This window comes from Salmo salar, chromosome ssa13, assembly GCF_905237065.1.
Source record: "Salmo salar chromosome ssa13, Ssal_v3.1, whole genome shotgun sequence".
Lineage (NCBI taxonomy): Eukaryota > Metazoa > Chordata > Actinopteri > Salmoniformes > Salmonidae > Salmo > Salmo salar.
The window spans coordinates 96094986-96165439 of NC_059454.1; the positions used below are offsets into that span (position 1 = coordinate 96094986).

The following is a 70454-nucleotide window of genomic DNA, read 5'->3' on the forward strand; positions in this document are numbered from 1 at the left end:
GATGTCCATCATCCATTTCGTATGATATGTTATGAATTACAATTCGTACCATATGTTACGAATTTACAAAACGTATGATACAATGTATGTTACAAATTCCAATTAGCTGTGGCTAACGTTAGCTAGTTGGCCAGCGGTAATGTTAGCTAGGTGTCTAACGTTAGCTAGTCTAGGGGTTAAGGTTAAAGGGTTAAGGTTAGGGGAAGGACTAGCTAACATGCTAAGTAGTTGCAAAATAGTTAAAAAGTAATAAGTAGTTGCAGTTCCTAATTAGTTAAAAGTTGTCCATGATGAGATTCAAACATGCAACCTTTGGTTTGCTTGACGTTCACGTAATACGCCCACGCATCCACCCAGACCAACAACCCTTTTTGCCTTAAGTATCCTGGTTATGTAACCATACGTAACATATCGTACTAATTTGAGGGTCCCGGATTTAAATTGACTATGTTACGTCTAATCTATGAGACCAGGCTGATTTTCCCTAACCCCCATCTGTAACCCTAACCCCTAAGCCTAAAATAGCCTTTTTCCCCTTGTGGGGACTGGCGAAATGTGTCCACTTTTTCCTTGTTTTACTATCCTTGTAAAGACTTCTGGTCCCCACAAAGGATAGTAAAACCAAACACACACACACACACACACCTGGCTCTGGGCACGCCACAAGATCAATGATTGCGCAACACTGCTGGCAGGTTTTCACAGCTGAATGAATGTAAGCATTACTGTGCTGCATTTAGCCGCTCTGAGAAAATGATCAGTGGAAAGTGCTTTTTATCATTAAAGGCCAACATGTTTTAGCATCAAGGTGCTGTTTCTTTAATTAAAGCACTACCCTGCCAATCAGCAGGGGGCTTCATCAACTTGGCTGCATGATTCTGTAGAAACAAGCCCGACATCCTTGGAAATACAGAACTGAAGCTTGAGGGCTTTAACTCTTTGATCAGGTGACGTCATTCTATTCATTGGAGTGATCTGCCAATAACAACAGGAGGGTTTACTGAGGCATGAGCTTGCCGTTTATTATTGTTATCAAGAAGTTACCATGGTTACCTGCATTGAAATACAATACCATAAACCTCTTAAGCTTTGTGAGAAAGCTCCAACTCCATGACACGGGGTAGAGAGCTACTGGATTATTACACAGACAGGAAATCTTATTGGCAATTAGATATGTTTAGTAAGTACATTCTCCTCTACAAGATATTCATGTACAATATACAAGTTAAAAAATATAATTTGTTTTGTTTGTTTGCATTGAGTTCCAAAAAATGTGTTTTTTATGCTTTCGGGTTGACAAAGTGTTTTCAGGTATGGAGGCGAGACTGAAGAGCACTGGTTTGTCAAACAGAGTATAACCAACACATACGGTATAATGCATATGCATAGGGAGGCAGATCTATGCATGTAGATGCTTTACGTGACAGAAAATGACAGGAAACAAGAGATGAAGCCGTTTCATCATGATCAGAGGAAAACAGAATTCAGAAGAGAAGACCAGGCATTGAGGAGCAGGCAGCTGAAACAGCAGTATTCTCTGGACACACTCGCACATCCTTTCACACACACAAATCCTAACACACCACGAAACATTCAAACACCAGAAGCAGGCCACAGACTAGTGTTCCACAAACACACAACAATGAAAGGGCACACTACATACAGCGGATACTAAGGATCCCCTAACTCAGTCAGTAGAGGGTCTCCACCCAGCAGAGAAACAAACAAACCAACCATTCAGAAGAACAACTGCTCTGATACCCAAGAAAAGGATGAAGACACCGATCTGAAGTGTTTCCCAGCACAGCTGATCCTAGATCAGTGGTTATGGGTAACCTGGAGCCCCAGAGAGGCTGAGAAAAGGAATGTTCTAGTCCTCCCTCGTTGCTAAGGACGGCAAACTTACATCGACCAATCCAATTGTTTTTAAATCATGAGGGGGAGTGAACAAGTGCACACTTCTGAGAAAAAGTGGGGTAAATGAGAATGGAACTCTGTACATACTAAAGACCAAGACAACTTCCTCCTCAACCCTAACTGCATTACACAAAGGGCTGATCTGAAATGGCACCCTATTCCCTATATAGGTTAATACTTCTGTCCTCATAAGGCTCTGGACAAAAAGTGTGCATAGCATTACATTGGGAATAAGGTGCAATGCCAAACAAAGACAAAGGGCTTTAACCAGTAATCATGTGTAGAATGGAAGGAGTGTGTTGGCGAAAAAAGCTAACGTTATATGTTAGATTGTTACCATGATAAAGTACATACAAAACACATTATATATTAAATGATTGTATCAACCTGGAAACAACCCTTTCCAGAATACTGTAGTAGACAATAAGCACTTATTTCCATATGGACAACAGGCTGAGAAAGTAATGTGGTTAAGTGTGATGCACCTAGCAAAATAATAAACGGAGAGACTGAAAACTGCACATTCAACTACGTAACACCAATGTAGAAGAAAGGAATTTGCATCTGACCAAATTCAGCCAACCAACAGTGGGCCTGTAGTTTCCATGACAACCATAACAATGAATACTAAAATTGCCAGAGATAACAAATGTGCGGTAGCTTCTCAAAACAGAGAAAATTAAGTTCATGTGGTGCTTCAAAAGTACACAACAGGCATTCATCTTTAAAAAGAACAGAAGAAGCACAAAATGTAATAGTATCATTATGATGTTTGTTTAGAAAATTAAAAAAAATGTTAAAACTTTTTTTTCTTTTTCGGGCAGCCACGTTTCAGTGGCGATGCCTGCTGCGGACTGGCATAAAGAACAAGTTACCCCAGAAACTCTGAAACAGTTTCCATAGTAACTTTGACACAGAAGAGCCTGGGAGGAAGCACCCAACCTATTGCCTCGTCCCCTACTGTCTGTGCTGTAGACAACTCTTCTAACGTTTGTTGTCAAAACAGGACTTCCATACAGTATGGGGCAAGGCTACCCCACCTCACCTCCAGAAGCTACCAACTACCCTCAGACCCCACATTAGTGCTTAGTGGGACCACAAGGCACCCAGGGAAACAGAGTTCTAGCCAACATCTCCACCCAGGGTACAAGGCTTGGGCTGTAGCCATTACTTTGCTATGGGAATGCTGCGTTAAGGACATCGGTGTGAGGAATGGTAATTAAGGGAGACAGTATTACATAGTGTGGCAACAACAAAAAACATGTCAACAAAAACATGAAATAAAAAATAAAAAAAAATTATAAAATGTCTTTAAAAAGGCAAAACCAATATCCTCCCCAACATACTGAATAGTAATCCACTGGGAAGTTGAGACTACAATACCCAGAATTCTTCCTTCAGTAACAGAAAACATGACACTTAATATTATCACTGAAAATATCCCTTTTTTCTCAGAAAATGGTTTAGCCGGGCAGAGGGAAACCACTGATTGGCTGAGACGTTGGATGAAACCATTTTTGGTTTTTGGCACAGGCCTTTTTTCTCAACTCTGAGAAGGGCTCACTCGTCTCACTAGCTCCCAAAACAAACTAGCTACGCGTTTCTTTCCTTTGGTTAATAAGAAAAAAGACAATAATTCATGGCAAAAAAGGGAGAGAGAGTGGAACAAAGACAAACAGAACAGGTTAGCTAGGTTGTTCTCCCTCTGGTGAGCAGAATGCTGCTAGTCTCAGCCTGGGTCTGGTCTGAGACAGGTCTAAACTCAGGCTGAGCTTTAGTTTAGGGGTTTAGGCTTGTTATTAAGTTAGGTCATTAAGCTCGTTAGGGCTCTCCAGATATTCACAGTGGTTTATAAGGGGACGAGACGGCTACTGTTCCTAGAGAGGGGGGGGGGGGTGAAAAGGAGAGAGGGAACAAAATCCTCTCCGTTAATCTCAGTTCTCTCGTAGACCTCTCTCAGATTTTAGTTTTTCGTAATTTTACATTTTCTTCTTTTCGTTGTAGTAATTGTGATCACGTTTCAGGCGTTCAGGTGCAGCTGGCAAAAAAATGTAATTCCTGAGAGAGGCAAAGGGAGAGAGATGTCAGGTCATTTACAAATAACAAAAAAAACATTACAAAAATAAAAAATAACATTTAGTCCCAAAAGATCCAACCACAACATGAACTCAAGACATAGTTCCTGTAGTTACCTGGGACAGCGTTGGGGTCAAAGGGCAATCTCATCTGTAGCTCTTCTGCTGCTGCATCAGACCGACGTTCTCATACACTCTGGAGCAGTCCTCCCTCATTCTACACACACACACACACACACACACACCCACACCCCGAGAGAAACACATCAGCCAAGGTATTTCTCAACTGAAACTGACTAGCTGAGTAATAGTTTGATTATACACAGAGTATACCAAAACATTAGGAACACCTTCCTAATATTGAGTTGCACCCCCCTTTTGTCCTCAGAACAGTCTCAATTTGTCAGAGCATGGACTCTACAAGGTGTCGAAAGCGTCCCACAGGGATGCTGGCCCATGTTGACTACAATGCTTCCCACAGTTGTGTCAAATTGGCTGGATGTCCTTTGGCTGGTGGACCATTCTTGATACACACGGAAAACTGTTGAGCATGAAAAACCCAGCAGCGTTGCAGTTCTTGACACAAACTGGTGCACCTGACACCTACTGTCATACCCCGTTCAAAGCCACCTAAATATTTAACAAGTGACATCAATAAGGGATCATAGCTTTCAACTGGATTCATCTGGTCAGTGTATGTGATGGAAAGAGCAGGTGTTCTTGTTTTATACTCTGTGTAGTAGCTGCTAGGTACTCACTCTGCACAGGTGGGGCTGGGGGTGCAGGGAGGCAGAGGGCTCTGCAGCTGGTCTCCACCAGTCAGGTCAGACAGAGAATACTTAATGTTGGTGTACTCCCTCCCCTTTATCTTACTCTTCTGTTAGAGAGAGGAGGAAGGATGTTAGAGAAAGACTTTCACGGACACACACACACGGCACACACACACACACACACACACACACACACACACACACACACACACACACACACACACACACACACACACACACACACACACACACACACACACACACACACACACACACACACACACACACACACACACACACACACCTGTTCCTCCTCTATGCGTCTCTGCAGTGTCTCTATGTAGTGCTGGACTGCCATGTAGATGAACCTGTACTGGGCCTCGGTCTGAACCATCCCAGACCGCTGGGAACGAACCATCTGGATGCTCTTCGGAACGTCTATGTCACAGTCCACTCCTACAGAGAGAAGAGGTTAGACTAGGAACGTCTATGTCACAGTCCACTCCTACAGAGAGAAGAGGTTAGACTAGGAACGTCTATGTCACAGTCCACTCCTACAGAGAGAAGAGGTGAGACTAGGAACGTCTATGTCACAGTCCACTCCTACAGAGAGAAGAGGTGAGACTAGGAACGTCTATGTCACAGTCCACTCCTACAGAGAGAAGAGGTGAGACTCGGAACGTCTATGTCACAGTCCACTCCTACAGAGAGAAGAGGTTAGACTAGGAACGTCTATGTCACAGTCCACTCCTACAGAGAGAAGAGGTGAGACTAGGAACGTCTATGTCACAGTCCACTCCTACAGAGAGAAGAGGTGAGACTAGGAACGTCTATGTCACAGTCCACTCCTACAGAGAGAAGAGGTGAGACTAGGAACGTCTATGTCACAGTCCACTCCTACAGAGAGAAGAGGTTAGACTAGGAACGTCTATGTCACAGTCCACTCCTACAGAGAGAAGAGGTTAGACTAGGAACGTCTATGTCACAGTCCACTCCTACAGAGAGAAGAGGTGAGACTAGGAACGTCTATGTCACAGTCCACTCCTACAGAGAGAAGAGGTGAGACTAGGAACGTCTATGTCACAGTCCACTCCTACAGAGAGAAGAGGTTAGACTAGGAACGTCTATGTCACAGTCCACTCCTACAGAGAGAAGAGGTGAGACTAGGAACGTCTATGTCACAGTCCACTCCTACAGAGAGAAGAGGTTAGACTAGGAACGTCTATGTCACAGTCCACTCCTACAGAGAGAAGAGGTTAGACTAGGAACGTCTATGTCACAGTCCACTCCTACAGAGAGAAGAGGTGAGACTAGGAACGTCTATGTCACAGTCCACTCCTACAGAGAGAAGAGGTGAGACTAGGAACGTCTATGTCACAGTCCACTCCTACAGAGAGAAGAGGTGAGACTAGGAACGTCTATGTCACAGTCCACTCCTACAGAGAGAAGAGGTGAGACTAGGAACGTCTATGTCACAGTCCACTCCTACAGAGAGAAGAGGTTAGACTAGGAACGTCTATGTCACAGTCCACTCCTACAGAGAGAAGAGGTGAGACTAGGAACGTCTATGTCACAGTCCACTCCTACAGAGAGAAGAGGTGAGACTAGGAACGTCTATGTCACAGTCCACTCCTACAGAGAGAAGAGGTTAGACTAGGAACGTCTATGTCACAGTCCACTCCTACAGAGAGAAGAGGTTAGACTAGGAACGTCTATGTCACAGTCCACTCCTACAGAGAGAAGAGGTTAGACTAGGAACGTCTATGTCACAGTCCACTCCTACAGAGAGAAGAGGTTAGACTAGGAACGTCTATGTCACAGTCCACTCCTACAGAGAGAAGAGGTGAGACTAGGAACGTCTATGTCACAGTCCACTCCTACAGAGAGAAGAGGTTAGACTAGGAACGTCTATGTCACAGTCCACTCCTACAGAGAGAAGAGGTGAGACTACGGGTCTGAACAAGGCAGAAGCTTTCTTTATGAAAACAATCTCATGTAGCATAAATAGATGAAGTATTTGCACTCACCTTTTTCCCTGATGACGTCAATGAGGATGTCAATCACTATGAAAGTTCCTGTCCGTCCAATACCAGCACTGGAGAGAGAGAGGGAATTAGAGAGCAACAGTACACCTGTCTGTCTGTCTGTCTGTCTGTCTGTCTGTCTGTCTGTCTGTCTGTCTGTCTGTCTGTCTGTCTGTCTGTCTGTCTGTCTGTCTGTGTACCTGCAGTGCACCACTATGGGCCCAGCCTCTAGAATGCTCTCCTGTTTGAGGTTGACCTCCTCTAGGAAGTCCAGAACACCACCGGGGTCTGTAGGGACACCATGGTCCGGCCACGCTCTGAAATGGTACTGCCACACTGTCCGCTCTGTGTTACCCTGAAACACACATTTTGAAGTAGCACACATGCTCACTCACACACAGCTAAGGATACACTAAAAAATAAAACACTTTTTTTTATTTTTTAAACAGTCCCTCCTCTTACCTGTCCAACCTTGGACAGTTTGAGTTCTCGTAGGATGTAGTCGTGAGCAGACGTCTCTTTGACGTTGCGGACACGCATAATTCCATACTCCTTCAGAGACGACATGTCTGGCCAGTACTTCACACACTTACTCTGTGGGGAGACAAAGTATCTCAATTGACGTGCATACTTCTGCCCCAAAGCCACAGCAGCAGTTCACACTGAAACCGATGAAGAAGCTCTCCTGGTTTTCAGAGATGCTTGAAATGAAGAGCCACAACAGCAGCCAGCTACCTTTCCCCTCTCCACCTCCTTGGTAGTCATGACGATGACCCGGGAGTTCTCCTGGAAGACCATCCTCCAGAAGTCACTGATGGTGTTCTGTAGACAGCCCTGCGTGGCGATGTACGACTTCTTCAGCTTGGTGCTGTTACACTTCCACTCCAACTCCGGCTAGGGAGAAAGAACACAGTTCCACAGACAGGCGCTGGATGTAGTAGTGTAGAGGAAAGCAGACTTAAGTGCAATGCAAACGAAGTAACATACAGCGATTGTCTTAGTAGTCCATGTCACACACTTAATGAATGAAAAGAAAAAGACAAGACAAGACATGGCACAAACAGTAAGCTTGCTATTCATTTGTATTTCGTAGAGCTGTCACATACAGGAAATTGCAGATTGTGCTTGAAATAGAGCTGAACGTAAGTGTGTGGAGTTTACCGTGAGGTCATTTCGATACCATAGTGTGTGTGTGTCTGACAGGTGTGCGTGTCCTGAGAATGAAGTGAGTTTACCATGATGTCAGTTACTACCATGATGAGATTGGCGTTAATATAGTCCGAGCCAGCCTCAGATCCATCCCCATCATTCAGCACCACACGAGTGTGATCAACTAGAGAGGGAAAGAGAGAACAGTCATGATTCAAATCAGACTAATATCCAGGCTCTGCATACTGCAACAACAGGGTGGTCAGTCAGTCCTGATATTTGATAGGGCAGGATGTGTGTGTTCTCTCACAGGGCAGGATGTTCTTGTATCGGTTCTTGTTCTTGTTTTCAGCTCTCTGCCCCTCCTTACGGCTGTAGAGAAGCTTACACTCCTGCTGCTGCAACGTCTGGGCGGGAAAAGGGATACTTGTTAAAAGTCTATGGGTATCTGCTAGCACCTCCAGTCATTACGCTAATGCTAGTTAGCAATTGCGCTAGGTAGCAACTTCCTTCAAGCTGCACACGGAGACATAAAAACTGTATCCATGAGTTCATCTGACTCTGAAAGTAGATAAAGGGCATCATTGCCAAAATACCAAAGTATCCCTTTAAAATGTATCCTCAACGTATTGCTTTAAATCAATTTCAATAATTCAGATGTGGAGCGTGGCTAGGTTATCGGGGGACAGACAGATGACATGTGAGAATGTAGCTTGAGGATGTACAACGGTATATAAAAAAATAAATAAAAACTTCCTGACATAAGAACAACACTACATTAAATACTTATTTTGAAACGCAATGGCGCGTCTCTTACCTCAAACTCTTCCCAGAAGCCCTGTTTGACCTTGTCCGTGGCCTCGGCCAGTTTACTGAGCTCTCTCACTCTGCTGTCTATCTCTGCTGCGTTGATACGCGTGGTGTTCAGGGGCTGGGGAAAGACGCATACAAGTTTAGAAACACAAGAAATCTATGGATTATTAAAGCTTCTGAAAGACAAAAAGGACATAAATGATCAAGATCAGGGGAATGATATGTAGCTTTCTGACGAGAGACAGGCTGAAGAGCGACCTGTTTGAGTTGCAGCACCGTGCCCAGTGTCTCCACCATGGGGTTCTTCTTATAGTGCTCCACCAGGTCTGTGAGAGAGTCAAACTTCTCTCCTCCACCCACATCATACTTTAGGTCATGCTGAGAAACACACAATGTGGACAGTCACTTCACCCACAGAGATACACGAGAGGCTCTTTGACAATTTTAAATATCATGTAGTGTATCTGTGGTCATAAGCCACATCTTTAGCTCGAGGGAGGGAGGGAGGCAGGGAACAAAAGGTAATAATCCTTTACCTGGCAGCGGATCATGACATGTGTCACCTTGGGCTTGTTGTCGCTGCTGTCTGTCTTGTCGTCGCCGGTGCGGACGGACAGAACGAAGTCTCCAGGGTGGCTCTGGCTCTCTCTGACCAGGAAACTACCGTTCTTTCCCTTCTCTGTCAGCAGCTTCTCAGCCTCCCGGCCTGACAGGTGGCCATGGAACCACCTGGGACACACACACACTTTATAGAACTCTACTGACATAGCCATCAAATGCTCTGGATTGGTGGCTAAAGCAGAGATGGACTGACACTCAGGCTAGAGGTACACACACAGACAAGCAGAGACAAACACCCGTGTTGTTTCAGCGTCAGAGCTCACCTCTCAGAGGTGGGGTCAGCACAGTTGAGGGGGTATTTGAGCTCGATGACGTCTCCGTTCTTCTCCTTGAGTTGGCCGTGGTGCTCCATGTAGTACTGAACCAGCTCAGCCAGGGTGGCAAACTTCTCCCCCCCGTACAGGTCATAGTAATCCCCTGTGTTCTGGATCTTAATGTGGGTAACCGCTCCGTTCCGCCTGCCCAGGGGAACACAGGGTTGAGAGAAAAAGGAAATATTACAACACACCCGTCATCTAAAGCTGAAACAGTCTGGTACCCAGGCCGTGGTGGACTATTCTCTTCAGTTGGCCTAATCAATTATAATAAAGGGAAATGGTAGAGTATAAATTGGGAAAGTGTTCTTGTATGCTGTCAGCCTGAGTAAACTAAATAGGCCCCATAGATATTTATTCCTAAAATGTCAACCCAGCCTACGGTAGCTCCTGTGTCTGGTGCTACAGTAACTCACCTGACAGAGAGGGTGAAGTCTCCAGGGTTGCTCTTGCTGGGTCGGGCCAGGAAGCTCCCATCCACCCCCCGGGTTAACAGCAGGTTCTCAGCCTCCACCCCTGTGATGTTGGGGTGGAACCACCTAAACACCACATCATCATCACAGGTCAACTAGCTAGCTAAGTGCATTTGGAGAAATAGGCTACACAGCTTAAAAACTAAATAAACATTTCCAGCCACGACAGATTCATGGACCACACCACACCCATTACCAGCTTTCACAACAAGGTAGCTGTCCTTGTCCTGTCTATAGTTTCATTTGAATTTCATCATAACTCTATTGTAAATGCCAGTGAGTCATCTTCCCAACTTGGTTCAAGGCCTCGACTTACCCTCTGGGAGATAACAAGCAGTCATAAATCCCAGAGATCACTGGCTGCCTAGAGAACATTTGTGGCCTGAATATAACGGTGTGCAGTTTCAACTTTTAATGTCACAAGCAAAAGTACAGTGAAATTCCTATCTTGTAACCTCCAACAATCAATAACAATGTAAAACTAAAAATAACAAGGTAGAACAAAAACACACCATTTTTTTGGTAATAATAAGAAGAACATGATAAAGTAAGCAAGCATAGAATACAGGGAAACTGGACGGTAAGGTAACTAGGCATCAGGATATATGATAAACACAGTAGCAGATGCATATTTGATGATTATATGTGAGTGTGTGTAGAGCCAGTATAAATGTATGTGCATATTATGTGTGTGTGAGAAAATGGAGTGTTTGTACAGTGCATTCAGAAAGTATTCAGACCCCTTCCCTTTCTCCACGTTGTTACGTTACAGCCTTATTCCAAAATGAATTTTAAAAATCCTCATCAATCTACACACAATACCCCATAATGACAAAGCGAAAACAGATTTTAGAACTGTTTGTAAATGTATAAAAAATAAATATTTACATAAGTACTCAGACGCTTTGTTATGAGACTTGAAATGTAGCTCAGGTGCATCCTGTTTCCATTGAGCATCCTTGAGATGTTTCTACAACTTGATTAGACTCCACCTGTGTTCAATTCAATTGATTGGACATGATTTGGAAAAGGGGCACACACACACACACACACACACACGTCTATATAAAGGTCCTACAGTTGACAGTGCATGTCAGAGCAAAATCCAAGTCATGGGGTTGAAGGAATTGTCAGTAGAGCTCCAAGATTGGATTGTGTCGAGGCACAGATCTGGGGAAGGGTAAAAACGTTCTGTAGCATTGAAGGTCCCCAAGAACACAGTGGCCTTCCATTTAAGAATGTTTGGAACCACCAACACTGCCTAGAGCCGGCCGCCCGGCCAAACTGAGCAATCGGGAGAGAAGGGGCTTGGTCAGGGAGGTGACCAAGAACCCGATGTTTACTCTGACAGAGTTCCTCTGCGGAGATGAGAGAACCTTCCAGAAGAACAACTCCACCAGTCAGGCCAGTACAGAGAGATCCCAGGTGAACACCTGGTCCAGAGCACTCAGGATCTCACTGGGGAGAAGGTTCACCTTCAAACAGGACAATGACCCTAAGCACACAGCCAAGACAACGCAGGAGTGGCTTCGGGACAATTCTTGAACATCTCTGGAGAGACCTGAAAATGGCTGTACAGCAACACTCCCCATCCAACCTGACAGAGCTTGAGAGGATCTGCAGAGAAGAATGGGAGAAACTCCCCAAATACAGGTGTGCCAAGCTTGTAGTGTCATACCCAAGAAGACTTTTGGCTGTAATCGCTGCCAAAGGTGTTTCAACAAAGTACTGAGTAAAATCTCTGAATACTTATGTAAATACTATATTTCAGTTTTTATTTGTATAAATTTGAAAAACTGTTTTTGCTTTGTCATTATGGGGTATTGTGTGATTGTTACATTACAACCTTATTTCTCATCAATGTGGAAAAAGTCAAGGGGTCTGAATACTTTCCGAATGCACTGTATGTGTGTTGGAGTATTGGTGTGTAGGGCCCTGTGAGTGTGCATAGAGACAATGCAACAACAACAAATTACTATAATAAAATGCAAAAGTTCATCCTGGATAGTCCATGTAGCAATTTTGTTAGCTATTTAGCAGTCTTATGACGTGGGGACAGACGCTGTTCAGGACCCTGCTGTGTCAGACTTGATGCGCCGGTACCGCGCGGAAGCAGAAAGAACAGTCTATGGCTTGGGTTGTTGGAGTCTAACAATTTTCCAGCCTTCCTTTCACACCGCCTGATATAGAGGTCCTGGATGGGAGGGAACTCAGCCACAAACCCATGGCAGGATTAGACAGATGGGTTACAGATCATATTTACTTGGGTCCCAGCCGATGTGGGGGTGGAGGGGAACGAGGCAGTTGATGTACTGGCTAACCAAGCACTTAGAATTGTTTATGTTATAGTTTCAATGAGCAAGGCAGAGGCAAAAAGCCTGATATGGACAATGATGGTGCAGTGATGGCAAGGAGCAGTGGAGTAGAGATACTTAGAGCAAGCATTTATTTCAAGTACAGAGGAAATTCGGGGAGGTCAGCAGGTAGTGACGAGAGGATGCTATTATTACAAGATTAAGGGTGGGATACAGCCAGGTGAATACGTCCTGAAATGTGATAGGAAAGCATCCAACAGAAAAGTGTGATTATTGCCAGGAAGACTGTGGAGCATGTACTGCTACAGTGTGGGCAGTATCCAAGGGAAAGAGAGTCAGATCTAGTATGAGGGAGAAGGGGATACAGGAAATTAGTTTAGAGTATATTGAATAGAACGTCATTAGATATAGTCTCAAATACTGTGTTCTTTTTTTTAAGAGCAACGGGGCTGGCAAGTAGGATGTAGTTATCCCTGTCTCTGGCCCACACTCCAGTACAGTAGGTGGCGGTAATGTACCATAACGTTGGATGCCATCCGCCGATAAACCCCACAGAAGAAGGGAGCTCAGCCCCAGTGAGGTTCCCTTGCTGTCCGCACCACCCTCTGTAGCGCCAAGCGATTGCGGGCGGGGCTATTGCCATACCAAGCAGAGATGCAGCCAGACAAGATGCTCTCAATAGTACCGCTGTATAACTTGTACTCAGATGTCATGGGCACAACAATGCAAATCAGGATAAAGAAGATATTGATGTGGGGGCGTGTCAAAATCAATTATGTACGACTAAAGGATGATGTGAGAATTATCAGGAAATCCTGATTTAATCAGGAAAAATCACGTGTACAATTATTGACATTGAACAATTGAAGTCTGTATCCATTTACTGAGTATATTGAGGTTGGTATCTTTCCAAAGAGCATACAAGCCTGTCGTCCAAACTGAACCAGATGCATTGAACCCCCTTGGCTTCTCAGCTGGAACTGACAGTTAGGTCCCCCAATGGTAGCTAGTTAGCTAGATTTTCTTGTTTGCAATTGTTAGCTAAGCATTCATATTTATAATTTATAACTAAACACGTCTCCAAAAATGTTATGGGCAGATAGCTTGTGAATAGCTCACACACAGAATTCAAAGGTAACTGCATTGTGGGCTTCAATTACACGGATGCCCATTGCCCAATAAAGAACCTAGTTAACTAACTAACGTTACCACATACTAGTTACCGTAATGTTGCTGGCTCCAAAACACCGACAAGGCACATCCTTGTCAAATACGACTTGTTTTAGGTCGTTAACTGACGATCACATACATTCATCATCATTGGGATTATCTTGAAAATGTAAACAGTTCTAGGCTAATGTTATCTGACAGGCTTGTTAGTTGGCTACCTAGTTTCCATCCGATTGCTTTCCATGATCAGTCCTTACCTCCGAGATGTCATTTTTTCAACCCTTGTTTCCTCGCGCTGGCTTTTCCAACTATTGTGCGTTTCTTCGGCAGTTTACTCCCAGCAAAAATGCCTCATAAGGTCCAGACTCCGCTCAAAACGGGAAAATGTTTCGATTGGAATTTTTTACAACAACAAAAAGTCCATAGGCCTCAGCCCGGAGACTTCAGAGAGCAAGTCGATTGTTGAAACGTCACCAGACATGCGACACTTTTATTTATTTTTTTAAATCGCATAGTGCTGACTAAGTTTGACCCTCGCTTTTTCCCGTTTAAATCCTTACGTGGCAATCTCGCCGAAGCTAGCTAAGAAGTTTACAAAATATCCTCAATCATTTGTGCTTGTTCTGAGCCTCCTGCTGCGATACATGTGCAGTTTTAGGGGATATTTGAAATCGCTGGTACACAGAGAATCTACAATTGTAACGTAACGCTAGCTGAAATCTAAGCATGTTCACTGCTTCAGAGATCGTTGTTCTTCTTGGTTTCATGTCTGCCACAGCGTCCGGCTACTTCGTTAGTATAGACGCTCATGCAGAAGAGTGCTTCCATGAGCGGGTTAACTCGGGAACCAAGATGGGCCTAATGTTTGAAGTTGCTGAAGGGGGCTTTTTGGACATTGACGTTGAGGTGAGATGGTATTTGTGCTTTTGTGATTGATTTGGTTTGACTTGCGCAAAGGTGGTGGGGAGTGGCTAGCGAGATGGCTATTGTAGCTAGCCAGTTAGCTTAATTGCTAGTCACAAGCCAACATGCATGCCATTTTGTATAGTTTAATTTATGTTCTTTGTAGTTTAAAGTTAACCCACTGCTGGTTATGATCAATTATATTAGCTTAGTTGGTAGCTAACTAACTAGCCAGTTCGCCTCTTGATTTTACTTATCTGTCCCGATTAGTGATACAGGAAGTTTTAAGTTAGCTAACTACTCGCTGCTATTCCTAACAGCTGTCAGTGTCACAACTTGAGAAACAGGTCATCCACATTTGTTTGACAGCTGACTATAGGTACTGCTCCACCACTTTATGTATTCACCACCATATAGTTGAGAATTGAAAATAAGATCCATATTTTTAAGGGATTTCACAAGTGTGGTGCGGACTGCCCCAATCCACCAACCACTGAATGAAATATGTTGCAACAACGGTCCAGACAATTTTTTTTGTCTAGCACACCACAACTGTGTTTCAACATGAGTTGGATAATATGTGTATGATATTGTCTGCTATGTAGATAACAGGACCTGATGGCAAGCAGATCTACAAAGGAGATCGAGAGTCCAGTGGAAAGTACTCCGTGGCAGCTCACATGGATGGGACCTACAAGTTCTGCTTCAGCAACAAGATGTCCACCATGACACCCAAGATCGTCATGTTCACCATCGACATCGGAGAGGCACCGAAGGGACAGGACATGGAGACGGAAGGTAGGCTTTAGTTGTGTGTGTGCGAATGTAAGGCAGACTCAGTGAAATGACGCTGCCATGAGCTGCACTGCAGATATTGAGATGAGCGAGATGTATGACTTTGTTTTCACATGGTCACACACAGTATCTGCGCATGTGCACAGGTTCGCTTCCTGCTGGTGACAGCGTGATAGCCAGGGCACCAAAACAGCAGAGAAGTTGAGCTTTGCGCTTCAATGCTCTTAGTTGTTGCGGAGATTTACCTACTATGCTGTTTACTTTTTCTGAATCTACATCATATCGCTAAATCTTACTTTTAAGCTCTATTCATATTTGCCAATTGCTATAACGGATGATCACATTTCTGTTTTCACATACTATTCCTCTTTTCTTTATGGTCCTATTGTCTCTTTCTCTTCATCCTTTTGACTGGGTTTGACTGGCTTTCGCTTCACCCAGGTGGAGAGAGTTGGGATGGTAGGGTTCTCGCCTCGCCTGGAACTGTTTGCCCAAATACATTCGGTTTCCTCTAACCTAAGTTGAATGAGTTTTCCAGTGCAATCTAATGTTCACAAATCACAACTTAGTTACATTAGTATATGTTGCCTGGAATCACCCCTCACAATTTATAGATGCAGGAATATGTTGTGTGCATGATTTGAGACATCTTAGACATAGAACTAGTAATGTTTTGTAGAGTGTTTTATATGACAAAGCACAACTTTGTTTTGAAGTTGTCTTTATTTTTTACTGTAATATGCATGTAATTTTCACTAGAATGTTGTGGATTCTACAATGATCCTAATTGATTGGTTGTGTGTTCTGTTCCAGCTCACCAGAACAAGCTGGAGGAGATGATCAACGAGCTGGCGGTTGCCATGACGGCCGTCAAGCATGAACAGGAGTACATGGAAGTCCGGGAAAGGATACACAGAGCCAGTGAGTTACACACACGCCGCACATTAAATAAAATGGTGTCAGAATAGACTGTAGTTAAGAACCTGTTAACTTAATTGTTGTGTGTACTGCAGTGTTTAGTGCTGACAGCCCGTCTTGAACTTATTAGTCATTGTTTTCTGTTTTCTTTCCATCCAGTCAATGACAACACGAACAGCAGGGTGGTTCTCTGGTCGTTCTTCGAAGCCCTGGTTTTGGTGGCCATGACTCTGGGACAGATCTACTACCTGAAGAGGTTTTTCGAAGTGCGCCGAGTTGTGTAACACCTCAAACCTTCCCCCTGTGACTTCCTGTTGCACTGTTATTTCAACACAGAGACAGCGAAACAGTCACTCCTTGGAAATGAGACTCTTGCCAGATTTCATTAAAAGTCTGAGTACAAATTGGATCCCTATTATTTAAAAAATAATAATAATAATGTTTTACCCTGTTACCCCTTTTGTTATTTCCATCTTCATGTGCTTGTTACTGTTGTATCTGTTTTGGACTCTAGACCTTTCAAAGATCATAGGGTTGATGATGTCAAGTTTGATTTATTTTCTCATCACTGCGGAAGCAAATTATTTTTTATGGATTACTCCACCCAGCTTGGTCAACAGCAAGCACTAGCCAGGGAGGTTGTCTGTCTGTCTCTAGTCAGTGGATGGGATGTATAAAGTAATAAAACCAGGACCGGCATTTGAGAGATGCACACTGATGTTTATACAGCAGTGTGTCCCTTATTTGACCCCTTTTTTGGACCCCTTTGTAATTGATATGACCAACTAGTTATATAAAGTATGCATCAGCTCAAGGTGAGACACTTGGGGCTTGTTCAGGAGAGTGAAATATCACAGAACGTTCATGTAGAAATGTATTGTGCAGAAGCGACATGCTTTTCTGTTATGTAGAATAAAGAATTGTGTTCACTCTATAGATCATATTTCTATCTGCAACTTTCTGAAAGTTGCATCCTGCTAAATATCCCTGAATATCTGAAGGAGTTGTATTGTCTGGGAAGCAGATGTTTTTGCTTTTGTTGCTTTTGAGTCATAGTTCCATGACAAAAAATCCTTCTGAATGTGTACATGGGCAGTGCAGGGAAAACCTGTATACTCCCATTTTACCACAGATGGGTTATAGTAGGTCAGCATTTACTCAAACCTGACCCTGGGGATCCACTGGGTGTGCAGGGTTTATTGTAGCCCATCACTCACACCTGTTGCAACTAATCAATTATTCATTTAACCCTGGATTAGATGATTCAGGTGTGTTAGAGCTGGGCTGGCACAAAGCCCCGGACCCCTGTATTTGCCTAGAATCAGGAATGAAGAACACTGTAATAGATTATATTGAATGTTGGCAGGGGGCTGAAACTATATTATGATTGTCGAGGTGAGGTAGTTGCTTCAACATTTTGTGGGGTCTGGTTGTAATTTGGGGTGGGGAAGGTTGGGGGCTATACTTTATGTGGCAGTAAGTTGTTTCTTTTTCTTCTGCAGCATATTCAGTGTGGTGCAACATTCAGAACATTGGTATGTTCGATGTATAAGAATGGACATGACTAGAGGATTAATTGTAGGCCCATCCTGTCTATAATCTATTTGAAACACCATAAATGTTGTGTCTTACTGAATATGCCTTAGTTTTGTACTTTACATGTTCTGATAAGCTCAGCTATAACTCTCACGTGAGACTGGAGTGACTACTGAGGAGAAATTAGGTCATGTCACTCCTGAACGTCATCAATGAAGTTCTGCAGCATGTAAAGAAATATGCTTGTCTGTGGATCCAGGTTTAATAAAACAAATACAATATTCTTTAAAAATGCTGTTTGGTTTCTTTTTGTTTGTCTTGACATGTATTATTTATTGGTAAAAAAGTATATATTTTACAAATATTGTGGTCTAAAGAGCACGGAAATTATTTAGAATAATGAACTGGCGCTGGCGGTACAATATGTACAGTGCTTCCGATTTCCAGGCGGACTGTAAACATCGATGTACAGGAAGTCGGTACAGCGTGGATTGTGGCTGCATTTCCAACATGGACAACACAACTGAAGGAAAATGGGATAGTTTACCCGTTAAACTTAACGACGGTATTACGCAAACTCTCAGTGAGCTTGGATTTACACATATGACACCAGTTCAGGTATTAACATTTCTTTAGTTTTCGTTTATTTCACTCACATGCCATAGCTAGCTATGCTAACAAGCTAGTTAACTAACGTTAGCTCCTCTAATTCAACCTCCACAATAATAATTTCAATATTTTTATATTCCAGTCTGCCTGTATTCCACTGTTTATGCGAAATAAAGATGTGGCTGCCGAGGCTGTAAGTATGACTTGACACACATTATTGTTTACCATATAACTCGGATGTTTTGGGTACTGCATTTCTCCAGAACCAGATTGCATAGGTAGCTTACAATTGGAGGGAGAAAGGTCTAAGCAACACATCTTCTCGTTGCTGTTGCAGGTGACTGGCAGTGGAAAGACACTGGCCTTCGTGATTCCCATCATAGAGATACTTATAAAGCGAGAGGACAAATTGAAGAAAATGCAGGTAAGGTTTGGGTTATTCAGTTTCTTAGACTTATTGCAATGGTTGCCGTTTGAGTATATGTGTATGGTTGTGACTCATTTTGACTTTTGATATACAGTATTAAACTGTGAGACGTTATGTTTCACAGGTTGGTGCTCTGATCGTCACGCCGACCAGAGAGCTGGCCCTGCAGATCAGTGAGGTGATGGGCCAGTTCCTCCAGAAGTTCCCTCAGTTCAGGTAGGGGGACAGCCAGCGGAGAGATAAAACCAGAGACACGAACACAGTTCAGCAAGCTCTGTTCCAGATCTAAAATGTTAATTGTTCCAAGACTCTTATTGTAATCCTGTTATGACCTGAACTCTTCCTCTTTCAGACAGATTCTGTTGATCGGAGGGAGCAACCCCATTGAGGATGTGGAGAAGTTTAAGGAACAGGGGTAAATATGCTCTTCCTCTGATCTCACACAAAGATGGGAGCTTTTTTGTGCCATGTGTTTTTATGTCCAGATCTGATGCCATACAGCAAGCCTGTAAAGGTACAAAAGGCTTTCCAGACCCACTTTAAATTAAGTACAACTTCAAGGCCTTACATAGCATACATAAATGCTTCATAAGCGCTATATAAACGCTTCACAATCTATAAGCTTATGTATAAACATTAAGCGTTATGTCACATTTGGTGGCAATTCACCCTACATTAGGAATGGTTATGTCACCCTTTATAGAGTGACACACACTTATAGGTGATTTGTGAAGCATTTATGTAGTGCTTATGAATCCTTTATGTATGCTATATAAAGCCTTTATACATTGTACTTGGTTTAAAGTGAGACTGGATTCCCTAACTGATAATTATTCTAATCAATGAGTTGTCTTTTCCAGGGCCAACATATTGATTGCCACCCCGGGGCGTCTGGAGGACATGTTCAGGAGGAAGGCAGACGGTCTGGACCTGGCCTTGTCAGTCAAGTTTCTGGAGGTCCTGGTCCTGGATGAGGCTGACCGCCTGCTGGATATGGGCTTTGAGGCCAGGTACTATAGTGCAATACAATAGACTACAACTATGCAATACAGTACACTATTGGATATTAAGGACATGTCCAATACTATATGATTCAGTACAGTACAATCACCAGGCTGTTGGACATTGGCTTTGATGTCAGGTACAACAGCACAGTACACTTTAAGTACCTGACTCCCTCCCTTTCTCTCTCTCCAGTCTGAATGTTATCCTGGGGTACCTCCCTAAGCAGCGTCGTACAGGTCTGTTTTCAGCCACTCAGACTCAGGAGCTGGAAAAGCTGGTGAGAGCTGGTCTCAGGAACCCTGTACGCATCACAGTGAAGGAGAAGGGCGTGGCCGCCAGCTGCACCCAGAAAACACCAGCCAGGCTCTGCAACTACTACACAGTGAGTAACACACTGTTGGGGATTTGGGTTGTTCAGGTTTGGAAATGCTGGATTCAAAGGAAAAAGTGGACCACGACTGTATTTTAATAAATGTAACTACATGTAAACCCCGAAAGTAATTATTTATCATGAGAGGACCATAAACAATAACTAGTAGTGCTGCATAGTCAAAGAAAGGTTCAAATCAAAATACAGTTTGTGCACAAAACGGGATGACCGGAACATTCTCTGTCTGAGACATTCTTCCAAGACACATTCTCATCTTTATCTGTTTTGCTGTCTGTGCCAGCCCGTGCCATAAAATTACTCAAGGACTATAAACCATCTGTAAGTGGAGACACAAACACGGGAAAAAAGACAAACCATGACTGATCACTTTTTGTTTTCTGTCATTTCTTGTTTGTCAGATCTGCAGAGCGGAGGACAAGTTTAACAGTCTGGTAGCGTTTCTTAGACAACACAAACATGAGAAACAGCTGGTGTTCTTCAGGTATGTATCCTGGCTACACAGCCCTCCATATTAGTGTCTCACCATGACTACAGCTACCTCTAGTATTCTACTTAATCGCTGACTATATTCATCAACACTGCAGACTTTGTTGTTTCTCTCCCTCAGTGCGTGTGACGACTACACTGTCAGAGCTGTGTGTGTTTCTCTCCCTCAGTGCGTGTGAGGACTACACTGTCAGAGCTGTGTGTTAATGTGTTGTTTCTCTCGCTCAGTACATGTGCGTGTGTAGAGTACTTTGGCCGAGCCTTGGAGGCCCTGATTAAGAGCGTCACCATCCACTGCATCCACGGCAAGATGACACACAAACGCAACAAGATCTTCTCAGAGTTTAGGAGCCTAAAGAGGTATTTTACCCCTTGTTGTTAGCTCAGCTGAGGAGAACATGGGTTTGATCTTTGCATTGAAATGTAACGTTGTGTTTCAGTGGTATCCTGGTGTGTACTGACGTCATGGCCAGAGGCATTGATATCCCAGAAGTCCACTGGGTATTGCAGTACGACCCCCCTAGTTGTGCCAGTGCCTTTGTGCACCGGTGTGGACGGACTGCGCGCATTGGTAACCAAGGCAACGCCATGGTCTTCCTGCTCCCCATGGAGGAATCTTACGTCACCTTCCTGTCCATCAACCAGAAGGTATGCCCTGTGTGTTTCCCTCTCCATCTTGCCTGCCTTCCATGCTCTCTGCATTTAAAACCAAGCTGCCCCTCCCTGTCTCCTGATAGTGTCCTCTGGAGCAGATGGCCCCAGTGAGTGACGTGGTGGATGTTCTGCCCAAGGTGAAGGCCCTGGCTCTGGCAGACCGAGCCATGTTCGACAGGGGCATGAGGGCATTCGTCTCCACCGTACAGGCCTACGCCAAACACGAGTGCAGCCTCATTTTCAGGGTCAAAGGTGAGAAGAAATTCCTTTTAACTTCCCTGTGTACAGACCCTCAAGTATGATGGTGTTGTTTGTTTATGCTATGGTCTGAGGAGAATTATGTTTGACGTCATCCTCCTCCTGTCATTGGTCAGATCTGGACTTTGTTGCGCTGGCCCGTGGCTTCGCCCTCCTCCGCATGCCCAGGATGCCCGAGCTGAAAGGGAAGAACTTCCCTGACTTCATAGAAACGACCATAGACACAGACAACATCCGCTACAAGGACAAGCAGCGGGAGAAGCTGAGGCAGAAGCTGCTGATTGAGCTGAAGGAGAAGAGGGAGGAAAGGGCTGCTGCCCCCAAGAGACACAATGATAAGAACAAAGCCTGGTCCAAACAGAAGAACAGGAAGGACCGCAGGAGGAAGACTGCTGCCAAGAGGAACCGGGATGAGGTATTTAGTCTTCTAGAGAATTAAGGGGAGGTTTTCCTGACCCAGATTAAGTATAGTCCTGATCTAAAATGCACCTTCAAATGGAGATTTCCCATTGACTTACATTTTTAGTCCAGGACTAGGTTTAATCTGGATCCAGGGAATGGGCCCTAAAATGCTTTCAGAACATCTTTAAACATGGGAGCGGGGCCCATATGCAGAAAAAAGTAGAACATCAGATGACTTAATTAACCCTTTGTTCTCTTCAGGGCTCGGAAATGGACGATGAGGACATGAAGGAGCTGTTGAAAGACACTCGTCTCCTGAAGAGATTGAAGAAGGGACAGATCAGCGAGGAGGACTTTGAGAAACAGGTGACAGCAGGACCGAAGAGCCAGAGGAAGACAGCAGCATGCCTCTCAGAGGATCCACCCAGCTCAGCTGGAGAGAAGGACGAATGAAACACACCTGTCAGTGTTTTCCCCCAATGTTCTAGCAGCAGGTCAGGCTGTCCCACCTAGCCCTGTTTACCATGAAAAAAACAGAACGTTATATTTTAGGGGGGCCTTTATGCCCCGCCTACAGAACAACCATAGGGGAAATACTGCCTGTTACACTAATGAGCAGGTCAGGACCACCCATTGAACTAACTGTTTTACATCCATTACTCTGTTATGAACCACAGAGATACATTGCCTTTCAGGAATGTTATGTATACAGTGTAAAGGTATGTGCATCGTCATATTTTGTAATTAACAATCTATAAAGATAAACTGATACCAGTCAGTGTCCCTTTTGAGTTTTTTTAATTGAGGCGTTTTGTTTTAAGGCACTGTTATAAATAAAGTTTGATAAGTTCATCGCTGACGGCAGAGGGGGTGAGGACCCCCAGGTCTGTGAAGAGGAGCGTGATGAGGGAGGGAGGGGTGTAGTCGATCATGGGGTGTTCCTCTGACAGGTCAGACACAGTCCTCAGGGTGTCAGCTTTGTACTGCACAGAGAGGAGGGAGATGGGTTAAACAGTACTGAAGAGGACTAGAGAGAAAATGGAAAGACAGTTCAAATAGAGACGCGCCATGAGATGGAGCCAAATCCAAATTGAGAAATTGGCATGATAATCATAAGTTACCCACGAATGTCAATGGGAGATGTGCACATCATTTTGAATTGCATGTGTGTATCTCCAGTCAGCCCATGGCACAACATACAGTGAGTGCCTTCAGAACGTATTCATTCCCCTTTACCTACTCCACATTTTGTTGTTAGCCTGAATTCAAAATGGATTAAATGAATAATAATCCCTCACCCATCTACACACAATACCCCATAATGACAAAGTAAAAACTAAATTAAATACATAAATATCGAATTTATAAGTATTCACTCCCCTGAGTCAATACTTTGTAGAAGCACCATTGGCAGCAATTACAGCTGTGAGTCTGGGTAATTCTAAGCATTCCACACCTGGATTGTGTACTCCATTCTTTTCTAAATTCTTCAAGCTCTCTGTCAAATTGGTTGTTGATCATTGCTAGACAACCATTTTCAGGTCTTGCCATAGATTCTCAAGTAGATTTAAGTCAAAACTAACTCAGCTACATTCATTGTCTTTTTGGTAAGCAACTCCAGTCTAGATTTAGCCTTGTTTTTTAGGTTATTGTCATGCTGAAAGGGGAATTCATCTCCCTGTATCTGGTGGAAAGCAGACAACCATGTTTTCCTCTAGGATTTTGCGTGTGCTTAGCTCCATTCCGTAAATGTTTTTGCCTGAACAACTCCCCAATCCTTAACGATTACAAGCATACCCAGAACATGATGCAACCACCACTATACTTAAAAATATAGAGAATGGTACTCAGTAATGTGTTGTATTGGATTTGGCCCAAACATAACACTTTGTATTCAGGACAAAAAGTGAATTGCTTTGCCACATGTGTTGCAGTATTACTTTAGTGCCTTGTTGCAAACAGGATGCATGTTTTGGAATTTATTCTGTTAAGGCTTCCTTCTTTTCACTCTGTCAATTAGGTTAGTATTGTGGAGTAAATACAATGTTGTTGCTCCATCCTCAGTTCTATCAAAGCCATTAAACTCTTAACTGTTTTAAAATCACCACTGGCCTCATGGTGAAATCCCTGAGCGGTTTCCTTCCTCTGGCAACTGACTTAAGGATGCCTGTATCTTTGTAGTGACTGGGTGTATTGATACACCATGCTCAAAGGGATATTCAATGTTTTTTTACACATATACAGTGGCAAGAAAAAGTATGTGAACCCTTTGGAATTACCTGGATTTCTGCATAAATTGGTCATCAAATTTGATCTGAATCTTCATCTATGTCACAACGATAGACAAAGTGTGCTTAAACTAATAACAAATTATTATATTTTTGTCTATATTGAATACATCATTTAAACATTCACAGTGTAGGTTGGAAAAAGTATGTCAAACCCTAGGCTAATAACTTCTCCAAAAGCTAATTGGAGTCAGGTGTCAGCTAACCTGGAGTCCAATCAATGAGACGAGATTGGAGATGTCAGTTAGAGCTGCCTTGCCCTATAAAAACACAAAAAAATGGAGTTTGCTGTTCCCAAGCATTGCCTGATGTGAACCATGTCTTGAACAAAAGAGATCTCAGAAGACCTAAGATTAAGAATTGTTGACTTGCATAAAGCTGGAAAGGGTTACAAAAGTATCTTTAAAAGCCTTGATGTTCATCAGTCCACGGTAAGACAAATTGTCTATAAATGGAGAAAGCACTGTTGTTACTCTCCCTAGGAGTGGCCGTCCTGCAAAGATGACTGCAAGAGCACAGCGCAGAATGCTCAATGAGGTTAAGAAGAATCCTAGAGTGTCAGCTAAAGACTTACAGAAATCTGTGGAACATGCTAACATCTCTTTTGATGAGTCTACGATATGTAAAACACTAAACAAGAATGGTGTTCATGGGAGGACACCACAGAAGAAGCCACTGCTGTCTAAAAAAAAAAAAACATTTCTGAAGTTTGCAAAAGAGCACCTGGATGTTCCACAGCACTACTGGCAAAATATTCTGTGGAGAGATGAAACTACAGTTGAGTAATTTTGAAGGAACACAAAACTATGCGTGGAGAAAAAAAAGGCACAGCACACCAACATCAAAACCTCATCCCAATTGTAAAGTATGTTGGAGGGAGCATCATGGCTGCCTCAGGGCCTGGACAGCTTGCTATCAGTCGGAAAAATGAATTCCCAAGTTTATCAAGACATTTTGCAGGAGAATGTTAGGCTATCTGTCTGCCAACTGATGCTCAACAGAAGTTGGGTGACGCAACAGGACAATGACCCAAAACACAGAAGTAAATCAACAACAGAATGGCTTCAACAGAACAAAATACGCCTTCTGGAGTGGCCCAGTCACAGTCCTGACCTCAACCCGATTGAGATGCTGTGGCATGACCTCAAGAGAGTTGTTCACACCAGACATCCCAAGAATATTGCTGAACTGAAACGGTTTTGTAAAGAGGAATGGTCCAAAATTACTCCTGACCATCGTGCAGGTCTGATCCGCAACTACCGAAAACATTTAGTTCATGTTATTGCTGCCAAAGGAGGGTCAACCAGTTATTAAATCCAAGGGTTCACATACTTTTCCCACCCTGCACTGTAAATGTTTACACAATGTGTTCAATAAAGACATGAAAACGTATCATTGTTTGTGTGTTATTAGTTTAAGCAGACTGTCTATTGTTGTGATCTAGATGAAGATCAGATCAAATTTTATGACCAATTTATGCACAAATCCAGGTATTTCTAAAAGGGTTCACATACTTTTTCCTTGCCACTGTACCAATAGGTACCCTTCTTCGCAAGGCATTGGAAAATCTGCCTGGTCTTTGTGGTTGAATCTGTCTGAAATTCACTGCTCGACCGAGGGACATTACAGATAATTTTATGTGTGAAGTACAGAGATGAGGTAGTCATTCAAAAATAATTGTATTATATTTCACACAGTGAGTCCCTGCAACTTACTATGCGACTTGTTAAGCACATTTTACTCCTGAACATATTTAGACTTGCCATAACAAAAGGGTTGAATACTTTGACTCAAGACATTTCAGCTTTTAATTTTGAATCAATTTGTAAAAAATGTGAAAACATAATTCAATTTTGACACTATGGGGTATTGTGTGGGCCAGTGACAAAACAAAACAATCAAATTCAAATTCAGGCTGTAACAACAAAATGTGGAAGAAGTCAAGGGGTGTGAATACTTTCTGAAGGCACTATATACATTGCTGGTAGGGTCTGAATGGTTAATTCTCACCTTAAATCTGTCTGGGACGTCCTGCTGGTTAAGAGGGTAGAGACGGACAAACTTGAAGCTCTCCGCTACCACGTAGAAGGGCTTGTTGTGGGCTTTGGAACACACTGCCATCTGATAGGTTCCAATCTGTACAGACATATCAACCAACACTGTCACACTGCTACATACTACAATACATGTTTGACTTTATTATTAGGAGTTCATTGTTCCCAGAACACACCTTGTTGATGATGCCTCCACTCTCAACGACTCCTTCTGCTCCTACAATAACCAGGTCCACCTTCTCCAGGACATAACTGTAGGTGGAAAGATATAGAAAGGAATATGTATCTTTAACCTTTATTAAGAAAGGTAAGCCATGGTAGTGTTTGGTACAGTCAGTATTTACCCCACAGCAGCATCCAGGACCACTGTCACAGGAACATTGAGTCTCCTCAGCGCATCAGCCATCTGTTTCCTGGAGAGGACAGACAACATGTCACACGAACTGTGTGTGTGTGTGTGTGTCTTACGTGTTCAGTTCCCCCATCAACTTGTTTGCTTTGGAAATGTGTGTGTTGTCTCACCCGGCTGTGTCTGGCTGGGACTCTGTGACGAAGACTGTGAAGCGTTTCTTCTCGGCTGCAGCTTTCTCCAGCACCCTCAATACTACTCTGGAGGAGGAATGGGTCAGGATTTTCTGAGGGAGAAAGAAAGAGATTTGTTCTTCAAAAATACATCTTTCTTATAACATTCTTGGAATTTTATATTTGGGGAATTTTTTGGTACCAACATGGCGTCTATCAAAATCAGATTTGCCAAACTTAATTTGTCCTAAAATGTCTGCCCCCATGACTCACTCACCGCCCCGTCTTTGATGAAGGTGTGGCAGAGTTTGGCCACCTTGGTTCTGGAGAGAGAGATCTTCTCCAGGAACAGTTCTCCTCTCTCCTCCATCACCTTCTTACAGCGCGACAGGTCCTGAGACAAACATGGAGGGGGAGGTGAGGCCTTCAGAAAACTCTGACCTCTTCTGAGGTGAGGTGTATAGGGGCATGCCTAGTCATTTTTTCTGTTCATAAAATAAACGAGTGCCAATGAGCTGAAGTCTATCTGTGGTGTATTTCTAATAGAATGACAACATTAGAAGGGATAGAATGGAGAGTATTTAAACTTCTTTTTTATTTCATGGCAAAAATACCTGAGTGTGTGTGTGTATGTGCAGTAGTCTATGGCTGTGTATGGCTGTAACCTGATGCTCCAGTGATGTGAGGCTGATGAAGCGAAGGAACAGCTCCCCTCCAGAGGACACGGCGACAGAGGAGTCCACCCCAGTCAGACAGTCTGTGGCCCACTTCAGGCTCTCCCTCAGACCCAGGATCGTCTCACCTGAGCAGGGGAGCAGGGAACACAGTAACATGGAGGGGCCGATTGTATCCAGAGATCGAATTACGGGGATCATGGGCGCTACCATAACAATTCAGGGAAACAGTCACAAAAGTATGAAATACCAAACTTGTATGACAAAAACACACTATTTTGCTTGGCATGATTTTGACATTAGTATGACTACTAGGCAGAAAGGAGAGTGGTCAGACCTTTGTCTCGTCTGAGGAACTCTAGCAGGGTGCGGATGGCTGCTACAGCAGAGGCCATGTCAGGGTCTGTCCTCATCTGGGTCCTGAAGTACTCCACCAACTCTGACAAGAGTGAGGGAGAGCAGTCCTGGGTCACACGAATGACTAGGCTGCTCAGTAGTACTCTACTAATGAAGACAACAGCCATGTTTGTCTGTTCATTTATCTCTCACACACACACACACACACACACACACACACACACACACACACACACACACACACACACACACACACACACACACACACACACACACACACACACACACACACACACACACACACACACACACACACACACACTACCTTCTTTGTTCATTTCGAGGACTGTTGCATCTGAATTCTAACTATCGGTAGCTAGCTAGCTATATTCTCGAAGTTTAGTCAAAGATTAGTCAGTGACAGCACTGGGCAGCAACTGGAACTAGCTACGAGGCCGAAAGTTGGTTTCTTATTTCTTCGCTGGATGGCAAAAGTGCAGTCAAACGTTAAAAACACATGTATCAGAAATAGAGGTCAGTTAAACCACAGAATAAACCCATGCGAAATTCTTTTTTCTAGACGTATTTCTGACAATTTCAGTCACCTGTCATCATGTCGCAATCTGATGACGTAAACTATTTGAAGGCTTCTTCTCCTTCTTCGATTACGTTTAACGGCAGTTGGCATCCAATACACGTTGCATTACCGGCACCTACTAGATTGGAGTATAACTCCCTTATAGGTTGCTTAAAATGTATATATAATAATAATAAATGATCAACAAATACCTTACAATCTAACCCTACACTCACTAAAAACCCACCACCCTACTATTTAAATATATTGAGTCCTACTTCAGGCCAACAGCCTGAAGGGATTGGACACCACCACTTAACACACCCTGTAACTCTTCTGATGTCAAGTCTCGCACACCCAAATACCTTTCTGCAGCTGCCACCACAACCTCAATTTTCTGTGACTTACGTTCCACCTCTGCAGTACAATTGATAACAATTGCTATAAATCCAATCTTGCTGAAACATTTATCACTTGTTGGTCTATCCCTCTGTACTGGTACAGTTCTACTACTCACACCACTCCCCCTTGACCCATCTTCCTCTACTTTCTTCCCTGACTCAGCATACAACAATTTCTGCACTACTCTAACCCTGGAAACCTCAACCTGCCTCTCTCGCACCTGACTTTTCTGATCCCCAGCCCCATGGTCATTTAAGAACAAACTCTTATTTACAATGAGGCCCTACCCCGGCCAAACCCTAACCAGGACGACGCTGGGCCAGTTGTGCGCCGCTCTACATGACTCCCAATCACAGCCGGTTGTGATACAGCCTGGAATCGAACCAGGGTCTGTAGTGACACCTTTAGCACTAAGATGCAGTGCCTTAGACCACTGCGCCACTCTGGAGAAAATATCCTGGCCCTAATGTAAAGAAAATATCTGGGAAAATCTGACAATAAAGAAATATCTGATCTAATCTAATTTAACCTTAACCATAACCTCAAGCATTACATAACACCCTAACCTTAACATTTAAAATGGTTAAGGTAAGGGTTAACTTCAATTGGGTATGTACGTCCCAAGGAACCCAGATAGCATAGAGCCCCAAGGTGGAGATGTCATAATACCAATAAAAACTAGGGGTCAAACAGGGAAATGGTTCCAATTGGTATTCCATCATTATTTTTTCCCATAGGTGATTTTTAGAATCACTTAAAATAAACGCAGTGTTTCATTTTGATAACCATGTAAATCTCTCTCGGACAAGGTGACTTTTATCACTGTATTCATCTCTATTTACTCTCAGATTGGAAAATGCTAATTAGCATCAATGTAGACATCATGCAAAATTACAAATCCCTGCAAACTCCTGCATGTAATTTCTAGCTGACACCTTTGCTAACAGGTATTGTGTCAATTTAAAACTTGCACAAAACAGTTCACAGAATTGTCAATTTTTCCAATTTATTCATTACTACATTTAACTAACATTAGATAGTTAAGAGACTCTTACCTTTGCCTCGATTCGGCAGTCTAGTCCAGATCATCTTGGCATTTGTAGCAGCTAATTAGCGTTTCATTTCTTTTTTGGGGGGGGGGGGGGGGTAAATGCAGTCAAATAAATAAATTAAATCAAGTCAAAATTGGATACAAAGTATGTGGACACCTGCTCGTTGAACATCTCCTTCCAAAATCATGGGCATTAATATGGAGTTGGTCCCCCCTTTGCTGCTACAACAGCCTCCACTCTTCTGTGAAGGCTCTCCACTAGATGTTGGAACATTGCTGCGGGGACTTGCTTCCATTCAGCCACAAGAGCATTAGTGAGGTCGGGGACTGATGTTGGCCGTTTACGCCTGGCTCGCAGTCGGTGTTCCAATTCACCCCAAAGGTGTTCGATGGGGTTGAGGTCAGGGCTCTGTTCAGGCCAGTCAAGTTCTTCCACACTGATCTCGACAAACCATTTCTGTATGGACTTCGCTTTGTGCACGGGGGCATTGTCATGCTGAAACAGGAAAGGGCCTTCCCCAAACTGTTGCCACAAAGTTGAAAGCACAGAATCGTCTAGAATGTCATTGTATGCTGTAGTGTTAAGAATTCCTTTCACTGGAACAAAAAAACTGCCCCAGACCATTATTCCTCCTCTCACCAAACTTTACAGTTGGCACTATGCATTGGGGCAGGTAGCGTTCTTTTGACATCCGCCAAACCAAGATTCGTCTGTCGGACTGCCAGATGATGAAGTGTGATTCATCACGCCAGAGAATCCGTTTTCACTGCTTCAGAGTCCAATGGCGGTGAACTTTACACCACTCCAGCCGACGCTTGACATTGCGCATGGTGATCTTAGGCTTGTGTGCGGCTGCTCGGCCATGGAAACCCATTTCATGAAGCTAGCAAACGGTTCTTGAGCTGACGTTGCTTCCAGAGGCAGTTTGGATTTCGGTAGTGAGTGTTGCAACCGAGGACAGACGATTTTTACACGTTACGCGCTTCAGCACAATAACAGTACTTACAGTTGACCGGGGCAGCTCTAGCAGGACAGAAATCTGACGAACTGACTTGTTGGAAAGGTGGTATCCTATGACGGTGTCATGTTGAAAGTCACTATGGAGATTGCATGGCTGTTTTATACACTTGTCAGCAACGGGTGTGGCTGAAAAAGCCAAATCCACTAATTTGAAAGGGTGTCCACATACTTTTGTACATGTAGTGTATCTTATTGGTCTTCATTTAAGGTTAGAGTTAGGCATAAGGTTAGCAGTGTGGTTAGAGTTAGGTTTAAAATCAGATTTTAAGAAGAGAAATTGCAGAAATGGGTGGGGTTTAGACATAATTATGACATAGGGCACGCTCCTCTGTCCAAGCGTTACTGATTCATGCCAGATCTTACAATGCCTGGATAGGTAATTTAGTATCAGCTAACCACATCATGGGTGCATTCCTCTACCCAGGCATTACTGACGCATGCCAGATCCTACATCTGGATAGGTATTGTAAGTATCAGTTAACCACATATTTTCTAGCAATCGGTCAGGCGATGACACAGTTGATGACATGGCGCGCAAACATTGGTTGATGCATGCAACATCTGAGCAGGGGAACACAACCTTTATTATGACTGCTGACAATCAGTTGGCCTGGGCAAGGTGCATAGACTCTGTAGATTTTCTCATAATGGTGCCTTCAAGACAACTGGTGCCACGTTCAAAACTGGGAACTGGGAATTGGAAACAAATACATCTCTGACTTCCAAGCGTTCAAGACAACTAAGAACTCTGGAAAGAAAAGCTCCCAGTTGTCTTGAACGCACTGAAGTCGGACATTACCGCGTTCCCGAGATCCCAGTTGTCTTGAACGCACTGAAGTCGGACATTACCGCGTTCCGAGATCCCAGTTGTCTTGAACGCACTGAAGTCGGACATTACCGCGTTCCGAGATCCCAGTTGTCTTGAACCACTGAAGTCGGACATTACCGCGTTCCGAGTTCCCAGTTGTTTGGAACAGGGCACAAGAACCAGAGGTAGACGCTGATTGCAGGTATGTACATTGTACACATATGTAATACACACGTATGAAAAAATATATAAAGACTGACAAAACAGTAATAGTTTTGAGCATTAGATTGTTCAGTCTGCCGAACAGTAATAGTCTGTCATTTTCATGCATCACTTCGTTTATTAGGTTATCGAAGGGGGACTTCAATCATTTTTGTCAACCATCACAAAACGTGTCAGGCCAAGTAATCAGTCATTGCTAATAGTCATGCAAATTAAATCAGTTTGTCAATAGTTTCAAATACAGAATGTTTTTGAGAATGCAAAAATGTGTTACAATTGTATTGAGTAAGTATAAAATCATCCATAATCTAATACTAAAGCAATCAAGAACAACAATCAAGAACATCAGCACATCAACACTGCCAATGAAACCATGATTTGATTGTGAAACCACTGATGAGAATAAAATGTTGACATGGTATCATTAGGCTACACTAAAATGGAAAGTAGGCTATATAATTCAATACTAAGACACTAAAAACATTAAATATTTTGACATGAGTAAATATGACATTGAGAAATGAAATTCTGTACTGAGTAGCCTATAGTAGGCTATACAGTACTGAATGAAATAAAATGAAGTCAATTACAGCCTACAGTAAAGAACCTACTTTTGCAAGCGTATATCTTATGCAATTTGCACATAAGTTACTGCATCTATTTTAAAAAGGCATACGCTACCATATGAAAGGTAGGTGTGAAGTCAATCAATTGCAAGCAAATACAGCCTACTAACAAAGTAAATGATTATGCAGCAGCAATAGAAATCTTGAATTATCACATACAGTTCAACAAGAAATGATCAAATTATGATCGTAATGCAGAGTAGCCCTTTAGCCAATATACTCCTGGACACAAATCAACATTAACCCAGGGTATTGGTTGCTATTTGATGGCTGTCGATGTACTCTGGGGTATTCTGGTCTAGGTACTTGTCATTGGCCACCCAGGACCTCAGCCTCTCCAGCTCATTCTGGTTGATTATCCCCTTTTCATTGTGATGATTCAAAATCTGATTGAAGCCAGCCTTTTAGTAGGACACTGTTCCTTCAGCAGACATGCCAATATATCCCTGCGTAAATGGATGTAAGGGGTGCGTACTGGCGGCAGGGAAGTCAGGCGCAGGAGAGCAAAAGCTGGGTTACAATGGAGCAGTTTAATACATAAAACCACTGGCAATCCAGAGCAAACAATCAATGGGTACAAAACCCGTCGCACACCAGATAAATGTGCACATGCACTTACAATAAACAATTCCGGAAAGGGACATGGGGGGAACAGAGGGTTAAATACACAACATGTAATGAGGGGATTGAAACCAGGTGTGGGAAGACAAGACAGAACAAATGGAAAATGAAAAGTGGATCGATGATGGCTAGAAGACCGGCGACGCCGACCGCCGAACGCCGCCCAAACAAGGAGAGGAACCGACTTCGGCGGAAGTCGTGACAATGGATTGGGCTTTTCTACAATAAGAACATACAGTACATCTTCAAATTAAGGGATTAAAACATTCTGTGAGAATGAGAACTGTAAAAAAAAATTAAGATAATATGAGCAAGCAAACTCAAATGACAAATTCTTGAAAAATGTTTGACTGATATATACATCACTAAAGGTATTTTCTACATAACAGACAGAACAATCAGCTGCGTCGTTTCAGAGCTGGTCAGAAGCCATAGGATGAGCCATGATGAAAGAAAACTTCAGAGATTTCTCCACATCCCTGCTTACAAGTGTATCCGCTAGCAGCTTGCTATGAGATGGAAGGAGAAGCACAGTGTTAGAGATTGAGAACATTCAGAGCAGGGAAGCAGCAGAGATAGTATTAAATGCCTAATACAGCACAAGAATGGAACCTTTCACATTGTAGAAAAATAAAAGGTCTTCTTTAAAAGTCAAAACTCTAAGAATAGGTCCAGGTAGGAACCCTGCTTGAATTAAATCAAAGTAGGTTTGTTTCTATGTGTATTTATTTCAGCTCGTACACATTGTGTATTACAGGGGAGGGGGAGCTATGGATTGCACCTATAATAGAGAATTCACCTGCAGTTTTCAGACTCCTTATTGGTCCCAGTGGTGGTCAGTGCAGCCCTGTGATGCTGCTTGAGAGCCCACATGGTGAGCAGGTTCTCTCCATTTAGGCCTGATCCAATGCTGTTTATCATTTCCTAAAACATTGATTCTTCTGTTGGAGAGTCATCTGAGGATGGTTTCTGACCAGCTGCAGTGAACCCTTTGGTGGGATATGGTCTGCCTCCACAAGGCCTTTGTTCTCCTTGTCATGGGGGAACAGTCTGGTGTTTTTGACTCTTGAGGGGATAGAAGAGGAAAGGTTAAGTATGGCAGTATAATTGAAGTATAAGCACATCTACACCATTGGTATGTCAATGCTTTATGCTTCAATATTTGTTTTAAAAAAAACGTATTAAAGTATAAAAAACCATGAATGCAGGGTGACTAATTACACTGGTAGATTAGAATTTTCATGAAAAAGACTACAAAATTACCTTTTGTAAGGACCAACTAATCCAAGGTGGTATGCATAGGCTATGTCATACACAGTTAGCCCTGAGGATGAGGAACCATAACGATTCTTCTTCATTGAGCTGATATCATCCTTATATTCCCCCTCATCACTCCTCTGTGCTGTCGGCCTGAACCCTCCAACTATAGCATATTTTCCATGATTTCTCTCAAATGCATCATAGGTCCTCTGGGTTTGAAGTATTTCACTATGAGCATGAAGGTTCTCTTCAATCTGTGGGAAGACATAACAGGTATCAATAACTCCAAAAGTGCAATCTGTCATCTTTCTTTAAATATTTTTTTTTTAGGGACAGTTAGTTCCTTCAATGGATTTGATTATAATTACATATTTAAGACTTGTAATTAAACTACAAGACATGTACAGTACCTGGTCTTTAACACGGTTTCATAGATTCACAGCTTCACGCTGTCCTGTTAGACGTTGTTGCCTGTGCCACAGCAGTGTAGAAGCAGTTCTGGTTCTCTGAGCGCACAAGGATTACTTTGCCATCTTGGATGATGTCAAAATGTCACGTTCGTTGTACGAAGGAGACCAAGGCGCAGCGTGTGTATCATTCCACATTTTATTTAACTGTGAAACTATGCAAGAAATACAAATAAACTACTAACCAAAACAACAAACCGTGACGAAGAGGTGCAACATACACTAACTCAAAATATAATCTCCCACAAACCCAGGTGGGAAAAACAACTACTTAAATATGATCCCCAATTAGAGACAACGATGACCAGCTGCCTCTAATTGGAGATCATCCCCCCAAAAAAACATAGAAAAACAGAAACTAGAACCACAACATAGAAAATTTAAACTAGACAAAACCCCATCACACCCTGACCTACTCTACCATAGAACATAAAAGCTTTCTATGGTCAGGACGTGACAGTAACCCCCCCCAAAGGTGCGGACTCCGAACGCAAAAACAGGGAGGGTTAGGGTGGGTGTCTAATATCGGTGGCGGCTCTGGTGCAGGACGAAGAACCTTCTCATCCCGCGGATCCTCCTGCATCGGAGGCGGTTCTGGTGCGGGACGAAGAACCCTCTCATCCTGCTTATCTGCCAGCATAGGAGGCGGCTCCGGTCCGGGGCGTAGCCCCCGCTCCGCCCACTGATCCCTCCGCTTTGGTGTCACCGGACCGTGGATCGTCGCCGAAGGACCTGGACCGTGGATTATCGCCGGAGGCTCCGAACTGAGAACCCCCGCTGGAGGTATCCGAACTAAGAACCCCCGCTGGAGGCTCTGGACTGAGAACCGTCAGTGGAGGCTCCGGGCCATGGATTGTCACTGGAGGCTCCGGGCCATGGATCGTCACTGGAGGCTCCGGGCCATGGATCGTCACTGGAGGCTTCGGACCATGGATCATCACTGGAGGCTTCTTACGTGGAGCCGGAACAGGTCTCACCAGACTGGGGAGACGCACTGGAGATCTGGTGCGGGGAGCTGCCACAACGCATCCTGGCTGGATACCCACTTTAGCTCGGTGAGTGTGGAGAGCTGGCACGGGACACACTGGGCTGTGAAGGCGCACTGGAGGCATAGTGCGTAGAGCCAGCGCAGGACACACTGAACCGTGGAGGCCTAGAGCACAGTGCTGGCACAACCCGTCCTGGCTGGATCCCCCCGTAGCCCGGCAAGTGCGGGGAGTTGGAACAGGCCGCACTGGGTTGTGCTGGCGAACTGGGGGTACCGTGCGTAGAGCTGGCGCAGGATTAGCTGGTCCGAAGAGACGCACCGGAGACCAGGAACACTGAGCTGGCACAATCCTTCCTGACTGAATGCCCACTCTAGCACGGCTACTGCGGGGAGCTTGCACTGAGCGCACCGGGCTGTGGCTGCGCACTGGAGACATCGTGCGCATCAACGCATAACACGGTGCCTGACCAGTCATATGCTCCCCACGGTAAGCACTGGGAGTTGGCTCAGGTCTGAACCCTGACTTAGCCAATCTTCCCGTGTGCCCCCCCCCAAAAAAAAAATTGGGGGCTGCCTCTCGTGCTTGCCTCGTGGTTGGTATAGTTCATCGTCGCCGTTCTGCTCTCGCTGCTTCCAACTCCTCCTTCGGACGACGATACTCCCCAGCCTGCCTCCAGGGTCCTTTAACATCCAGGATTTCCTCCCATGTCCAACTCGTCTTCCCCGTAAACGCACGCTGGTGGGAGATTCTGTCACGTTCGTTGTACGAAGGACGCCAAGGCGCAGCGTGTGTGAAACTGTGAAACTATGCAAGAAATACAAATAAACTACTACACAAACCAACAAACCGTGACGAAGAGGTGCAACATACACTTACTCAAAATATAATCTCCCACAAACCCAGGTCGGAAAAACAACTACTTAAATATGATCCCCAATTAGAGACAACAATCACCAGCTGCCTCTAATTGGAGATCATCCCAAAAAACACCAACATAGAAAAACAGAAACTAGAACCACACAACATAGAAAATTTAAACTAGACAAAACCCCCTGTCATGCCCTGACCTACTCTACCATAGAACATAAAAGCTTTCTATGGTCAGGACGTGACACAAAATGACCACTGTATTGACTTTGCAGTCCTTGGATTCTGTCTTTTACTTTAGAGACGATTCCCTTCTCACTGAAAGAGCAGAAATAAAGAACACCATTGGTTCTCATTAATGTAGTCACAATCGGAGAGATACGTATTTTGGGAAATTTGCATAAACACAGTTTATGACATATACCTGTCGCTTTTCTCAGGCTCTTTGGTCAGCCGTAGAGTGATTTGGCCAGCTGAGCTGTTAGTTTCTAGGTAGGACTCCACTGAGAGTGTTTTCCCATGTTGATCCACAACCGTGAACTGGATGCCTTGACCCTGGAGCAATTCACTGTTTGTGAGGACATAAATGTCCAGGGCCAAGGCTGGTCGATTCACATCACTAATATTCTCTGCATAGTCAAGGAGTTATTTTGTTTCAGTCTCTGACAGAGCTTTCCCAGTCTTCTGACTGGCTGAATTCATACTGTATTTATGCTGCCGGTCCTGGAAAAAGGCCTCCGTTTTGTGCCTGACAAGTATATTGCCGACAATTTTTCCAGTGATTCCATTGACCTTTTTCTTGAATGGTCCCTTCACAAAGGAGGACATATGACCAGCACACACATCTATGAATGCTTGGGAAACACTGTCCAAGATGGAGCTTAGGTACTCATCCTTTAGGCGAATCACGTCTGGTAAGTTATGTCTTCCATCTTGGTCGTACTTCCCCAGATCTTTTTGCTGCACTTTCATTTAATTTATCAATTCAAGGACAAATATGTCATTGATAACATGCTCTGTTGGAACGGACTGAACCAATTGGACAAAGTTTGCATTGTGTTCTGCTATTTTTAAGCTCATTTTGATTACCTTTGCAATTTCCTCTGTTCCACTTTTTGCCACAAGCTCTGTTGCTTTATTGGACACCTCAGATAGTCTGCCGATAAGATCACTGATTTGGGATGTGGTTGAATCGGTTATGAGGCCAGGAATTAGATATTTTGTCATATCCTGAACTAAATATTTCATTTGTTGTTCAAACTTTGAGTCAATCTTATAGTTGCTGCAGTTCTGCCAAGCTCTTTTTGGTACTGCAGAGCCAATGTACTCAGTTAGACTAAGACCTAGTTTGGCATTCTGTTTGACTGTTGAAGTGACTAAGTCCTTGAAAGCTTTTTCCAAAATCGCTTTGAGACAGCCTCAATTCCAGTATCAATGACATAGTTTTTTTGCTGCTTCAATGCCCTGCTTCCCTACCTCCTGAACTGCGTACTTGGTTGTGTGTTTTAGAGCCATTTTCATGTTTGTAGGCAAGGCCAGTTTCTTTGTTGCAGTCTTAATTGTTTCTTTGGAGAACGATTTTGCTGCTCCTTGATATCATTTGCAACAGACGAGAGATTCTTAGTACCATTGAGGAGACCTTTTGTGGCTTGATACACTTACTTGCCAACACTTTTAATGATGCTGAATCCTGCGGAGAGCAGAAACATTCCGATGCTGATGCTTTTGGAGGGGACACTCAATCGAATGTGCCTGTTATCATGCCTGTTATCCCTTCAATCAGGTCTGAGACACCTTCAGAGATGAGACTTAAGCCAATCTGGGTTGCAGAGCCAAACAACAGGGCACAAACCAGAACTCCAAGGATGACCTGACACATTCCGATGAAGAAACAGATCAGAGCGTCAAAGCTGAACTCTGGCTTCTTTTTCACCTCTAGCACAATGCTCAGGCCATTCTCATACAATGCTGTGATTTAATTTGCGGTGATGTAGTCATGATTTTCTGAGAGGATGTGCACTGAGGATTTCTCTGTTATGGCTATGCCTTTAGCCTCAAGCTCTCTTGCAACCGAAAGGTCAAATCTGTCGTTCTGCCCCTGAACAAGGAGGAGTAAGAATTTGTTCTTAACTGACTTGCCTAGTTAAATAAAGGAAGAAAAAAATGCTCATCCTGGAATCAATTTGCTTTAGAAAGTTCTGTTGCTCTTCATGATGTGGTTCAAGTTTCCTCTTATGGCAATCTGAAAAGAAACCATGGTGTTTGTTGTTTCTGACAAGTAAACACCCACAGTTGACTTTGCCCTCTCGAGTAAGCCACGTGCCTCTGTTTTGTCGCCATCTTTTGCCATGTTGATGGTGATGACGGCTTGGTTGTACAGTGCCACGGCACTGTAAAAAGGGTCACACACTTCAACATCTTTCCAGTAGGATTTTGCTCCATTATCACATTTGCTTTTGTTGCGGCAGTGCAAGTCAGTTCTGCCGATAGCCTGCTTGATGTGGTTATAGAAGTTGGGAGTTTTTCCATTCAACAGCATGTTGCCGCTATTTGTCATATGCTCAAGAAGGTCTGCTTTAAGAACACTGATATCATCTTGCCGACCGATGTGCTCCTCATGAAGGGTAAGCCATAATGCCCATGTTTCTTTCAAAGCGTTGAGTGCAGGCTGGTAATCAAACTTGGTGCCTCTATCTTTAAAACACTGAGGGACTTCATTCGGCGCCATTCTAGACAGGTCCTGTCTCTCCTGTTTTGTGAAGCTGCTGTCGAACTTGTCGAGAAATTCACAAAATGTTCCAAACAGGTACTCTTTTGTTTGGATTTTGAGAAGCTCATCTGTCTCCATGTCCATGTTGGACTTCATAATCCTCTCTGAGTTGTCTCATGACCTCCACAGGCTGGCCCTGGTATGTTGGGGCAAGGTTATCCCCACGGATGATCATCTGGAGCATGCTCAGGTTTCCAGTTCATCCGAACACCTGTTTCTCCACCCTGCGACTGCCAGGATAATGTGTTAGGAGGACAAAGAGACCCCCACGTAGATTGACATCCTGATCAACCTTTATATCTGTTCCACGTCCTCCTAGATTTGTGGCTATGATTATTTATCCTCCTCTGAATTTAGTACTCTCAATGTTGTGTCTCTCACTGATTGTGAATATGATGGGGGGGGTGGAATCCCTCTCTCCATTTTGTTCTCAAGCTGGTTTGCCGTCTTGACAACCTCACATACGTCCAAGACAACCTGACCACTGTCTGCCACTCTCCAAGCAGTCTCACACAGGATCTCCATCCACTGGGCTTGCCCACTGACCTGAATTTCTGGAAGCTCGACAATCTTCTCTTGCCGGTGAGCTGGTATTGTGTATCTGTCTGTTTCGTAATGCCTTACCAGGAAGTCTTTGTCGGCATCGCCCCCTAATGTCCCAGACTTGGTCAAGGTGCCTCAGTCCACTAGCCTCCTGGGAGAGAAACATCACCTGAACTCCATTGTCCAAAGTCATGTAATCCACTTCATCCACAATCACCATGTCAAACTTCCTCTCACCACGTGTGTTGGCCTTCTCAAATTCCTGTCTCAATGTGTCTGCTGCAAAAATACCAACGGTTCCATACACTAATTGTTCCCTGTATGCCTGCTGTGGCGAACTATCCCTGCTTCAATAGGAGCTTCCCAGGATCTGTGGTGGTGGCACAACAGAGGATTTGACACCAAACATGTCATACAGTTTATTCCACTCCTCCTGGTCTCTGCGAGCAAGGACTGGAGAACTGGTCACAATGTCGACTTTAGTACCACAATTGGCCTGTTTGGTGGCAAACATGGCCAAGATGCAAGATTTTCCTTCACCTGTACCGATTTCCAGAAGGATACCTTTTTCCCCAGTTAGCTTTGGTAGAAGGAGCATGAGCAGTGATGCCAAAAGAGTGAGTCGGGGAAAGTAGCGTTACATTTTTTTCACCTTTATCAGTGAAAATGGTTGAGCAGTCTTGTACAGAAATAGACATCCTCACTAGGACATCCTTGAGAACAGTAAGGTCAAGGCTGTTCAAATCCAGTGACTTGATCATCTGCTTTGCTTTGTCTATCTTTACCTGACACAAGTCCTCCTTTGCATGTTTTGGAAGCTCCTCTATCATATATCCTAGACTTTCCTTCATTATGGACAGTATTTTCTCTAGATACTTTTCATTTCACATTTCATTCACAATGTGTTTGCATCCTTGTCCCTTTCTGCCTCAGCAAAGTATTGTAAAGACTTGGCAGGGTCTTTGTCTTTCAGGGCAGAAAGAGTATCGAGAAGATCCAGCTTGTTTGTCCGCACTGTATAAAGGATTGATGTTGCCAATTCTTGGTCTCTGCCTGAAACACCTCGCAAGAAGAGCAGAATTTCTAAAGGTGTCCAGATCATGTCGAAGAGAACTTGACTAAGAAGCCCCTTGTTTTTCTCTGACACCTCTGTGAAGACGTCAAGAATTCTTAGAACAAGTTGTTGAGCCACTGTGGGATTTGTGTATACAGCTGTTCAAGAAGACAGATGAGAAAGTCATACTTCTGGTCCATATCAAGTTGGTGGACCTCTCCACTACCTGTGTCCAAGAAATTGTTCAACGTTAGCTCTGCCACAGCCGTGAAGATGCTGAACATTTCAGTGAGTGATTGCTCTCCTTGGCTGATAGCACGATCTATGGTCAACTGACACCAGATGGAAAGTTTAGGGTCTCCAAAGTATTGAAGGGTTAGCTCATTCTGAAGATTTTTTATCCGTTTTAAAATTTTGGCCTCTTGCATGCTTTTATCTTCATTGATCTTGTATTTCTTTAGAAGTTCTTCAAACTTATTTTTCAACTCTGCTGGCTAGAATGAAATGGTTCCAACACAAAAAAAAGTTTTAGTACAAAAGGATGCACTAAAATGCCACGTGTCTTACTAGAAATACTTTGGCTGCGATTCAATCCAAGGCTCATTATCGACAAGCACATTGCACTTGACTTTTATAGGTAATTTAAGTTTGAGCTGAAATTCATAGAGTTTACCATGAATGCGATTTCCGTGAAGTAGGAAAAATAGGTTGTTATATCAATAAACATCACAATAACGTGGAGAATGTTGGATTTGCCTGCTTGTGGACAGGGAGACCCCCAGCTCCGCTAAAACCATTGAAAACTGAATGTGGTTTTCAAGGGATTAACAAATAAATATGACAATTATTTGTTTGTAATATGATATGTTAAACTCTTGAAGAGAACATCAGAACTACTAATTTCTGATTATTCAATGCAAAACAATTGTGCACATTTAGCTCTATATCATAGTTACAGTGCCTTCAAAAAGTATTCATACCCCTTGACTTATTCCACATTCTGTCGTGTTAAAGCCTGAATTCAAAATTTATTAAAAAACATTTTCTCACCCATCTACACACAATACCCCACAATAACAAGGTAAATACCTGTTTTTAGCAATGTTAGCAAATTTATTGAATATAAAAACAGAAATATATAATTTACATAAGTATTCACACCCCTGAGTCAATACTTTGTAGAAGCACTTTTGCTTAGCTCCATTCCGTTTCTTTTTTATCCTGAAAACCTCCCCAGTCTTTAACTATTACAAGCATAGCCATAAACTGATGCAGCCACCACTATGCTTGAAAATGTGGAGAGTGGTAATCAGTAATGTGTTGTATTGGATTTGCCCCAAACAAAACACTTTGTATTAAGAACAAAATGCAAATTGCTTTGCCACTTTTTGTTGTCGCAGTATTACTTTAGTGCCTTGATGCAAACAGGATGCATGTTTTGGAATATTTTTATTTTGTAAAGGCTTCCTTCTTTTCACAATTAGGTCAGTATTGTGGAGTAAGTGTCATGTTGTTGATCCATCCTCAGTTTTCTATCACAGCCATTAAACTCTGTAACTGTTTTAAAGGCACCATTGGCCTCATGGTGAAATCCTTGAGCGGTTTCCTTCCTCTCCAGCAACTGAATTAGGAAGGACGCCTGTATCTTTGTAGTGACTGGGTGTATTGATACACCATCCAAAGTGTAATGAATAACTCCACTATGCTCAAAGGGATATTCAATGTCTACTTTTTTTATTTTTACCCATCTACCAATAGGTGCCCTTCTTTGTGAGGCATTAGAAAACGTATCTGGTCTTGGTAGTTGAATCTGTTTGAAATCCACTGCTCACCTTAGGGACTTTACAGATAATTGTATAGGTGGTCATTCAAAAAATCATGTTACACACTGTTATTGCACAGAGAGTCTGTAATGAGGGTCGTATGAAGGGGACCAAGGCACGGCGTGTAGAGTGCTCATATTTACTTTAATGATAACACTTAAACAAAACAACAAAACGACAGCCAACAGTTCCGTCAGGTGATACTCACAAAATGGAAAACAACTACCTACAAAACCCCATAGACAAACTCCAACTTAAATATGATCTCCAATTAGAGACAACACGAACCAGCTGCCTCTAATTGGAGATCATCCAAAACTCAACCTAGAAATAGAAAAGCAAGAACAAAACATAGAAACAAAAAACATATCACACCCTGACCTAACTAACCAGAGAAAAAACAGCTCTCATAGGTCAGAGCGTGACAGAGTCCATACAAAATGTTAAGCTAATTTTATTCCTGAACTTATTTAGACTTGCCATAACAAAGGGGTTGAATACTTATTGACTCAAGACATTTAAGCTTTTCATTTGTAATTAATTCCACTTTGACATTATGGGGTATTGTGTGTAGGCCTGTGACAAAATAAATCTTAATTTAATCTATTTTAAATTCATGCTGTAACACAACAAAATGTGTAAAGTCAAGGTGTGTGAATACTTTCTGAAGGCACTGTGTACTGTCAGCAAGTAACTGTATGCTTTTTATAATCAGTAAACATCATGTCATTTTAGATGGGTTACACGAGTGCCCTTATGAAAAAAGATTGCCAGTCAGAGTGCAATATTATTGCAGTATGCTTCAAATACTATGTCCAAAATAACATTTTTTTTAACTGCAATAATTTTGCAGTGAAACTGCAGTTACAGTGCAGTATAACTGCAGTTATTCTGCAATTACTGCGTTCAAAATACCACAGTTGACTGCAGTTACTGCCCTTACACTGCAGTTTCAAAACTTTAATATTTTTTTAGACGAGTGTAGTCTATCCATTCGGCATGTACCCAATTAAATCCTGACCTATATTGTGAGATAGAGGTTCTTACGTTCTCCCCTCGGGTGTAGCTCGTCTGAGGAGGAGACGTAAATGCCTGGGCCTAAACACACCAGGTAACACGGATGAAAGGGGAAGAAATGTGGGGTGCAATGAGCGATAAATAAATCAGACCACAACCAGAACTCAATTTTAACCCTCAGGGGATGTTTAGTGAATTAGTTAAATAAATAATATAAAACACCCATAAATAATCAATAAGAAACAAAACAACAACAAGGGAAGGTAAGAGAAGGGAATATTTGGGATCGGGGTCCAAGTAATGAAAGTAAACAAAAGGTCCCTCTTCTACACACCTAATCCTTCCTAACACACTCTAAACCCTAACCCACTGTCCTACCTGGTTCCTAATCCTTCCTAACACACTCTAAACCCTAACCCACTGTCCTACCTGGTTCCTAATCCTTCCTAACACATTCTACACCCTAACCCACTGTCCTACCTGGTTCCAAGAAAAAATACAAGGGTGACACCCGCCCGGCTAACCTACTGTATAAAACAATGGGTTATCTACGTGAGAATGTACACCCATGGGCAGATCTACCTTTTCCCTTCTCCAGGACCTAGGTAGGGTGGAGCGCCTCAGGAGGACAGGCTGAAACACAAGGAAATTAACACAAATAATCAAACAAAAAACAAGTGTCCTCTCTCTCTCTCCCCCTCCTCTCTTCTCACACGGCAAACAGATATCCTCTCTGTAATCAGCTACAGCCACGCCCACCATCGTTAGCCGCAACTCGGTACACCTGTAATGCCCAAGACAAACACACTAGCAGGGGAAAAATGGGGAACAAGAAAAACGTAACACGTAACAGAGGTGTACTCCAGTGATTTTTTTTGCACTGTAATGCATTTAGTAACCTGCAAGCTTGCCCCCCCAGCTTGGGATAAAATGTTTGAAATGGAACAAAATATGACGTTATTGACCTATTACTTTTAAAAGGCACATTGACGTAGTGGTGTGCGCCACGTGTCTTTGAATGAATCCCAGCCTTTGTCTATTTAAGTGGTTCAAACGTAAATTAGAAATGGTATAGAAATATGAAGAAACTGTATTTTCAGAAATATAAAATAATACCGGTTAATTTAATTTGTCATTTTGCATTGTTAATGTGAAATGAAACCCATTCTACAACCCTTTCTAAAATCTATCCTACCTCACCCCTTTCCATTGCTTCAGTGTCATCTTCTATCATCTGTTGTAATACTTGTGTGTGCTGTTGATGGCACTGCTGTCCTTTTAAACTCAGCTTCTATTTCAGCTTTTCTTGTCCCTTTGACACCTTCTTCCTGGAAAGTTCCTTCTCCCTCTCGATCTCCTACGGTATCCTCCTCTCCCTCTCCAGTTGCTCCTGGCGCCTCCTCTCTGCCTGCTCTTGTCTTTGTTGCTCCTCCTCTCTTCGCCGCTCCATTTCCTGCTGCTGTTGACGGATACGGTCTTCATCTTGCTTCCCTGTTGGATGAGTACAGGCAAAGGCCACATCAAACTCAAGATGTTAAGGCTGAGGCTGCGGTTCTGAAGGTAACCGCCCCGTTCTGCTCACATCCCAGCCCCCTTGGAAGCCTCTTCCCAGAGAAAAAAAAAGTATTATATTCTGCACGTGTTTGCACTTTACCTCTACTTTACACACAGTCTGGATGGGTGTCATGGATCCCTCCGGGAACTTTCATCACGCACACCTGTCCCCTATTCCCACTGATTAGTATTTGTATATATGTGCCCTTTGGTTTCCATCGTCTTGTCGATTATTGTTACAATGTCCGTTGGTGTGTGTGAGCACCTGTGCTGTGTGTTTTGGGCTTTCGTGCCCTTGTGGATTGTGCAGATAATTACGGGTCTCGTCTTGTGTGATAATCTTTGTGCTTTTGTGTTATTTATTCAAGGTACTCCTCACTCCTTTGTTTGGGTTTCAACCCTGTGTTTTGTGTACGTGTTGGTCTTCGTCCCCATTTCTTTACACAGCACGCCATAATTTGGGGTATAATAAAAAACGATGACACATTCCTGCACTTGACTCCCGAATCATTGTTACCAACGTGATCAACGTGACCAATTCACGCCAGATCCTGACTCTGCCATCAGCATGACACAACAGGAACCAGGATTCGTTCAACAGGCAGGTTTTTCCACTCCTCAATTGTCCAGTGTTGGTGATCGCGTGCCCACTGGAGCCGCTTCTTCTTGTGTTTAGCTGATAGGAGAGGACCCCGGTGTGGTCGTCTGCTGCAATAACCCATCCATGACAAGGACCGATGAGTTGTGGGTTCCGAGCTGCCATTCTGCACACCACTGTTGTACTGCACCGTTATTAGCCTGTTTGTCGCCCGCCTGTTAGATTGCACGATTCTTGCCATTCTCCTTCGATCTCCCATCAACGAGCTGTTTTCGCCCACAGGACTGCCACTGACTGGATATTTTTTGTTTGTCACACCATTCCCGGTAACCCAAAACAGTGTCGTGCATGAAAAGCCCAGGATGCTGGCCGTTTCTGAGATACTGGAACCGGTGCGCCTGGCACCGACGATCATACCACGCTCAAAGTCGCTTAGGTCACTTGTTTTGTCCATTTGAACTTTCAATTGAACAGTAACTGAATGCCTCAATGCTTGTTTGCCTGCTTCATATAGCAAGCCACGGCCATGTGACTCACTGTCTGTAGGAGCGAACCATTTTCATGAACGGTGTGGTTTGTCTATACACTGAGTATACAAAACAGTGTATATTCCCTATGTAGTGCACAACTTTTGTCCAAAGCCCTTGAGTACAAATAAGGTGCCATTTGAGATGTAGCCAACTGCAAATTTTCTAGCAAAATAATACATCTGAAAAATGTAATCCCTGAGCCAATACTGCTATTTTCTGAACATAAATATATTTTTTATTTTTATTTCACCTTTATTTAACCAGGTAGGCTAGTTGAGAACAAATTCTCATTTATAACTGCGACCTGGCCAAGATAAAGCAAGCAGTGCGACACAAACAACAACACAGAGTTACACATGGAATAAACAAGCGTACAGTCAATAACACAATAGAAAAAAAAGAAAGTCTATATACAGTGTGTGCAAATGGCGTGAGGAGGTAAGGCAATAAATAGGCCATAGTAACAAGTAATTACAATTTAGCAAATTATCACTGGAGTGATAGATGTACAGATGATGATGTGCAAGTAGAAATACTGGTGTGCAAAAGAGCAGAAAAGTAAATAAAAACAATATGGGGATGAGGTAGGTAGATTGGATGGGCTATTTACAGATGGGCTATGTACAGCTGCAGCGATCAGTTAGCTGCTTGGATAGCTGATGTTTAAAATTAGTGAGGGAAATATAAGAACATATGAACCAATATAAGCAATCTAAGAAACATATGAACCAATACTATATTATTTCTGTACTGTAACATATAACCTTTACAATAATTGGCTTAGTTAATGGTTAATATCATAAAAGAACAGAAAATAATGTTGCTCAGCAGATGTGTATGAATTTGATGGACTTACCATAGTTTGGACATGTTGGAGAGTTAAACTCTGCGTCACACCGTGGCTGAATAAGTGAACGGCCACTGCTTTCTATGATAGTGAAGGTTTGACTCCCCTCTTGCTTGTGACTGTTGAATTCATATGAGAAGGAGTTCCAGCTCTGATTCTCATATCTCAAATTCAGGTAGCAATGGGCCCACCTAGTTGTTAGGTTGCATTTTACACTACCCCAGGCAAGCAACGTGCCAATACTACCTCCCTAGAAAACAGAAAAGCAATTACCAGATTTAAACTTAAAATCGCAAAATGTGTCAAGATGAATCTTCAAATGATAACATTTATTGCTCAACATTTTTCGGGATTGATGTCAAAATCTTTTGAAATACATTTTCCAGCTCTGATATTTGACTAGTGTTTATTTTGAAACAGGGACAATATCTATAAACACTCTGGCTTTTACTGCTAAAAACCACATTCAGGTATTCCAGAATTCTTAAAGATAGGCAAAATGACATAACACAACAGTCCGACTTTATTCATATTAACAACATAAACAGAATTCAACTCTACCAAGACTGCCATTATTAGTTCTTCATAATGTTTTCCCTCCCTTGTTGCATGACCCCATTGGGAAGAGGCAATAATATTAGCATTTACATTTTGTTAATGTTGTTGTAGGTAAGGAAGTTGCCCCGTAAGCAGCAGTAGTGTCACAACTTTACACTGGGTTAATAACTATCATACCTTTTACAGTCTCAGATACTTACTTTGCCAATGAGTTCGTAGTACCAAGTGTAGGGGGTTTGGTTCCTCACAGACACAATGGCCCCCCATTATTCAGGCTCTGTTGGGCAAAAACCATAACCATGTCACAATATGTCATAACAGCTGACATAACTTGTGAAAACCTGTCATGATATGGTCATAACACTCATGAACCATATACAGTATTTACACCTGTCGTGACATATATCACAATATTTTATGGCTGGTTATGACACCTACATAAGTGTCATACCCACATTTATTCAAATTAGTTTTTTCCCTGCCAAGAAGTTTCCTTTAGTTTGAAAGTTTGTTTCTTAAGTCCTTTGTTGTTGTAATGAATTCTTTACAGTCATGTTTACCCTTTATGAGACGGTCAAGAAGCATTATGACCATCCTGTGTCACTTTACTTGGACTAAGAAAATACACTTTATAACACTGTTAAGAAGCATTATGACCATCATAATCATATAAACCAGATAGGGCTATCATGTACATGCCCTTATGTCAGCCATCAGTCAAAAAGAGGGTGTCTTGTCCTGTGACTGAAATCTGCTCCTGCATTCATCCCAGTCATCAGGAACAGAGCGTTCGGGTAGGTGCATGTCTGACATCAATTTGTGCGCAATTACAATTATAATTTAATATAGTCAATTTCAGAAAATATTATATAACATAAACATACAGCTGACAAGTAGGCTATTGCGTAATGGAATGTTTAGCCTGGTGTGACAGATTTAGTATTACTTTTATTTATTTTTATTTAATTTGTCCCCAATTTCGTCATATCCAACTGGTAGTTACAGTCTTGTCCCATCGCTGCAACTCCCGTACTGACTCGGGAGAGGCGAAGGTCAAGAGCCGTGCGTCCTCCGAAACATAACCCCGCCAAGCCCCGCTGCTTCTTGACACAATGCCCGCTTAACCCGGAAGCCAGCCGCACCAATGTGTCAGAGAAAACACTGTACACCTGGCGACCATGTCAACGTGCATGAGCCCGGCCCGCCACAGGAGTCGCTAGAGCGCAATGGGACAAGGACATCCCGGCCGGCTAAACTCTCCCTAACCCAGACGACGCTGGGCCAATTGTGCGTTGCCTCATGGGTCTCACGGTCGCGGCGGCTGCGACACAGCCAGGTATCGAACCAGGATCTGTAGTAACGCAGCTAGCACTGCGATGCAATGCCTTAGACCGCTGCTCCACTCAGGAGGGCCAGGTTTTGTAGTTTTTGACACTCTTATGTAGGTGTCATAACCAGCCATAAAATAATGCAATATATGTCACAACAGGTCTAAATATATGTTGTGACAGTGTTATGACCATGTTATGACAAGTTTTGTCAGCTGTTATGACATATTATGACATGGTTATTGCCATGCTTGCCCCGGCCCGCTAGCTGTCTGAATCGCCGTGTCTCCAGCTCGCCTAGCTACTCACTGGACCCTACGATCACTCAGCTACACATGGCTCTCCCTAATGTCAAAATGCCTTGTCTATTGCTGTTTTGGTTAGGGATTGTCTTATTTCACTGTAGAGCCTCCATCCCTGCTCAATATGCCTTAGCTAGTCCTTTTGTTCCACCCCCCACACATGCTGTGACCTCACCTGGCTTAAATGGTGCCTCTAGAGACAAAACCTCTCTCATCGTCACTCAATGCCTAGGTTTACCTCCACTGTACTCACATCCTACCATACCCTTGTCTGTACATTATGCCTGGAATCTATTCTTCCGCGCCCAGAAATCTGCTCCTTTTACTCTCAGTTCCGAACTCACTAGACGACCAGTTCTTATAGCTTTTAGCCGCACCCTTATCTTCTGTTCCTCTGGTGATGTAGAGGTTAACCCAGGCCCTGCGGTCCCCAGCTCCACTCCCATTCCTCAGGCGCTCTCATTTGTTGACTTCTGTAACCGTAAAAGCCTTGGTTTCATGCATGTTAACATTAGAAGCCTCCTCCCTAAGTTTGTTTTATTCACTGCTTTAGCACACTCCGCCAACCCGGATGTCCTAGCCGTGTCTGAATCCTGGCTTAGGAAGGCCACCAAAAATCCTGAAATTTCCATCCCTAACTATAACATTTTCCAATAAGATAGAACTGCCAAAGGGGGCAGAGTTGCAATCTACTGCAGAGATAGCCTTCAAAGTTCTGTCATACTATCCAGGTCTGTGCCCAAACAATTCGAGCCACTACTTTCAAAACTCCACCTTTCCAGAAACAAGTCTCTCACCGTTTCCGCTTGTTATGGTACCAACACATCCTCCGAGAGCAACTTCTCCCAACCATCCAGAAACAGTTTGGTGACGAACAATGCCTTTTCCAGCAAGATGGAGCATCTTGACATAAGGCAAAAGTGATAACTAAGTGGCTCGGGGAACAAAACATCGATATTTTGGGTCCATGGTGTTACGTGAATTAAGTTATCAATGTTCTTAAACCGAACTTCAATTAAACTACTCAGTCTACCCCACCAGAGTGTGTAAGATTCTGGTTGAATGAAGCAGACGGATAGCCAGCCTAAAAGGGTCAAAATGTTTATTTATGAGAGCTCTGAAAATCCTTACAATGTACAAAGCCTTTTATATTAACACACACACACACACACACACACACACACACACACACACACACACACACACACACACACACACACACACACACACACACCAGTAGAGAACTCCACCCAGCTTTAGGCGGCTGTATTTTTCCACAGTACCCAGACCACCTGTCTCCTTATCTTTTGCCAGCCTAACTGTTCCCAGGCCGTTGTTTCTCTCCCTAACTTAATCCCATTGTCACGTCCTGGCCAGTATATAAGGTTAATTGTTTTGTAGTTTGGTCAGGGCGTGGCAGGGGGTATTTGTTTTCTGTGGTTCGGGGTGGTGTGTTTGTGTAAAGGGTGTTTAATTTAGTAATTCCGGGTTTTGGTTTATGTTTAGTAATTCTATGGTTAGTCTAGGTTGTGTGTTTCTATGTTTGGTTGATTGGGGTTGGGACTCTCAGTTGAAGGCAGGTGTTGTCTATCTGCCTTTGATTGAGAGTTCCATATATTAGGGTGTGTTTGTATGTGTGATTTGTGGGTGATTGTTCTGTGTTTCGCCTTGTGCCTTACCAGACTGTTTTTGTTGATCGTTCGTGTTTTTGTTATTTTGTATGTTCGTTTTGAAAGATAATTAAAAAGCAAGATGAGCATTCACGTACCTGCTGCGTTTTGGTCCTCATTCACCGACAACAACTGTGACAGAATCACCCACCACCAAAGGACCAAGCAGCAGAGGAAGGAGCAGACGGAGTTCGAGTTGGACTGGCGGGAGAAGTGGACTTGGGAGGAAGTTCTGGACGGGGCCGGACCCTGGCATCAGGCTGGGGATTATCGACGCCCGCAGGGGGAAATTGAGGCAGCCAAGGCAGAGAGGCGGTGGTACGAGGCCAAGTACGCGCTGAAGGAGAAGCACGAGAGGCACCCCCAAGAAAATTTTGGGGGGGCACACGGGTAGTTTGGCTAGGCGTAAGAAGAGCCGGAAGCCAGCTACTCGTGGTTATATGGAGGAGCGTATGGGGTGGAGAGCGCTATGTTTCGCTGAGGAGCGCACTATCTCACCCATACGCACGCACAGTCCGGTGCGCGTTATTCCAGCCCCTCGCAGGTGCCGTGCTAGAGCGGGCATCCAGCCTGGTAGGAGGATGCCTGCGCAGCGCATCTGGTCGCCGGTACGCCTCCGAGGACCAGGCTACCCAACTCCCCGCTCTACGCACGGCTACCATCAGGCCCCTGCACAGCCCAGTCTGCCCTGTACGAGCACCCCGCTCGTACAGGGCTACTAGTTCCATCCAGCCAAGGCGGGTTGTGCAGGAGGTAAGATCTAGACCGGCTGTGCGCCTCCATAGCCCTGGGTTTCCAGCTCCTGTCTCTCGTGCGGACCCGGAAGTGCGTCAACCCAGTCCGACTCGTCCTGTTCCCGCTCCCCGCACTAGCCTGGAGGTGCGTGTACATAATCTGGTAATCCCAGTACCAGCACCACGCACCAGGCTACAAGTGCGTCAACCCAGCCTCGCCAGTCAACAGTCTTCATCAGAGCTGCCCGCCAGTCAACAGTCTTCATCAGAGCTGCCCGCCAGTCAACAGTCATCGTCAGAGCTGCCCGCCAGTCAACAGTCATCGTCAGAGCTGCCCGCCAGTCAACAGTCATCGTCAGAGCTGCCCGCCAGTCAACAGTCATCGTCAGAGCTGCCCGCCAGTCAACAGTCATCGTCAGAGCTGCCCGCCAGTCAACAGTCATCGTCAGAGCTGCCCGCCAGTCAACAGTCATCGTCAGAGCTGCCCGCCAGTCAACAGTCATCGTCAGAGCTGCCCGCCAGTCAACAGTCATCGTCGGAGCTGCCCGCCAGTCAACAGTCATCGTCGGAACTGCCGGAGTGGCCAGACTGCCCTGAACTGCCGGAGTGGCCAGACTGCCCTGAACTGCCGGAGTGGCCAGACTGCCCTGAACTGCCGGAGTGGCCAGACTGCCCTGAACTGCCGGAGTGGCCAGACTGCCCTGAACTGCCGGAGTGGCCAGACTGCCCTGAACTGCCGGAGTGGCCAGACTGCCCTGAACTGCCGGAGTGGCCAGACTGCCCTGAACTGCCGGAGTGGCCAGACTGCCCTGAACTGCCGGAGTGGCCAGACTGCCCTGAACTGCCGGAGTGGCCAGACTGCCCTGAACTGCCGGAGTGGCCAGACTGCCCTGAACTGCCGGAGTGGCCAGACTGCCCAGACTGTCCCGAATTGCCAGACTGCCCAGACTGTCCCGAATAGCCAGACTGCCCAGACTGTCCCGAATAGCCAGACTGCCCAGACTGTCCCGAATAGCCAGACTGCCCAGACTGTCCCGAATAGCCAGACTGCCCAGACTGTCCCGAATTGCCAGACTGCCCAGACTGTCCCGAATTGCCAGACTGCCCAGACTGTCCCGAATTGCCAGACTGCCCAGACTGTCCCGAATTGCCAGACTGCCCAGACTGTCCCGAATTGCCAGACTGCCCAGACTGTCCCGAATTGCCAGACTGCCCAGACTGTCCCGAATTGCCAGACTGCCCAGACTCTCCCGAATTGCCAGACTGCCCCGACTGCCCCCCGGGCGAAGCCAGAGTGGCCCGACAGCCTGGAACGGCCGGAGCCAGAGCCACCTCCAGAAATAGGTGGGTTGGGGAGGGGGGTGTAGCACAGTGCCGTCGTTGACGGCAGCCACCCTCCCTTCCCTCCCTTTAGAAAAGGGGACTTTTTGTTGGTGTTGCTTGGGGTTATTTTTTTGTTAAGGTGCTTCTGGGGTAGCACCTTTAAGGGGGGTACTGTCACGTCCTGGCCAGTATATAAGGTTAATTGTTTTGTAGTTTGGTCAGGGCGTGGCAGGGGGTATTTGTTTTCTGTGGTTCGGGGTGGTGTGTTTGTGTAAAGGGTGTTTAATTTAGTAATTCCGGGTTTTGGTTTATGTTTAGTAATTCTATGGTTAGTCTAGGTTGTGTGTTTCTATGTTTGGTTGATTGGGGTTGGGACTCTCAGTTGAAGGCAGGTGTTGTCTATCTGCCTTTGATTGAGAGTTCCATATATTAGGGTGTGTTTGTATGTGTGATTTGTGGGTGATTGTTCTGTGTTTCGCCTTGTGCCTTACCAGACTGTTTTTGTTGATCGTTCGTGTTTTTGTTATTTTGTATGTTTGTTTTGAAAGATAATTAAAAAGCAAGATGAGCATTCACGTACCTGCTGCGTTTTGGTCCTCATTCACCGACAACAACTGCGACACCCATTGAGAACTTGTGGTCAATCCTCAAGAAGCGGGTGGACAAACAAAACCCACAAATTCTGACAAACTCCAAGCATTGATTATGCAAGAATGGGCTGCCATCAGTCAGGATGTGGCCCAGAAGTTAATTGACAGCATGCCAGGGCGGATTGCAAAGGTCTTGAAAAAGAAGGGTCAACCCTGCAAATATTGACTCTTTGCATCAACTTCATGTAATTGTCAATAAAAGCCTTTGACACTTCTGAAATGCTTGTAATTATACTTCAGTTTTCCATAGTAACATCTGACAAAAATATTTAAAGACACTGAAGCAGCAAACTTTGTGAAAATGTATATTTGTGTCATTCTCAAAACTTTTGGCCACGACTGTACTTTCCTCAGAAGCCTACCTTGACTTGAAACATCCAATACCCAGAGATGTTTCATTTTCACAGTTCAAAGACCAGCACCCTTGTTAATTCCACCTCCTAAAAATGTACCCCCTTTACCCATTTCCAATGCAACACAGGAGGTGAAAAAAAAGCATCAATGTTACAGGCTGAACATTACCTTCCCTTTATACCTGTACTTACCCTGATAATAATAATAATGTACAAACTGGGGATTTTTTTATTTCAAGATGACAGATTACTATCTTTTTACAGATGCTAATGCCCTCTTGCATTTTAAGGAGACACTACATGGTTGTAAAAGATAAGTTTTGGTCAACTGACACATTCAAACCTGGTATGTGTTTGTGATTAAAAAAGAGAGAGCGAAAGAAAGTTGTATAAGAGAGTGTGATAAAATCAATATGATTTTTTAAACACTTAGATAACTTGTTGATTGGACCTTTTTTAATTTCGAAGCATGAATTGCATTTGGAAAGTATTCAGACCCATTTACTTTTTCTACATTTTGTTACGTTACAGCCTTATTCTAAAATGATGCGGGAAAAAATGTATTTAATCCAATCTACACTGTCACGTCCTGACCAGTAAAGGGGTCATTTTGTTATTGTAGTTGGTCAGGATGTGGCAGGGGTGTGTTTGTTTTGTGTGTTTCGGGGTTTTTGGTTTATGTTTTCTATTTCTATGTGGGTTTTCTAGTTTGTCTATTTCTATGTTCGTTTTGGGAACGACCTCCAATTAGAAGCAGCTGGTTGTTACTGGAGAGCCTTGCGGTTGAGGGCGGTTGTTACGGGCATCGTATAGAGGAGACCAAGGCGCAGCGTGTAGAGTGCTCATCATTATATATTTTAATGGAAACGAACACTAGACAAAATAACAAAATGACAGCCAACAGTTCCGTCAGGTTACAAACTAAACAGAAAGCAACTACCCACAAAAACAAAGGGAAAAACAGGCTGCCTAAGTATGGCTTCCAATCAGAGACAACGATAGACAGCTGCCTCTGACTGGAAACCATACCCGGCCAAAACATAGAAAAACGAAACATAGAATGCCCACCCACCTATCACACCCTGAGCGTGACAGTACCCCCCCCAAAGGTGCGGACTACTGACCGCAAACCTGAACCTATTGGGGAGGGTCAGGGTGGGCATCTATAATTGGCGGCGGCTCTGGTTCCGGGCGTAGCACCCCCACCACCCACTGATCCCCCCGCTTCTGTGTGTCCGGAGGAACCAGACCATGGATCATCGCCGGAGGCTTTGGAACGCCAACCGCCGCTGAAGACTCTGGGCTGAAGGCCGCCGCTGAAGACTCTGGGCTGCAGACCGCCGTTGAAGACTCTGGGCTGCAGACCGCCGTTGAAGGTTCTGGGCTGCAGGCCGCCGCTGGAGGTTCTGGGCTGCAGGCCGCCACTGGAGGTTCTGGGCTGCAGGCCGCCGCTGGAGGTTCTGGGCTGCAGGCCGCCGCTGGAGGTTCTGGGCTGCAGGCCGCCGCTGGAGGTTCTGGGCTGCAGGCCGCCGCTGGAGGTTCTGGGCTGCAGGCCGCCGCTGGAGGTTCTGGGCTGCAGGCCGCCGCTGGAGGTTCTGGGCTGCAGGCCGCCGCTGGAGGTTCTGGGCTGCAGGCCGCCGCTGGAGGCTCTGGGCTGCAGGCCGCCGCTGGAGTCTCTGGACTGAGGAGCGTCGCTGGAGGCTCCGGGCTGAGAAGCGTCGCTGGAGGCTCCGGACTGGGAAGCGTCGCTGGAGGCTCCGGACTGAGGAGCGTCGGTGGAGGCTCCGGACTGAGGAGCGTCGGTGGAGGCTCCGGACTGGGAAGCGTCGGTGGAGGCTCCGGACTGAGGAGCGTCGGTGGAGGCTCCGGACTGAGGAGTGTCGGTGGAGGCTCCGGACTGAGGAGTGTCGGTGGAGGCTCCGGACTGAGGAGTGTCGCCGGAGGCTCCGGACTGAGAAGCGTCGCCGGAGGCTCCGGACTGGAGAGCGTTGTTGAAGGTTCCGGACTAGGGACCGTTGTTGCAGGCTCCATGCCTTGGATCATCAATACAGGTTCCGTGCCATGGATCATCACGGGAGGCTTCGTGCCATGGATCATCTCTACAGGTGCCGGGCCCTGGATCCACACCAGAGGCTTCGTGCCATGGATCATCTCTTCCGGCTTCGTTCCATCGATTATCACTGGAGGCTTTATCCATGGAGTTGGAACGGGTCTCACCGGACTGGGGAGACGCACTGAGGACCGAGTGCTCAAAGCAGGCACCGGCCGTACTGGGCTATGGAGGCGTACTGGAGGCTGGAGCTTAGGGCTGGCACACTCCGTCCTGGCTGGATGGTTATTCTCGCCCAGCAAGGGCGGAGCGCTGGTACAGGACGAACTGTGCTATGCTGGTGAACGGGGGGTACCGTGCGTAGAGCAGGTGCAGGATAACCTGGGCCGAAGAGACGCACTGGAGACCAAATACGCTGAGCCGGCGCACTTCTTCCTGGCTGACGGCCAACTCTAACACAGCAACGGTGAGGAGCTTGTACCGAGCGCACCGGGCTGTGAGTGTGCGCATGGACGACACAGTGCGCATCACCGCATAACATGGTGCTTGTTCAGTCACTCGCTCCCCACTGTAAGCACGGGGAGTTGGCTCAGGTCTTAAAACCGCCTTGGCCAATCTACCCATGTGCCCCCCCAAAAAAATATTTTGCCGCTGCCTCTCGGCCTCCTGTTGCCTTCCTAGCCGTTCCTCCCAGTATCGCCGTTCCGCCTTCGCTGCCTCTATCTCTTCCGGTGGGCGGCGATACTCTCCCGGCCTTGTCCAAGGTCCTGCCCCATCTAGGATCTCTTCCCAGGTCCAGTCCTCTGAACCACACTGCTTGGTCCCGCTCATCCTCCTGGTGAGTGCACGCTGCTTGGTCCGTTGGTGGTGGGTAGTTCTGTTACGGGCGTTGTATAGAGGAGACCAAGGTGCAGCGTGTAGAGTGCTCATCATTATATATTTTAATGGAAACGAACACTAGACAAAATAACAAAATGACAGCTAACAGTTCCGTCAGGTTACAAACTAAACAGAAAGCAACTACCCACAAAAACAAAGGGAAAAACAGGTTGCCTAAGTATGGCTTCCAATCAGAGACAACGATAGACAGCTGCCTCTGATTGGAAACCATACCCGGCCAAAACATAGAAAACTAAACATAGAATGCCCACCCACCTATCACACCCTGACCTAACTAAACAGAGAAAACACAGCTCTCCTAGGTCAGAGCGTGACAGCGGTGCAGTTATGTATAAGGGTTGTAGTGTGCCCCTGGCTATCTGTACATTTAAAAAACAAGAAAATTGTGCTGTGAGGTTTGCTTAATATAAGGAATTTGAAATGATTTATACTTAAGTATAATTAAAACCATATAATTTCAGACTTTTAGCCAAGTAGGATATTACTAGTGACATTCACTTTTACTTGAGTCATTTTCTTTTAAGGTATCTTTACTTCACTCAAGTATGACAATTGTGTACTTTTTCTACCACTGCTGTTTCCATTGATCATCCTTGATGTTTCTACAACTTCATTGGTGACCACCTGTAGTAAATCCAAATAATGTCCAATCTTAGCCAAACTGAGCAATCGGGGGAGAAGGGCCTTAGTCAGGGAGGCGACCAAGAACCCGATGGTCACTCTGACAGAGCTCCAGAGTTCCTTTGTGGAGATGGGAGAACCTTCCATGATTTTGTCACTTCTAGGTTAGACTACTGCAATGCTCTACTTTCCGGCTACCCGGATAAAGCACTAAATAAACTTCAGTTAGTGCTAAACACGGCTGCTAGAATCTTGACTAGAACCAAAACATTTGATCATATTACTCCAGTGCTAGCCTCTCTACACTGGCTTCCTGTTAAGGCAAGGGCTGATTTCAAGGTTTTACTGCTAACCTACAAAGCATTACATGGGCTTGCTCCTACCTATCTTTCCAATTTGGTCCTGCCGTACATACCTACACGTACACTACGGTAACAAGACGCAGGCATCCTTACTGTCCCTAGAAGTTTTACGCAAACAGCTGGAGGCAGGGCTTTCTCCTATAGAGCTCAATTTTTATGGAATGGTCTGCCTATCAATGTGAGAGACGCAGACTCGGTCTCAACCTTTAAGTCTTTATTGAAGACGCATCTCTTCAGTAGGTCCTATGATTGAGTGTAGTCTGGCCCAGGAGTGTGAAGGTGAACGGAAAGGCACTGGAGCAACGAACCGCCCTTGCTGTCTCTGCCTGGCCAGTTCCCCTCTCTCCAATGGGATTCTCTGCCTCTAACCCTATTACAGAGGCTGAGTCACTGGCTTACTGGTGCTCTTCCATGCCGTCCCTAGGAGGGGTGCATCACTTGAGTGGGTTGAGTCACTGATGTGATCTTCCTGTCCGGGATGGCGCCCCCCCTTGGGTTGTGCCGTGGCAGAGATCTTTGTGGGCTATACTCGGCCTTGTCTCAGGATGGTAAGTTGGTGGTTGAAGATATCCCTCTAGTGGTGTGGGGGCTGTGCTTTGGCAAAGTGTGTGGGGTTATATTCTGCCTGTTTGGCCCTGTCCGGGGGTATCGTCGGACGGGGCCACAGTGTCTCCCAACCCCTCCTGTCTCAGCCGCCAGTATTTATGCCTCAGTAGTTTATGTGTCGGGGGGCTAGGGTCACATCTCTTATATCTGGAGTATTTCTCCTGTCTTATCCGGTGTCCTGTGTGAATTTAAGTATGCTCTCTCTAATTCTCGCTCTCTTTTTCTCTCTTTCTTTCTCTCTTTCTTTCTTTCTTTCTCTCTCTCGGAGGACCTGAGCCCTAGGACCATGCCTCAGGACTACCTGGCCTGATGACTCCTTGCTGTCCCAAGTCCACCTGGCTGTGCTGCTGCTCCAGTTTCAACTGTTCTGCCTGCAGCTATGGAACCCTGACCTGTTCACCGGACGTGCTACCTGTCCCAGACCTGCTGTTTTCAACTCTCTAGAGACAGCAGGAGCAGTAGAGATGCTCTGAATGAAGCCAACTGACATTTACTCCTGAGTTGCTGACCTGTTGCACCCTCAACCACTGTAATTATTATTATTTGACACTGCTGGTCATCTATGAACATTTGAACATCTATAATCTCCACCCGGCACAGCCAGAAAAGGACTGGCCACCCCTCATAGCCTGGTTCCTCTCTAGGTTTCTTCCTAGGTTCTGGCCTTTCTAGGGAGTTTTTCCTAGCCACCGTGCTTCTACACCTGCATTGCTTGGGTTGTAGGCTGGGTTTCTGTACAGCACTTTGTGACATCAGCTGATGTAAGAAGGGTTTATAAATACATTTGATTTATTGATTGACAACAGTCTCTGCAGCACTTCACAAATCAGGCCTTTATGGTAGAGTGGCCAGACGGAAGCCACTCCTCAGTGAAAGGCACATGACAGCCCACTTGGAGTTTGCCAAAAGGCACCTGAAGGACTTTCAGACCATTAGAAACATGATTATCTTGTCTGATGAAACCAAGATTGAACTCTTTGGCCTGAATGCCAAGCTCCACGTCTGGAGGAAGCCTGGCACCATCCCTACGGTGAAGCATGGTGGTGGCAGCATGCTGTGGGGATGTTTTCAAGCGGCAGGGACTGGGAGACTAGTCAGGATCGAGGGAAAGATGAAGGGAGCAAAGTACAGAGAGATCTATGATGAAAACCTGTTCCAGAGCGCTCAGGACCTCAGACTGGGGCGAAGGTTCACCTTCCAACAGGACAATGACCCTAAGCACAAAGCCAAGCCAACACAAGAGTGGCTTCGGACAAGTCTCTGAATGTACTTGAGTGGTCCAGCCAGAGCCCGGACTTGAACTTGATCGAACATCTCTGGAGAGACCTGAAAATAGCTGTGCAGTGATGCTCCCCATCCAACCTGACAGAGCTTGAGAGGATCTGCAGAGACGAATGGGAGAAACTCCCCAAATACAGGTGTGCCAAGCTTGTAGCTTCATACCCAAGAAGACTCGAGGCTGTAATCACTGCCAAAGATGCTCGAACAAAGTAAGGTGTCTGAATACTTATGTAAATGTGATATTTCAGTTTGAAACGTTTTATACATTTGCGCAAATTTCTAAAAATCTGTATTGCTTTGTCGTTATGGTGTATTGTGTCTAGACTGATGAGGAAAAACATTATTTTTTTATTGTAACGTAACAAAATGTGTAAAAAGTCAAGAGGCTCAAAACAGGTTTCCCACATCAAAGTTAGCCTAATTATATCTTCTTCATCTTGGTTGTAAAACCTGTCAAACCACAGCATGTTACGAAAAACAAATTGTCACCTTCCATTGTTCAATGGAGCGTGAAGACTGTACAGTATGTTTCCACTGTAAGAAAGTGATTGATTGAAGAGACAATGGGTCTGTGATGTTCATCCATCACCTGCTGGGACTTCCTTATTCTGTTCCCTCCCTATACTACAAATGGTTCCGAAATCTGCAGCTCGACTCCTGACTCCCACGAAGTGCTGGCATCAACTTGGTCTGGTCCACAGGACTTTCACTGACTCAGCGCCAGGTACCTATCCAATTACTTTTATTTTGTTAGATATGTCCACCAACATAATACCACAGAGACTCTAATATTCACTGTTTTAAATGTAAGAGTCTATCTGGTAAGAACACCTTTTTATATACCGGCGCTACCACACTACCACAGCAACTCAAAGCCATACCAACCTTGTTTTTCTCAACTTGATCTCAGAGGATTTTGTGTTATTCTGTACATAAATCCGAGACACTATTTAGTATGATATTTTACGTTTCGTATGATGTGTATTAATTTGTGGATGTACATCATTCATTTCATATGATATGTTATTAATTGCAATTTGTACAATATTTACAAATTTGCAAAACGTATGTTAGGTGGCTAATGCTAACGTTAGTTAGCTGGCTTAAGTTAGCTAGGTGTTAGGGGTTAGGGTTTAGGTTAAAGGCTAAGGGTTAGAAAATGGTTTAGTTAAAAGTGTTAAGGTTGGTGTTAGGGGTAACACTTTATGATAAGGTTTTATTAGATTCCCTAGACTACAAACAGTTTCAAAATCTGTAGCCCTACTCCTGACTCTCACCAAGTCCCGGCAGCAACTTGGTCTGGTCCACAGAATTAACGCTGACCAAGCCCCCAGGTACCTATCCAATTAGTTTTCTTTTGTTAGATGTCCACCAACATAATACCATAGCCAGAGACCACAGGTGTCAATGTAAATAGTCTGGTGGCCATTTTATTAATTGTTCAGCAGTCTTATGGCTTGGGGGTAGAAGCTGTTAAGGAGCCTTTTGGTCCTTGACTTGTTGCTCCAGTACTGCTTGCAGAGGTGGAAGCACAGAAAACAGTCTATGACATGGGTGACTGGAGTCTCTGACAATTTTATGGGCTTTCCTCTGACACCGCCTCTTATAGAGGTCCTGGATGGCAGAAAGCTTGGCCCCAGTGTTGTACTGGGCCATTCGCACTACCCTCTGTAGCAACTTACGGTCAGATGCTGAGCAGTTGCCATACCAGGCTGTGATGCAACCGGTCAGGATGCTCTCGATGGTGTAGCTATAGAACTTTTTGAGGATCTGAGGACCCATGCCAAATCTTTTCAGTCTTCTGAGGGGGAAAAGGTTTTGTCGTGCCCTCTTCACAACTGTCTTTGTGTGTTTGGACCATGATAGTACATTGGTGATGTGGACACCAAGGAACTTCAAACTCTCGATCCGCTCCACTACAGCCCCGTAAATGTTAATGGGGGCCTGTTCGGCCTGCCTTTTTCTGTAGTCCACGATCAGCTCCTTTGTCTTGCTCACATTGAGGGAGAGGTTGTTGTCCTGGCACCACACTGCCAGTTCTCTGACCTTATCCTTATAGGCTGTCTCATTGTTGTCGATGATCAGGTCTACCACTGTTGTGTCGTCAGCAAACTTAATGATGGTGTTGGAGTCATATTTGGCCATGCTGTCGTGGGTGAACAGGACATACAGATGAGGACTAATTGCACACCCCTGAGGGGCCCCAGTGTTGAGGATCAGCGTAGCAGACGTGTTGTTGCCTACCCTTACCACCTGGGGGTGGTCCGTCAGGAAGTCCAGGATCCAGTTGCAGAGGGATGTGTTTAGTCCCCGGGAACTTGGCTTAGTGATGAGCTTCGTGGACACTATGGTGTTGAATGCTGAGCTGTAGTCAATGAACAGCATTCTCACATAGGTGTTCCTTTTGTCCAGGTGAGAAAGGGCAGTGTGGAGTGCGATTGAGATTGCGTTTTCTGTGGATCTGTTGGGGCGGTATGCGAATTGGAGAGGGTCTAGGGTATCCGGGAGGATGCTGTTGATGTGAGCCATGACCAGCCTTTCAAAGCACTTCATGGGTACCAATGTGAGTGCTCTTGGGGCGGTAATCATTTGGGCAGGTTACCTTCGCTTCCTTGGGCACAGAGACTATGGTGGTCTGCTTGAAACATGTAGGTATTAAAGACTTGGTCAGGGAGAGGTTGAAAATGTCAGTGAAGACACTTGCCACTGTCGTAGAAATATTGGTCCAATAATATTTCTCAGATACCGGAACTTGTGAATTCAAATAGACTTTATTACAAAGTAACAAGCTGAGCTGGTCCATGGAGCAACTGACTTCCCCAGTCTCAGCACACTCCTTTTATACAGTTTCATCCTTCCATCACATACATAGTCATTCCTCTTTATGTAAATGATCCATACCCTTTAGCATTCAGCCACCATTATCTCTTTGTCTTGCCTATAACTTGTTTATGCCCATCTTAACCTGATTACCCCTCCTCTTTTTGGCACAGACTTCTGAGCATAGATTCTATTGGTGGCGTAACCATAGCAATGATACAAAAAAATAATACAGACACACATTCCTAATACAGGTGCATGTCTAATGGTGCCTATAGGGTTAGCTAATGGCTTCCGAGCACATGTCTAATGGCCCTCACGGGACTGGGTAATGGCTTCCCTTAGCCTAATGACCCATCCCTTAACCTAATGACACTGACACACACTTACGGTAAAGCCTATATTAATTTTGCTTACTACTCTAAGATGCATAACACGTGTACTAGGAAATCCCCTATACCAGTTGGTCCGCGCATGCTTTGAGTACACATCCTGGTAATCCGTCTGGCCCCATGGCTTTGTGAATGTTGACCTCTTTTAAAGGTCTTGCTCACATCGGCTGCCGAGAGTGTTATCACACAGTCATCCAGAACAGCTGGTGCTCTCGTTCATGCTTCAGTGTTGCTTGCCTCGAAGCGAGCATAATTGCAAGAACTCCCAGAATATGTTATGGAAATTAAGATAAGAGACATTGCTCAGTTTCTTGGGGAACTGAGCCCACGCAATAACAGCCTGCAGGAACCAACCTTATGAATCATGCCTACAATATATAGCTTTTTGTGTAGCAGTATATACAGTAGCTTGCGAAAGTATTCGGCCCCCTTGAACTTTTCGACCTTTTGCCACATTTCAGGCTTCAAACATAAAGATATAAAACTGTAATTTTTTGTGAAGAATCAACAACAAGTGGGACACAATTATGAAGTGGAACGAAATTTATTGGATATTACAAACTTTTTTAACAAATAAAAAACTGAAAAATTGGCCGTGCAAAATTATTCAGCCCCCTTAAGTTAATACTTTGTAGCGCCACCTTTTGCTGCGATTAAAGCTGTAAGTTGCTTGGGGTATGTCTCTATCAGTTTTGCTCATCGAGAGACTGACATTTTTGCCCATTCCTCCTTGCAAAACAGCTCGAGCTCAGTGAGGTTGGATGGAGAGCGTTTGTGAACAGCAGTTTTCAGTTCTTTCCACAGATTCTCGATTGGATTCAGGTCTGGACTTTGACTTGGGCATTGTAACACCTGGATATGTTTATTTGTGAACCATTCCATTGTAGATTTTGCTTTATGTTTTGGATCATTGTCTTGTTGGAAGACAAATCTCCGTCCCAGTCTCAGGTCTTTTGCAGACTCCATCAGGTTTTCTTCCAGAATGTTCCTGTATTTGGCTCCATCCATCTTCCCATCAATTTTAACCATCTTCCCTGCCCCTGCTGAAGAAAAGCAGGCCCAAACCATGATGCTGCCACCACCATGTTTGACAGTGGGGATGGTGTGTTCAGGGTGATGAGCTGTGTTGCTTTTACGCCAAACATAACGTTTTGCATTGTTGCCAAAAAGTTCGATTTTGGTTTCATCTGACCAGAGCACCTTCTTCCACATGTTTGGTGTGTCTCCCAGGTGGCTAGTGGCAAACTTTAAACGACACTTTTTATGGATATCTTTAAGAAATGGTTTTCTTCTTGCCACTCTTCCATAAAGGCCAGATTTGTGCAGTATACCACTGATTGTTGTCCTATGGACAGAGTCTCCCACCTCAGCTGTAGATCTCTGCAGTTCATCCAGAGTGATCATGGGCCTCTTGGCTGCATCTCTGATCAGTCTTCTCCTTGTATGAGCTGAAAGTTTAGAGGGACGGCCGGGTCTTCGTAGATTTGCAGTGGTCTGATACTCCTTCCATTTCAATATTATCGCTTGCACAGTGCTCCTTGGGATGTTTAAAGCTTGGGAAATCGTTTTGTATCCAAATCCGGCTTTAAACTTCTCCACAACAGTATCTCGGACCTGCCTGGTGTGTTCCTTGTTCTTCATGATGCTCTCTGTGCTTTAAACGGACCTCTGAGACTATCACAGAGCAGGTGCATTTATACGGAGACTTGATTACACACAGGTGGATTCTATTTATCATCATTAGTCATTTAGGTCAACATTGGATCATTCAGAGATCCTCACTGAACTTCTGGAGAGAGTTTGCTGCACTGAAAGTAAAGGGGCTGAATAATTTTGCACGCCCAATTTTTCAGTTTTTGATTTGTTAAAAAAGTTTGAAATATCCAATAAATTTCGTTCCACTTCATGATTGTGTCGCACTTGTTGTTGATTCTTCACAAAAAATTACAGTTTTATATCTTTATGTTTGAAGCCTGAAATGTGGCAAAAGGTCGAAAAGTTCAAGGGGGCCGAATACTTTCGCAAGGCACTGTAAGAGGCCTGAATGGACCGCCCTGGTGGAGCTTGTGGCAGACTTGTACTTTGTACATGTGTTTGTTGTAACCTCTCCAGTTAAATGATAATAACGAGTGATTCATTTAACATTGACTTCAGGTGTCCCTGGTGTTGAATTTCCACCGCAATTTGTAATGTTATCTATGTAATAAAATAAAAACAAGGTCCAGAATGAAAAGAAGTCTTTGACTTTACTGTGCTATCCCAGTCACGTTTGAAAGAAAAATGTATGTGATGTGTAAATATGTATTTTTTTTAAATGAGTTGATGATGTCAATTGAATTAGTTGATGATGCAACATGTGAAATCTTTAAATCTGACCGTCCTCAAAACAGGTTGACCACATCAATGTTAGTCTGATGCTATGGGCTTCCTCTTGGCTCGAAAACTTGTCAAATCACAATGCGTTAAGACAGGAAAAACTAAACATTACCTTACGCTATTCAGTGGAGCGTGAAGACTCTACAGTATTATTTTCACTGTGAGAAACTGATCGATTGAAGAGACGGTCTGTGATGTTCATCCAACACCTGCTGGGACTTCCTTATTCTGTTCCCTCCCTATACTACAAATGGTTCCAAAATCTGCATCCCGACTCCTGACTCTCACCAAGTCCTAGCAGCAACTTGGTCTGGTCCACAGGACTTTCACTGACTCAGCCCCCAGGTACCTATCCAATTAGTTTTATTTTGCTCGATGTCCAGCATAATACCACAGTCAGAGACTCTCATATTCACTGTTTTAAATGTAAGAGTTTATCTGGTAAAAACACCTTTTTATATACCTGTACTGTTGAGTGGAACAAACTACTACAGCAACTCAAAGCCATACCAACCGTAACCAATTTTTATTAAAGTCAAAAGCTGCCTAATGATTGAAGAGTATACCATTTTTCGTGTCTGTATCTACAGTGCCTTGTGAAAGTAATCACCCTCCTTGGCATTTCTCCTATTTTGTTGCCTTACAACCTGTAATTAAAATAGATTTCTGGGGGGGTTGTATCATTTGATTTACACAACATGCCTACCACTTTGAAGATGCAAAATATTTTTTCTTGTGAAACAAACAATAAATAAGACAAAAAAACTAAACTTGAGCCTGCATAACTACTCCCCCCCCCCAAGTCTCTTGGGATATGTCTCTATACGCTTGGAACATCTAACCACTGGGATTTTTGCCCATTCTTCAAGGCAAAACTGCTCCAGCTCCTTCTAGTTGGCTGGGTTCCTGCTGGTGTACAGCAATCTTTAAGTCATACTACAGATTCTCAATTGGATTGAGGTCTGGACTTTGACTAGGCCATTGCAAGACATTTAAATGTTTCCCCTTACACCACTTGAGTGTTGCTTTAGCAGTATGCTTAGGATCATTGTCCTGCTGGAAGGTGAACCTCTGTCCCACTCTCAAATCTCTGGAAGACAAACAGGTTTCCCTCAAGAATTTCCCTATATTTAGCAGTTTTCCAGGCCCTGCCAATGAAAAACATCCCCACAGCATGATGCTGCCCCAACTATGGATGGTGTTCTCAGGGTGATGAGAGGTGTTGGGATTGTGCCAGACATAGTGTTTTCCTTGATGGTCAAAAAGCAAAATTTTCGTCTCATCTGACCAGAGTACCTTTTTCCATATGTTTGAGGAGTCTCCCACATGCCTTTTGGCGAACACCAAACGTGGTTGCTTATTTTTTTCTTTAAGCAATGGCTTTTTTCTGGACATTCTTCTGTAAAGCTCAGCTCTGTGGAGTGTACGGCTTAAAGCGGTCCTATGGACAGATACTCCAATCTCCACTGTGGGGCTTTGCAGCTCCTTCAGGGTTATCTTTGGTCTCTTTGTTGCCTCTCTGATTAATGCCCTCCTTGCCTGGTCCGTGAGTTTTGGTGGGCGACCCTCTCTTGGCAGGTTTGTTGTGGTGCCATATTCTTTCAATTTTTTACTAATGGATTTAATGGTGCTCCGTGGGATGTTCAAAGTTTAAAATATTTTTTATTATCCAACCCTGATCTGTACTTCTCCACAACTTTGTCCCCGACCTGTTTGGAGAGGTCCTTGGTCTTCATGGTGCAGCTTGCTTAGTGGTGTTGCACTCTGGGGCCTTTCAGAATAGGTGTATAAAAACTGAGATCATGTGACAGCTCATGTGACACTTAGATTGCACACAGGTGGACTTTTATTAATTATGTCTGAGGGGTGTGGCTCAGTTGGTAGAGCATGATGTTTCCAACGCCAGAGTTGTGGGTTCAATTCCCACGGGGGACCAGTACGGAGAAAAAAATAATTATGAAATGTATGCATTCACTACTGTAAGTCGCTCTGAATAAGAGCGTCTGCTAAATGACTAAAATGTAAATATAAAATGTATACTACAAAACTGGATCAAGGAGTTAGCCAGCTAACTTGTCTGAATAATCTGAAATAATGTGACTTCTGAAGGTAATTGGTTGCACCAGATCTTATTTAGGGGCTTCATAGCAAAGGGGTTGAATACATATGCACGCACCACTTTTCCGGGTTTTTGTTTAGAATTTTTTGTTATTTTTTCATTTCACTTCACCAATTTGGACTATTTTGTGTATGTCCATTCCATGAAATCCAAATAAAAATCCATTTAAATTACAGGTTGTAATGCAACAAAATAGGAAAAATGCCAAGGGGGTGTATACTTTTGGAAGGCACTGTAAGTAATGTTATGTACAAAAATAAAAACAAGGACCACAATGGAAATAAGTCTTTGACTTTATTCTGCCATCCCGGTCACATTTAAAAAAAATTATGCACTCTGTATACAGTGCATTTGGAAAGTATTCAGACCCCTTGACTTTTACCACATTTTGTTACGTTACAGCCTTATTCTAAAATTGATTAGAGATTTTTCCCTCATCAATCTACACACATTGTTTTTCTAATTTATTAAAAATAAACTGAAATATCACATTTACATGAGCATTCAGACCCTTTACTCAGTACTTTGTTGAAGCACCTTTGGCAATGATTACAGCCTTAAGTCTTCTTTGGTATGACGCTATTCTTCTCTGTAGATCCTCTCAAGCTCTATCAGGTTGGATGGGGAGCGCCGCTGCCCAACTATTTTCGGGTCTCTCCAGAGATGTTCGATCGAGTTCAAGTCTGGGCTTTGGCTAGGCCACTCAAGGACATTTAGAGACTTGTCCCGAAGCCACTCCTGCATTGTCTTGGCTGTGTGCTTAGGGTCGTTGTCCTTTTGGAAGGTGAACCGTTGGCCCAGTATGAGGTCATGAGCGCTCTGGAGCAGGTTTTCATCTAGGATCTCTCTGTATTTTGCTCCGTTCATCTTTCCTTCTATCCTGACTAGTCTCCAAGTCCCTGCTGCTGAAAAATTACCCCACAGCAAGATGCTGCCACCACCATGCTTCAACGTAGGGATGGTGCCAGCTTTCCTCCAGATGTGACGCTTAGCATTCAGGCCAAAGAGTTCAATCTTGGTTTCATCAGACAAGAGAATGATGTTTCTCATGGTCTGAGAGTCCTTTAGATGCCTTTTGGCAAACTCCAAGTGGGCTGTCATGTCCCTTTTACTGAGGAGTGGCTTTCGTCTGGCCACTGTACCATAACGGCCTGATTGGTGGAGTGTTGCAGAGATGGTTGTCTTTCTGGAAGGTTCTGCCATCTCCACAGAGGAACTCTGGAGCTCTATCAGAGTGACCATTGGGTTCTTGGTCACCTCCCTGACCTATGCCCTTCTCCCCCGATTGCTCAGTTTGGCCGGGAGGCCAGCTGTAGGAAGAGTCTCGGTGGTTCCAAACTTCTTCCATTTAAGAATGATGGAGACCACTGTTTTCTTGGACCTTTAACGCTACAGAAAGTTTTGGGTACCCTTCCCCAGATCTGTGCCTCGACACAATCCTATCTTGGAGCTCCACAGACAATTCCTTCAACCCCATGGCTTGGTTTTTGCTCTGACATGCACTGCAAACTGTGGGACCTTATATAGACAGGTGTGTGCCTTTCCAAATCATGTCCAATCAATTGAATTTACCACAGGTGAACTCCAATCAAGTTGTAGAAACATCTCAAGGATGATCAATGGAAACAGGATGCACCTGAGCTCAATTTCGATTCTCATAGCAAAGGGTCTTAATACTTATGTAACTAAGGTATTTGTTATTTATTTTGAATAAACTTCGACTTTTTTTTAAACTGTTTTCCCTTTGTCATTATGGCTTATCTTGTGTAGATTGATAAATTGTTTTATCCATTTTAGAATAAGGCTGTAACGTAACAATGTATGGAAATAGTCAATGAGCGTTAGCATTCTAGCTTACAACTGCTGCATCCAAAATAGTTATTTATTAAAGGCCACAAACAAATCTAATCTTTGCAACTGTTCAAGCAAGAATCAAAACATAAGAGAAACCCAAAGTAATTTTGTTTAGAAGTAGCCTAATATAAACGTAAATATAGGCTGTTTAATGTCATCAGATGATGATGGCTGCTGTCGCGAAGAGTCCTGCGTAATATCCGTGTGTTGTGTACTGGAAAAGGGTCTATACCCCTAATAATTACCTCAGACAGGGCTTTACCCAAACCCCTGCCTCGTAGCTATGCAAGGTCCATCGGGGTTTGGTGGCATTCATTGATCCCCGTTAGGGAAGCGCTATCCTTCTCCAATTCAATTTTGAGTTTATTGACACTTTACTCAATTTAATTTCGCCTTTATTCTCGAAATATTGTCACTTTTGCCACGAGTACTATCGTGCAAAAAAAGAATGTCCAAGTACCACCACCACCTCTTCCGTAGTGTTACCCTTTGTTTTACCTATAATATTCTTTATGAATCTTCAGGCAAAGTTTTCCATAGTTGAGTTTGTGTGGCCTTGTTCTGCTGTCTGTATTACAGCGGGGAAAC

General features: G+C 44.2%; 4 protein-coding genes across 8 annotated transcripts; 2 read left to right on the top strand and 2 right to left on the bottom strand.

The window, feature by feature from the left end:
• Positions 1–1001: 1001 nt before the first annotated feature.
• On the bottom strand, positions 1002–14132 carry ptpn11a (protein tyrosine phosphatase non-receptor type 11a). Of its 2 annotated transcripts, XM_045692472.1 has the most exons (16): positions 13899–14132; positions 10100–10222; positions 9633–9827; positions 9285–9477; positions 9007–9126; positions 8753–8866; positions 8246–8342; positions 8022–8119; positions 7522–7680; positions 7249–7380; positions 6987–7141; positions 6790–6857; positions 5067–5218; positions 4751–4869; positions 4110–4209; positions 1002–3975 (listed from the first exon to the last, which is right to left on the bottom strand). In XM_045692472.1, exons 1-15 carry the CDS (start codon positions 13910–13912, stop codon positions 4140–4142), a joined length of 1809 nt encoding a protein of 602 aa, XP_045548428.1. In that variant the 5' UTR covers positions 13913–14132; the 3' UTR covers positions 1002–3975; positions 4110–4139. The 2 variants fall into 2 exon arrangements, with proteins under 2 accessions (XP_045548428.1, XP_013993979.1); XM_014138504.2 differs by lacking the exons at positions 1002–3975; positions 4110–4209; positions 4751–4869; positions 5067–5218 and adding an exon at positions 6612–6688.
• A 12-nt stretch (positions 14133–14144) lies between these two features.
• LOC106568296 (transmembrane emp24 domain-containing protein 2) lies at positions 14145–18085 on the top strand. Of its 2 annotated transcripts, XM_014138505.2 has the most exons (5): positions 14145–14547; positions 15150–15342; positions 15781–15798; positions 16153–16260; positions 16417–18085. In XM_014138505.2, exons 1-5 carry the CDS (start codon positions 14368–14370, stop codon positions 16539–16541), a joined length of 624 nt encoding a protein of 207 aa, XP_013993980.1. In that variant the 5' UTR covers positions 14145–14367; the 3' UTR covers positions 16542–18085. The 2 variants fall into 2 exon arrangements, with proteins under 2 accessions (XP_013993980.1, XP_013993981.1); XM_014138506.2 differs by lacking the exon at positions 15781–15798 and having other exon boundaries at positions 14162–14547.
• Positions 18086–18248: 163 nt separating this feature from the next.
• On the top strand, positions 18249–22799 carry ddx55 (DEAD (Asp-Glu-Ala-Asp) box polypeptide 55). Its single transcript, XM_014138500.2, has 13 exons — positions 18249–18411; positions 18545–18595; positions 18740–18826; positions 18954–19045; positions 19182–19244; positions 19690–19839; positions 20027–20216; positions 20624–20706; positions 20940–21071; positions 21152–21359; positions 21449–21617; positions 21740–22038; positions 22287–22799. Exons 1-13 carry the CDS (start codon positions 18304–18306, stop codon positions 22476–22478), a joined length of 1824 nt encoding a protein of 607 aa, XP_013993975.1. The 5' UTR covers positions 18249–18303; the 3' UTR covers positions 22479–22799.
• A 7-nt stretch (positions 22800–22806) lies between these two features.
• Positions 22807–28574, bottom strand: LOC106568294 (translation initiation factor eIF-2B subunit alpha). 3 transcript variants are annotated; one of them, XM_014138502.2, is made up of 9 exons: positions 28526–28574; positions 27901–28002; positions 27555–27691; positions 27167–27283; positions 26890–27002; positions 26712–26780; positions 26544–26619; positions 26324–26449; positions 22807–23008 (listed from the first exon to the last, which is right to left on the bottom strand). In XM_014138502.2, the coding sequence occupies exons 1-9, from the start codon at positions 28533–28535 to the stop codon at positions 22853–22855; spliced, it is 906 nt and encodes a 301-aa protein (XP_013993977.1). In that variant the 5' UTR covers positions 28536–28574; the 3' UTR covers positions 22807–22852. The 3 variants fall into 3 exon arrangements, with proteins under 3 accessions (XP_013993977.1, XP_013993976.1, XP_045548430.1); XM_014138501.1 differs by having other exon boundaries at positions 28246–28565; XM_045692474.1 differs by having other exon boundaries at positions 27901–28027; positions 28246–28556.
• Positions 28575–70454: the final 41880 nt, after the last annotated feature.

Bases quoted from the DNA above. Each gene is read 5' to 3' on its own strand.
- ptpn11a (XM_045692472.1), bottom strand. The intron at 8,867-9,006 runs GTCGCTCTTCAG...GTCTTTCCCCAG, and splicing joins CGGTGCTGCAACTCAAACAG to CCCCTGAACACCACGCGTAT. The intron at 4,210-4,750 runs GTGAGTACCTAG...GTGTGTGTGTAG, and splicing joins CCCAGCCCCACCTGTGCAGA to AATGAGGGAGGACTGCTCCA.
- LOC106568296 (XM_014138505.2), top strand. From the start codon at position 14,368: ATGTTCACTGCTTCAGAGATCGTTGTTCTTCTTGGTTTCATGTCTGCC. The intron at 14,548-15,149 runs GTGAGATGGTAT...TCTGCTATGTAG, and splicing joins TTTTGGACATTGACGTTGAG to ATAACAGGACCTGATGGCAA. The intron at 16,261-16,416 runs GTGAGTTACACA...CTTTCCATCCAG, and splicing joins GGAAAGGATACACAGAGCCA to TCAATGACAACACGAACAGC.
- LOC106568294 (XM_014138501.1), bottom strand. The intron at 27,284-27,554 runs GTTACAGCCATA...TGTTTGTCTCAG, and splicing joins TCACATCACTGGAGCATCAG to GACCTGTCGCGCTGTAAGAA. The intron at 26,450-26,543 runs GTGTGTTCTGGG...ATGTCTGTACAG, and splicing joins GTGGAGGCATCATCAACAAG to ATTGGAACCTATCAGATGGC.
- ddx55 (XM_014138500.2), top strand. From the start codon at position 18,304: ATGGACAACACAACTGAAGGAAAATGGGATAGTTTACCCGTTAAACTT. The intron at 20,217-20,623 runs GTGAGTAACACA...CTTGTTTGTCAG, and splicing joins GGCTCTGCAACTACTACACA to ATCTGCAGAGCGGAGGACAA. The intron at 22,039-22,286 runs GTATTTAGTCTT...TGTTCTCTTCAG, and splicing joins CCAAGAGGAACCGGGATGAG to GGCTCGGAAATGGACGATGA.